The sequence below is a fragment of the Triticum urartu genome, chromosome 1A, assembly GCF_056163025.1.
Source record: "Triticum urartu cultivar PI428250 chromosome 1A, HENAU_Tu73, whole genome shotgun sequence".
Lineage (NCBI taxonomy): Eukaryota > Viridiplantae > Streptophyta > Magnoliopsida > Poales > Poaceae > Triticum > Triticum urartu.
In genome coordinates, this window is record NC_141873.1 from 126,241,653 (window position 1) to 126,313,741 (window position 72,089).

The 72,089-nt window shown below is 44.9% G+C and overlaps 3 protein-coding genes across 10 annotated transcripts; all 3 read right to left on the reverse strand.

Moving 5' to 3' along the window:
• Positions 1–24,979: 24,979 nt before the first annotated feature.
• Positions 24,980–32,694, reverse strand: LOC125551845 (uncharacterized). 8 transcript variants are annotated; one of them, XR_015599324.1, is made up of 9 exons: positions 31,166–32,694; positions 30,192–30,340; positions 29,146–29,347; positions 28,937–29,067; positions 27,429–28,834; positions 26,840–26,916; positions 26,667–26,753; positions 25,443–25,589; positions 24,980–25,244 (listed from the first exon to the last, which is right to left on the reverse strand). XR_015599324.1 is itself a non-coding variant. In XM_087515515.1 (4 exons), exons 1-4 carry the CDS (start codon positions 32,692–32,694, stop codon positions 29,055–29,057), a joined length of 1,893 nt encoding a protein of 630 aa, XP_087371641.1. In that variant the 3' UTR covers positions 26,941–29,054. The 8 variants fall into 8 exon arrangements, 1 of the variants encoding a protein (XP_087371641.1); XR_015599322.1 differs by having other exon boundaries at positions 27,429–29,067; XR_015599323.1 differs by having other exon boundaries at positions 26,667–26,756; positions 27,429–29,067.
• Positions 32,695–34,423: 1,729 nt separating this feature from the next.
• On the reverse strand, positions 34,424–36,513 carry LOC125551839 (tryptophan aminotransferase-related protein 1). Its single transcript, XM_048715209.2, has 4 exons — positions 36,014–36,513; positions 35,605–35,911; positions 34,911–35,493; positions 34,424–34,804 (listed from the first exon to the last, which is right to left on the reverse strand). The coding sequence occupies exons 1-4, from the start codon at positions 36,376–36,378 to the stop codon at positions 34,620–34,622; spliced, it is 1,440 nt and encodes a 479-aa protein (XP_048571166.2). The 5' UTR covers positions 36,379–36,513; the 3' UTR covers positions 34,424–34,619.
• Positions 36,514–36,674: 161 nt separating this feature from the next.
• Positions 36,675–40,589, reverse strand: LOC125551829 (uncharacterized). Its single transcript, XM_048715202.2, has 3 exons — positions 40,149–40,589; positions 38,804–39,082; positions 36,675–37,984 (listed from the first exon to the last, which is right to left on the reverse strand). Exons 1-3 carry the CDS (start codon positions 40,470–40,472, stop codon positions 36,863–36,865), a joined length of 1,725 nt encoding a protein of 574 aa, XP_048571159.2. The 5' UTR covers positions 40,473–40,589; the 3' UTR covers positions 36,675–36,862.
• Between the last annotated feature and the right edge of the window lie 31,500 nt (positions 40,590–72,089).

Here is a 72,089-nt window from a genome sequence, read left to right on the forward strand (position 1 = left end):
GCTTGCCATTTCCAAATCGTGCATCCGATTCCGGTGATCTTCATATCGATTTCGAGTGAAATCAACTCCTCTTTCTAGTGGCACTCTTGGATTTCCAATTTGAGGTCAGGTTCAATCATTCCTTTCCAAATCGTGCATATGCACCGCATACCATATCCCGCATATCATGCCTTGTTCATGTGTTGGTTGTTTACTATGTTGTGTGCTTCTTTCCGGTGTTTCTTCTTCGGGTTGGTTCCGATAACGTCGCGTTTGTGAGGACCCGTTCGACTATGTCCATTTGTCTTCTTCATGGACTCGTTCTTCTTCCTTGCGGGATTTCAGGCAAGATGACCATACCCTCAAAATCACTTCTATCTTTGCTCGCTAGTTGCTCGCTCTTTTGCTATGCCTATGCTGCGATACCTACCACTTGCTTATCATGCCTCCTATATTGTTGAACCAAGCCTCTATCCCACCTTGTCCTAGCAAACCGTTGTTTGGCTATGTTACCGCTTTGCTTAGCCCGTCTTATAGTGTTGTTAGTTGCAGGGGAAGATTGGAGCTTGTTCCATGTTTGGAACATGGATATCTTGTTGGCATATCACAGTATCTCTTATTTAATGAATGCATCTATATACTTGGTAAAGGGTGGAAGGCTCGGCCTTATGCCTGGTGTTTTGTTCCACTCTTGCCGCCCTAGTTTCCGTCATATCGGTGTTATGTTCCCGGATTTTGCGTTCCTTACACGGTTGGGTTATAATGGGAACCCCTTGATAGTTCGTCTTGAGTAAAACTCCTCCAACAATGCCCAACATTGGTTTTACCATTCGCTGCCTAGCCTTTTCTTTCCCTTGGGTTCTGCAGACTCAAGGGTCATCTTTATTTTAACCACACACACCCCCGGGCCAGTGCTCCTCTGAGTGTTGGTCCGAAATGGGCAGCCTGCGGGGCCACCTCGGGGCAACTCGAGGGTTGGTTTTAGTTGTAGCTTGACCTATCTGAGTGTGCCCTGAGAACGAGATATGTACAGCTCCTATCGGGATTTGTCGGCACATTCGGGCGGTGTTGCTGGACTTGTTTTACCATTGTCGAGGATGCCTTGTAACCGGGATGCCGAGTCTGATCGGATTGTCTTGGAGAAGGAATATCCTTCGTTGACCGTGAGAGCTTGTGATGGGCTAAGTTGGGACACCCCTACATGGATTTGAACTTTCGAAAGCCGTGCCCGCAGTTATGGGCAGATGGGAATTTGTTTATATCCGGTTGTAGAAAACCTGAAGTTGACCTTAATTAAAATACATCAACCGCGTGTGTAACCGTGATGGTCTCTTCTTGGCGGAGTCCGGGAAGTGAACACGGTGTTGGAGTTATGCTTGATGTAGGTTGTTCTAGGATCACTTCTTGATCATAGTTGTTCGACCGTGCTTTTGCCTTCTCTTCTCGCTCTCATTTGCGTATGTTAGCCACAATAAATGCTAGTCGCTTGCTGCAGCTCCACCTCATACCTTTTACCCTACCTATAAGCTTAAATAGTCTTGATCGCGAGGGTGCGAGATTGCTGAGTCCCCGTGACTCACAGTTACTTCCAAAACCAGCTTGCAGGTGCCGAGGATACGGTGCATATGACGCAACCAAGCTCAAGGAGGAGCTCGATGTAGATCTTGTCCTTTGTGTTGTTTCGTTCTAGTTGATCAGTAGTGGAGCCCAGTTGGGACGATCGGGGATCTGTGTAGCATTGGGGTAGTCTTCTTTTATTTTGGTTCCGTAGTCGGACCTTGATTGTATCTGGTTGATGTAATGTTTTATTCATGTAATTGTGTGAAGTGGCGATTGTAAGCCAACTATGTATCTCTTTCCCTTATGTAGTACATGGGTTGTGTGAAGGTTACCTCACTTGCGACATTGCTTTCAATGCGGTTATGCCTCTAAGTCGTGCTTCGACACGTGGGAGATATAGCCGCATCAAGGGCGTTACAGCATGCTATGGGAATCACAAACTTTAACACAAGTATCTCTCAAATTCACAACTACTCTACTAGCATGACTCTAATATCACCATCTTCATATCTCAAAACAATCATAAAGAATCAAACTTCTCATAGTATTCAACGCACTTTATATGAAATTTTTTATTATACCCATCTTGGATGCCCATCATATTAGGACTAGTTTTATAGCCAAAGCAAATTACCATGTTGTTCTAAAAGACTCTCAAAATAATATAAGTGAAGCATGAGAGATCAATAATTTTTATAAAATAAAACACCACGAGGGGGAAGGCGCGCCCCCCTGCCTCGTGGCCTCCTCGATGATTTCTTGACGTCCACTCCAAGTCCTGTGGATCACGTTTGTTCCAAAAATAACTCTCCCGAAGGTTTCATTCCGTTTGGATTCCGTTTGATATTCCTTTTCTCTGAAACACTGGCAAAAAAACAGCAATTTGCACTTGGCCTTGGGTTAGTAGGTTATTCCCAAAAATAATATAAAAGTGTAAAATAAAGCCCATTAACATCCAAAAAAGATAATATAATAGCATGGAACAATCAAAACTTATAGATACGTTGGAGACATATCAAGCATCCCCAAGCTTAATTCCTGCTCGTCCTCGAGTAGGTAAATGATAAAAACAGAATTTTTGATGTGGAATGCTACCTAGCATAATCTTCAAAGTAATTCTCCTTATTGTGGCATGAATATTCAGATCCGAAAGATTCAAGACAAAAGATTAATGTTGACATAAAAATAATAATACTTCAAGCATACTAACTAAGCAATTATGTCTTCTCAAAATAACATGGCCAAAGAAAGTTACCCTACAAAATCATATAGTCTGGCTATGCTCTATCTTCACCACACAAAGTATTTAAATCATGCACAACCCCGATGACAAGCCAAGCAATTGTTTCATACTGTTGATGTTCTCAAACTTTTTCAATCTTCACACAATACATGAGCGTGAGGCATGGACATAGCACTATATGTGGAATAGAATGGTGGTTGTGGAGAAGACAAAAAAGGAGAAGATAGTCTCACATCAACTAGGCGTATCAATGGGCTATGGAGATCCCATCAATAGATATCAATGTGAGTGAGTAGGGATTGCCATGCAACGGATGCACTAGAGCTATAAGTGTATGAAAGCTCAAAAAGAAACTAAGTGGGTGTGCATCCAACTTGCTCGCTCACGAAGACCTAGGGAATTTGAGGAAGCCCATCATTGGAATATACAAGCCAAGTTCTATAATGTAAAATTCCCACTAGTATATGAGAGTGATAACATATGAGACTCTCTATCATGAAGATCATGGTGCTACTTGGAAGCACAAGTGTGGAAAAAGGATAGTAACATTGTCCCTTCTCTCTTTTTCTCTCATTTTTTTATTTGGGCCTTCTTTTCTATCTTTTTTATGGCCTCTTTTTTTCGTCCGAAGTCTCATCTCGCCTTGTGGGGGAATCATAGTCTCCATCATCCTTTCCTCACATGGGACAATGCTCTAATGATGATCATCACACTTTTCTTTATTTACAAATCAAGAATTACAACTCGATACTTATAACAAAATATGACTCTATGTGAATGCCTCCGGTGGTATATCGGGATTGCGATGAATCAAGGGTGACATGTATGAAAAATTAAGCATGGTGGCTTTGCCACAAATACAATGTCAACTACATGATCATGCAAGGCAATATGACAATGATGATGCGTGTCATAATAAATGGAATGGTGGAAAGTTGCATGGCAATATATCTCAGAATGGCTATGGAAATGCCATAATAGGTAGGTATGGTGGCTGTTTTGAGGAAGGTATATGGTGGGTTAATGGTACCGGCGCAAGTTGTGCGGTACTAGAGAGGCTAGCAATGGTGGAAGGGTGGGAATGCGTACAATTGGACTCAACATTAGTCATAAAGAACTCATATACTTATTGCAAAAATTTATTAGTTATCGAAACAAAGTACTACGTGCATGCTCCTAGGGGGATAGATTGGCAGGAAAAGACCATCGCTCGTCCCCGACCGCCACTCATAAGGAAGACAATCAATAAATAAATCATGCTCCGACTCATCACATAACGGTTCACCATACGTGCATGCTACGGGAATCACAAACTTTAGAACAAGTATTTCTCAAATTCACAACTACTCAACTAGCATACTCTAATATTACCACCTTCATATCTCAAAACAATCATCAAGTATCAAACTTCTCATAGTATTCAATGCACTTTTTATGATAGTTTTTATTATACCGATCTTGGATGCCTATCATATTAGGACTAAATTCATAACCAAAGCAAATTACCATGATGTTTTAAAGGATTCTCAAAATAATATAAGTGAAGCATGAGAGATCAATAATTTCTATAAAATAAAACCACCACCGTGCTCTAAAAGATATAAATGAAGCACTAGAGCAAAATTATCTAGCTCAAAAGGTATAAGTGAAGCACATAGAGTATTCTAATAAATTTTGATTCATGTGTGTCTCTCCCAAAAGGTGTGTACAGCAAGGATGATTGTGGTAAACTAAAAAACAAAGACTCAAATCAAACAAGACGCTCCAAGAAAAACACATATCATGTGGTGAATAAAAATATAGCTCCAAGTAAAGTTACTGATGGACGAAGACGAAAGAGGGGATGACTTCCGGGGCATCCCCAATCTTAGGCTTTTGGTTGTCCTTGTATTTTACCTTGGGGTGCCTTGGGCATCCCCAATATTAGACTATTGCATCTCCTTGTTCCATAATCCATCAAATCTTTACCCAAAACTTGAAAACTTCACAACACAAAACTTAAAAGAAAATATCGTGAGCTCCGTTAGTAAAAGAAAACAAACCAGCACTTCAAGGTACTGTAATGAACTCATTCTTCATTTATATTGGTGTTAAACCTACTTTATTACAACTTTTCTATGGTTCATAAACTCTATTACTAACCATAGATTCATCAAAATAAGCAAACAACACACGAAAAATAGAATCTGTCAAAAACATAACAGTCTGTAGTAATCTGTAGGTTTAGAATACTTTTGGAACCCCAAAAATTCTAAAATAAATTGATGGACGTGAGAAATTTACCTATTAATCATCTTCAAAAATAATTAACTAAATAGCACTCTCCAGTAAAAAATGGCAGCAAATCTCGTGAGCGCTAAAGTTTCTGTTTTTTACAGCAAGATCGCAAAGACTTTCCCCAAGTCTTCCCAAAGGTTCTACTTGGAACAAACACTAATTAAAAGCATAAAACCACATATAAATAGAGGCTAGATGAATTATTTATTACTAAACAGAATCAAAAATCAAGAAAAAAAATAAAATTGGTTTGCCTCCCAACAAGCGCTATCGTTTAACCCCCCTAGCTAGGCATAAAAGCAAGGGTAGATCTAGGTATTGTCATGTTTGGTATGCAATCCATAAGTGGACCTCATAATAGATTCATAAAGTAATTTAATTTTATTTCTAGGAAAGTGTTCCATGCCCCTTCCTTAACGGAAATTGGAATCTAATATTCCCTTCTTTCATATCAATAATTGCACCAATCGTTCTAAGGAAAGGTCTACCAAGAATAATAGGACATGAAGGATTGCAATCAATATCAAGAACAATGAAATCTATGGGCACAAAATTCCTATTTGAAACAATAAGAACATCATTAATTCTTCCCATAGGTTTCTTAATGGTGGAATCCGCAAGATACAAGTTTAAAGAACAACCATCAAATTCACGGAAACCTAGCAAATCACACAAAGTTTTAGGAATTGTGGAAACACTAAGACCCAAATCACAGAAAGCATAGCATTCATGATCTTTAATCTTAATTTTAATATTAGGTTCCCACTTATCATGAAGTTTTCTAGGGATAGAAACTTCCAATTCAAGCTTTTCTTCATAAGATTGCATTAAAGCATCAACGATATGTTTAGTAAAAGCTTTGTTTTGACTATAAGCATGCAGAGAATTTAGAACGGATTGCAACAAGGAAATACAATATATTAAAGAACAATTATCATAATTAAATTCCTTGAAATCCAAGATAGTGGATTCATTGCGATTTAAAGTTTTGACCTCTCCAATCCCACTTTTATCAATTTCTGCATCAAGATCTAAAAACTCCGAATCATTGGGACGCCTTCTAACTAAAGTTGACTCATCTTCAGTCCCATCATTATCAAGATTCATATTGAAAAACAAAGATTTAATAAGGGACACATCAATAACTTTTAGATCTTCATCATTATTATCATGGGAACTAGAAGAACATGCTTTCACAAAGCAATCTTTTTTAGCACGCATCCTAGCGGTTCTTTCTTTGCACTCATCAATGGAAATTATCATAGCTTTGAGAGACTCATTGATATAATGCTTAGGTGGAATAGATCTAAGTTTCAAAGAATCAACATCAAGAGAAATTATATCCACGTTCCCAGCCAACTCATCAATCTTAGACATTTTTTCTTCAATCAAAGCATTGAAACTCTTTTGCGAACTAATAAATTCTTTAATATTAGATTCAAAATCACAGGGCATCTTATTATAATTTCCATAAGAATTGTTGTAGGAATTACCATAATTATTAGAGGAATTACTAGGAAACGCCCTAGGATTAAAATTACCTCTATACGCGTTATTACCAAAATTGTTCCTACCAACAAAATTCACATCCATAGATTCATTATTATTATCAATCAAACTAGACAAAGGCATATCATTAGGATCAAAATAAACACTCTTATTAGAAAACAATTTCATAAGCTCATCCATCTTTCCACTCAAAACATTCATTTCTTCTATAGCATGCACCTTTTTATTAGTAGATCTTTCAGTATGCCATTGAGAATAATTAACCATAATATTATCTAGGAGTTTAGTAGCTTCTCCTAAGGTTATTTCCATAAAAGTGCCTCCCGCGGCCGAATCTAAAAGATTTCCAGAAGCAAAGTTCAATCCGGCATACAATTTTTGTATAATCATCCAAAGATTCAAACCATGTGTAGGGAAATTACGTATCATTAATTTTATCCTCTCCCAAGCTTGTGCAACATGTTCATGATCAAGCTTCTTAAAATTCATAATATCGTTTCTAAGAGTGATGATCTTAGCGGGAGGAAAATACTTAGAGATAAAAGCATCTTTGCACTTATTCCATGAATCGATACTATTTTTAGGCAAAGATGAAAACCAAGTTTTAGCACGATCTCTAAGAGAAAACGGGAATAGCTTCAGTTTAACAATATAATTATCCACATCTTTCTTCTTTTGCATATCACACAAATCAACAAAGTTGTTTAGATGGGTAGCGGCATCTTCACTAGAAAGGCCGGAAAACGGATCTTTCATGACAAGATTCAGCAAAGCAACATTAATTTCACAAGATTCAGCATTGGTAAGAGGAGAAATTGGAGTGCTAATAAATCATTATTGTTGGTATTGGAAAAATCACACAATTTAGTATTATCTTGAGCCATCGTGACAAGCAAGCAATCCAACACACAAGCAAACAAGAAAACAAGCAAAAAGAGACGAACTAGAAAAGAGAAAGGGAACGGAAAAAGAGGGCGAATAAAACAGCAAGGGTGAAGTGGGGGAGAGGCAAATGGCAAATAATGTAATGCGAGGGATAAGAGTTTGTGATGGGTACTTGGTATGTCTTGACTTGTGCGTAGACTCCCAGGCAACGGCGCTAGAAATCCTTCTTGCTACCTCTTGAGCACTGCGTTGGTTTTCCCTTGAAGAGGAAAGGGTGATGCAGCAAAGTAGCGTAAGTATTTCCCTCAGTTTTTGAAAACCAAGGTATCAATCCAGTAGGAGGCCACACGCAAATCCCTCGTACCTACACAAACAAATAAGAACCTCGCAACCAACGCGATAAAGGGGTTGTCAATCCCTTCACGGTCACTTATGAGAGTGAGATCTGATAGAGATGATAAGATAATATTGTTGGTATTTTTATGATAAAGATTAAAAGTAAAGATTGCAAAATAAAATAGATTGGAAACTTATATGATAAAAGATAGACCCGGGGGCCATAGGTTTCACTAGTGGATTCTCTCAAGATAGCATAAGTATTACGGTAGGTGAACAAAATACTTTCGAGCAATTGATAGAAAAGAGAATAATTATGAGAATATCTAGGCATGATCATGTATATAGGCATCACGTCCGTGACAAGTAGACCGACTCCTGCCTGCATCTACTACTATTACTCCACACATCGACCACTATCCAGCATGCATCTAGAGTATTAAGTTCATAAGAACGGAGTAATGCATTAGGTAAGATGACATGATGTAGAGGGATAAACTCAAGCAATATGATATAAACCCCATCTTTTTATCCTCGATGGCAACAATACAATACGTGTCGTTTCCCTTTCTGTCACTGGGATCGAGCACCGCAAGATTGAACCCAAAGCTAAGCACTTCTCCCATTGCAAGGAAGATCAATCTAGTAGGCCAAACCAAACTGATAATTCGAAGAAACTTGCAAAGATAACCAATCATACATAAAAGATTCCAGAGAAGAATCAAATATTGTTCATAGATAGACTTGATCATAAACCCACAATTCATCGGATCTCGACAAACACACCGCAAAAAGAGTTACATCGAATAGATCTCCAAGAAGATCAAGGAGAACTTTGTATTGAGATTCAAAGAGAGATAAGAAGTCATCTAGCTAATAACTATGGACCCAAAGGGGACGTGATCTTTGCTTTGACAAGACGTGTCAAAAAACTGCCTCGCGTTATGTGCGGGGCTAGTTAAAGGAAACTGTTCAAATAATCACCGGGCCATGGCATAATGTCGTGTTGCCAAAACAAGTCAGCAAATTAGATTTGTGAAAATATTATTCTCTCTACGGTGGTACGTGGAACTTATTTTGCAGGGTCGGACACTATCCTTGTATTCAAATTCTTCTATGATGTATCCGGAGAAGGAACCCGCCTTGCAATATCGAAGACAATACTGCGCGCCGGACTCATCGTCATTGAAGCCTGGTTCAGGGGCTACTGAGGGAGTCCTGGATTAGGGGGTCTCCGGACAGCCGGATTATATCCTTTGGCCGAACTGTTGGACTATGAAGATACAAGATTGAAGACTTCGTCCCGTGTCTGGATGGGACTCTACTTGGCGTGGAAGGCAAGCTAGGCAATACGGATATGGATATCTCCTTCTTTGTAACCAACCTTGTGTAACCCTAACCCTCTCTGGTGTCTATATAAACCGGATAGGTTTAGTCCGTAGGACACAACAACTACAACATACAATCATACCATAGGGTAGCTTCTAGGGTTTAGCCTCTCCGATATCGTGGTAGATCTACTCTTGTACTACCCATATCATCAATATTAATCAAGCAGGACGTAGGGTTTTACCTCCATCAAGAGGGCCCGAACCTGGGTAAAACATTGTGTCCCCTGCCTCCTGTTACCATCCGCCTTAGACGCACAGTTCGGGACCCCCTACCCGAGATCCGCCGGTTTTGACACCGACACTATGCGTTAGCGGTAGTTGTAGAAGGTATAGTTGACGAGATGACCACGACGCTACGATGGAGATCAAGGTGTCAATCCGGTGACGATGGAGATCATGACGGTGCTTTGGAGATGGAGATCAAAGGCACAAGATGATGATGGCCATATCATGTCACATATTTTGATTCCATGTGATGTTTATCTTTTATGCATTTTATTTTTCTTAGTACGGAGATAGCATTATAAGATGATCCCTCACTAAAGTTTCAAGGTATAAGTGTTCTCCCTGAGTATGCACCGTTGCGACAGTTTGTCTTGTCGAGACACCACGTGATGATCGGGTGTGATAAGCTCTACGTTCACATACAATGGGTGCAAGATAGTTTTGCACATGCGGAATACTCGGGTTAAACTTGACGAGCCTAGCATGTATAGACATGGCCTCGGAACACTGGAGACCGAAAGGTCGAACGTGAAACATATAGTAGATATGATCAACCATAGAGATGTTCACCATTGAAAACTACTCCATCTCACGTGATGATCGGACATGGTTTAGTTTATACGGATCACGTGATCATTTAGATGACTTGAGGGATGTCAATCTAAGTGGGAGATCTTAAGTAATATGATTAATTGAACTTAATTTATCATGAACTTAGTCCTGATAGTATCTGCATATCTATGTTATAGATCAATAGCTCACGTATAGCTCCCCTGTTTTATTTTGATATGTTCCTAGAGAAAAATAAGTTGAAATATGATAGTAGCAATGATGCGTACTGGGTCCGTAATCTGAGGATTATCCTCATTGTTGCATAGAAGAATTATGTACTTGATGCACCGCTAGGTGACAGACCTATTGCAGGAGCGGATGCAGACGTTATGAATGTTTGAAAAGTTCGGTATGATGACTACTTGATAGTTTAGTGCACCATGCTTTACGGCTTAGAACCAGGACTTTAAAATGTTTTGAATGCCATGGAGCATACGAGATGTTCCAAGAGCTGAAAATGATATTTCAGACTCATGCCCGTGTTAAGAGGTATGAGACCTCTGACAAGTACTTTGCCTACAAGATGGAGGAGAATGGCTCAGCCAGTGAGCATGTACTCAGAATGTCTGGGTAGTACAATCGCTTGAATCAAGTGGGAGTTAATATTCCAGATAAAGATAGTGATTGACAGAGTTCTCTAGTCACTATCACCAAGCTACTAGAACTTCGTGATAAACTATAATATGCAAGGGATGATGAAAATGATTCCCGAGCTCTTCGCAATGCTGAAATCAGCAAAGGTAGAAATCAAGAAAAAACATCAAGTGTTGATGGTTGACAAGACCACTAGTTTCAAGAAAAAGGGCAAACAAAAAGAAGGGAACTTCAAGAAGAATGAAAACCAAGTTGCCACTCCCGTGAAGAAGCCCAAAGCTAGACCTAAGCCTGAAACTAAGTGCTTCTAATGCAAAGGGAATGGTCACTGGAAGCGGAACTACCCCAAATACTTGGCGGATAAGAAAGATGGCATAGTGAACAAAGGTATATTTGATATGCATGTTATTGATGTGTATTTTACTAGTGTTCATAGTAACCCCAGGGTATTTTATATCGGTTCAGTTTCTAAGATTAGTAACTCGAATGAACAGAGTCTAGTTAAGGGCGAGGTGACGATGTGTGTTGGAAGTGATTCCAAGGTTGACAAGATCACCATCGCACACTCCCTCTACCTTCGAGATTATTGTTGGACCTAAATAAATGTTATTTGGTGTTTGCGTTGAGCATGAATATGATTGGATCATGTTTATTGCAATATGGTATTCATTTAAGTCAGAAAATAATTGTTGTTCTGTTTACATGAATAAAACCTTCTATGGTCATACACCCAATATAAATGGTTTGTTGAATCTCGGTCGTGGTTATACACATATTCATAATATTGATGCCAAAAGATGCAAAGTTGATAATGATAGTGCAACATATTTGAGGCACTGCCATTTAGGTCATATTGGTGTAGAGCGCATGAAGAAACTCCATGCGGATGGACTTTTGGAATCACTTGATTATTAATCATTTGATGCTTGTGAACCATGCCTCATGGGCAAGATGACTAAGACTCTGTTCTCCAGAACAATGGAGCGAGCCACTGACTTATTGGAAATAATACACACCGATGTATGTGGTCCGATGAGTGTTGAGGCTCGCGGCGGGTATCATTATGTTCTAACCTTCACATTTGATTTGAGCAGATATGGGTATATCTATTTAATGAAACACAAGTCTGAAACATTTTGAAAAGTTTAAACAATTTCAGAGTGAAGTGGAGAATCATTGTAACAAGAAAATAAAGTTTTTGGGATTTGATCGCAAAGGCGAATATTTGACTTACGAGTTTTGGCCTTCATTTAAAACAATGTGGAATAGTTTCACAACTCACGCCACCTGGAACACCACAGCGTAATGGTGTGTCTGAACATTGTAACCATACTTTATTAGATATGGTGTGATCTATGATGTCTCTTACCGATTTACCGCTATCGTTTTGGGGTTATGCATTAGATACAGTTGCATTCACGTTAAATAGGGCACCCTATAAATCTGTTGAGATGACACCATATGAACTATGGTTTGGCAAGAAACCAAAGCTGTCGTTTCTTAAAGTTTGGGGTTGCTATGATTATGTGAAAAAAATTCAAACTGATAAGCTCGAACCCAGATCAGAGAAGTGTGTCTTCATAGGATACCCAAAAGAAAAAGTTGGGTACACCTTCTATCACATATCCGAAGGCAAGATGTTTGTTGCTAAGAATGGATCCTTTCTAGAGAAGGAGTTTCTCTTGAAAGAAGTGAGTGGGAGGAAAGTAGAACTTGATGAGGTAATTGTACCTTCTCTCAAATTGGAAAGTAATTCATCACAAAAATCAGCTCCAGTGATGCATACACCAACTAGAGAGGATGCTAATGATAATGATCATGAAACTTCAAATCAAGTTACTACCAAACCTCGTAGGTCAACCAGAGCACGTTCTGCACCAGAGTGGTACGGTAATCTTGTTTTGGAAGTCATGTTACTAGACCATGACGAACCTACAAACTATGATGAAATGATGATGGGCCTAGATTCCGATAAATGGCTTGAGGCCATGAAATATGAGATAGGATCCATGTATGAGAACAAAGTGTGGACTTTGGTTGACTTGCCCGATGATCGGCGAGCCATAGAGAATAAATGGATCTTCAAGAAGAAGACTGACATTGATGGTAATGTTACTGTCTACAAAGCTCGACTTGTTGCGAAAGGTTTGCGACAAGTTCAAGGAGTTGACTACAATGAGACCTTCTCACCCGTAGCGATGCTTAAGTCTATCTAAATCATGTTAGCAATTGCCGCATTTTATAATCTGGCAAGTGGATGTTAAAATTTCATTCCTTAATGGATTTCTGAAAGAAGAGTTGTATATGATGCAACCAGAAGGTTCTGTCGATCCTAAAGGTGCGAACAAAGTGTGCAAGCTCCAGCAATCCATTTATGGACTGGTGCAAGCATCTTGGAGTTGGAATATACGCTTTGATAATGTGATCAATGCATATGGTTTTATACAGACTTTCAGAGAAGTCTGTATTTACAAGAAAGTGAGTGGGAGCTCTGTAGCATTTCTAATATTATATGTGGATGACATATTGTTGATTGGAAATGATATAAAATTTCTGGAAAGCATAAAAGGATACTTGAACAAAAGTTTTTCAATGAAAGACCTTGGTGAAGCTGCTTATATATTAGGCATCAAGATCCATAAAGATAGATCAAGATGCTTAATTGGACTTTCACAAAACACATACCTTGGTAAAGTTTTGAAGAAGTTCAAAATGGACCAGTCAAAGAAAGGGTTCTTGATGTATTACAAGGTGTGAAGTTGAGTAAGACTCAAAGCCTGACCACGGCAGAAGATAGAGAGAGAATGAAAGTCATTCTCTATGCCTCAGCCATAGGTTCTATACGATATGCCATGCTGTGTACCAGACCTATTGTGTACCTTGCCATGAGTTTGGTAAGGGGGTACAACAGTGATCCAGGAGTAGATCACTGCACAGCGGTCAAAATTATCCTTAGAGGACTAAGGAAATATTTCTCGGTTATGGAGGTGATAAAGTGTTCATCGTAAAGAGTTACCTCAATGCAAGCATTTACACCGATCCAGATGAATCTGAGTCTTGATCTGGATACATATTGAAAGTGGGAACAATTAGCTAGAGTAGCTCCATGCAGAGCATTGTAGACATAGAAATTTGCAAAATACATACGGGTCTGAATGTGACAGGCCCGTTGACTAAACCTCTCTCACAAGCAAAACATGATCACACCTTAGTACTCTTTGGGTGTTAATCACATAGCAATGTGAACTAGATTATTGACTCTATTAAACCCTTTGGGTGTTGGTCACATGGCGATGTGAACTATTGGTGTTAAATCACATGGCGATGTGAACTAGATTATTGACTCTAGTGCAAGTGGGAGACTGAAGGAAATATGCCCTAGAGGCAATAATAAAGTTGTTATTTTATATTTCCTTATATCATGATAAATGTTTATTATTCATGCTAGAATTGTGTTAACCGAAAACTTGATACATGTGTGGATACATAGACAAAACACTGTGTCCCTAGTAAGCCTCTACTAGACTAGCTCGTTAATCAAAGATGGTTAAGTTTCCTAACAATAGACAGTGTTGTCATTTGATGAACGGGATCACATCATTAGGAGAATGGTGTGATGGACAAGACCCATCCGTTAGCTTAGCATAATGATCGTTAAGTTTTATTGCTATTGCTTTCTTCATTACTTATACATATTCCTTTGACTATGAGATTATGCAACTCCCGGATACTGGAGGAATACCTTATGTGCTATCAAATGTCAAAACGTAACTGGGTGATTATAAAGATGCTCTACAGGTATCTCCGAAGGTGTTTGTTGGGTTGGCATAGATCGAGATTAGGATTTGTCACTCCGAGTATCGGAGAGGTATCTTTGGGCCCTCTCGGTAATGCACATCATAATAAGCCTTGCAAGCAATGTGACTAATGAATTAGTTGCAGGATGATGCATTACGGAACGAGTAAAGAGACTTGCCGGTAACGAGATTGAACTAGGTATGAAGATACCGACGATCGAATCTCGGGCAAGTAACATACCGATGACAAAGGGAATAACGTATGTTGTCATTACGGTTTGACCGATAAAGATCTTTGTAGAATATGTAGGTACCAATATGAGCATCCAGGTTCCGCTGTTGGTTTTGACCGGAGAGGTGTCTCGGTCATGTCTACATAGTTCTCGAACCTGTAGGGTCTGCACGCTTAACGTTCGATGATGATTTTGTATTATATGAGTTATGTGATTTGGTGACTGAATGTTGTTCGGAGTCCCGGATGAGATCACGGACATGACGAGGAGTCTCGAAATGGTTGAGAGGTAAAAATTCATTTATATAGGATGATAGTATTCGGACACCGGAAGTGTTCTGGGGGTACCGGGTACATATCGGGTCACGGGAAGGGGTTCCGGGCAACCCCCGGCAAGCTATATGAGCTTAATGGGCCGGAAACACACCAGCCACAAAGGGGCCGGTGCACCCCCCCCCCCCCATATGGGCTGGCCAAATTGGAGAAAGAAAGGGGAAGAAGGAAAGGAAAAGGGGAATATGATTCCCCCTTCCCCTTCTTTCCTTCCTACTCAGAATAGGAATAAGAAAGGGGGGAGGCCGAATTGGGAGGACCCCAAGTAGGAGGCCCCCTTGGCTGCCTTCCCCTCCCCTCCAACCTATATATATGTGGGGAGGGGGCACCACTAGAACACACAACAAACATTGTTAGCCGTGTGCGACGCCCCCCTCCACAGTTTACGCCTCCGGTCATATTCATGTAGTGCTTAGGCGAAGCCCTCCGTGGATCACTTCACCATCACCGTCACCACGCCGTCGTGCTGACGGAACTCTCCCTCGACACTTTGCTGGATCAAGAGTTCGAGGGACGTCACCGAGCTGAACGTGTGCAGAACTGGGAGGTGACGTACGTTCGGTGCTTGATCAGTTGGAACGAGAAGAAGTTCGACTACATCAACCGCGTTGTCAAACGCTTCCGCTTTCGGTCTATGAGGGTACGTGGACACACTCTCCCCCTCTCATTGCTATGCATCTCCTAGATAGATCTTGCGTGAGCGTAGGAAATTTTTGAAATTGCATGCTACGTTCCCCAACAATGATAAATGTTTATTATTCATGCTAGAACTGTATTAACTGGAAACTTGATACATGTGTGGATACATAGACAAAACACCGTGTCCCTAGTAAGCCTCTACTAGACTAGCTTGTTGATCAAAGATGGTTAAGTTTCCTAACCATAGACATGTGTTGTCATTTGATTAATGGGATCACATCATTTGGAGAATGATGTGATGGACAAGACCCATCCGTTAGTTTAGCATAATGATCGTTAAGTTTTATTGCTATTGCTTTCTTCATGACTTATACATATTCCTTTGACTATGATATTATGCAACTCCCGGATACTGGAGGAATACCTTGTGTGCTATCAAACGTCGCAACGTAACTGGGTGATTGTAAAGATGCTCTATAGGTATCTCCGAAGGTGTTTGTTGGGTTGGCATAGATCGAGATTAGGATTTGTCACTCCGAGTATCGGAGAGGTATCTCTGGGCCCTCTCAGTAATGCACATCATGATAAACCTTGCAAGCAATGTGACTAATGAGTTAGTTGTGGGATGATGCATTACGGAGTAAGAGATTGGCTCTCTGGGCCCTCTCTGGGCCCTCTCGGACAAGTAACCATTGTTGAGGAAATCGTTAACTCGTAGCTGCTCGGTTGGCTCACGAGTAAGAGATTAATCGGCTAATCAACAAGTTAATCGGCCATTTAATTAATTAATCAGATGATTTTTCAGTTTATCAGCTACTCGGTGACCCTACGAGTAGGGATTAATCAGCAAGTTAACTGGTTAATCGGATGAATTCTTGAACAAGGCAAGTAACATATCGATGACAAAGGGAATGACGTATGTTGTCATTGCGGTTTGACCGATAAAGATCTTCATAGAATATGTAGGAACCAATATGAGCATCCAGGTTCCGCTATTGGTTATTGATCGGAGATGTGTCTCGGTCATGTCTACATAGTTCTCGAACCCGTAGGGTCCGCACGCTTAACGTTCGACGACGATTTGTATTATGAGTTATGTGTTTTTGTGACCGAAGATTGTTCCAAGTCCCTAATGAGATCACGGACATGACAAGGAGTCTCGGAATGGTCAAGAGGTAAAGATTGATATATTGGAAGGTGATATTCGGACATCGAAAGGGTTCCGGAGTGTATCGGGTACATACCGGAGTACCGGAGGTGTTACAGGAACCCCCCGAGGAAAGATATGGGCCATAGGAGGGAGGCTAACCATCCCACAAAGGGTTGGTGCGCCCCCCACAAGGGAGGAGGCCGAATTGATTTAGGGAAGGGGGCGCCACCCTCCTTTCCTTCTCCTACTCCCTCTCCTTCCCCCTTTCCACCTCCATGAGAAGGAAAAGAGAGGGGGGCCGAATCCTACTAGGACTAGGAGTCCTAGTAGGACTCCCCCCTCATGGCGCGCCCCTAGGTGGCCGGCCTCCTCCTCCCCTCCTTTATACACGGGGGCAGGGGGCACCCCATTATTACACCAATTGTTCTCTTAGCCGTGTGCAGTGCCCCCTCCACAGTTTACTCCTCTGGTCATAGCGTCATAGTGCTTAGGCGAAGCCCTGCGCGGATCACATCACCATCACCGTCAGCACGCCATCATGCTGACGGAACTCTCCCTCGACCCTCTGCTGGATCAAGAGTTCGAGGGACGTCATCGAGCTGAACGTGTGCTGAACACGGAGGTGCCGTACGTTCGGTACTAAGATCAGTTGGATCGCGAAGACGTTCGAATACATCAACCGTGTTAACCTAGCGCTTCCGCTTGCGGTCTATGAGGGTACGTGGACACACTCTTCCCCTCTCGTTGCTATGCATCTCAAGATAGATCTTGCGTGATCGTAGGAAATTTTTTGAAATTGCATGCTACGTTCCCCAACACACATTTGCGTGTATGATTAGTGTATGATTGAATCGGGGGTGTCACACCATGGAACATGTTTTCATTCCAAACAGTTAAGAGTCTACCAAAGGCACCATTAGAGGGCAAGTGTTCAAACTTATTCAACCTTCTTGGGGAAACTTTCTTAATATAAGCAACATCAAAAGTTTCATTCTTTGTCTTTTGCAGGCAGAGGATTAAGCACCCAACTTGTTCAATCTTATTGGAGATAGCAAGTCACTTATCTAGAGAGTTAATTCTCCTCACATTTCAATTTGTATGTCCATGGTTCATGAATAATATAGCAAAATTCTGAGAGACCAAGCAAGAAACTAAAGAAAGGCAACGGTCTTTAATATAGATAAGGTCTTTGGACACTTCTCATGAGTCATAGCAGTACATTCAAGGGGTAACTTAACAAGTTTCATCCTAATTACAAACATATTCCAAAATATTATAAACTTTTCTTTAGCACTAGCTTTCCGGAGGTTGCAGCACTTGCTTTCCTCAGGCATTGGTGTTGCTGTTGCCCTTGGAGCTCTCCTGATTGTCCTTTGCTTCTTTCTTCCTCTCCATCCCACAAACCAAGTCATCCTCAACTGAGATACCGTCTAAGGGTGAACATGCCTCTACTACAAGTGCTCTCCTAAGCAAAAAGAAGAGGAAGGAAAGAATACCTCTGATGGAAACAAAGGTAAGAAGGAGCATAAGGCTCCAAGATATCAATAAAGGTTTCAAAAAAAAAAACCTGTGTAAACAAGAATAGCATGGCTTGTAATTGTGATCCTTCTCCTATTGCTGGCAAAATAGTTAAATCTCTCCACATCCTTTTGCAAGGTGGATGCCAAAATTGGTTACAGACACTGTGAAATGAAAACATGGATTGCTCGCCGCTTTAGTGTACTACTCCTTTCATATTCTCAAAAGTCTTTTAACATGTCTAGCCAGTTCAAGTAAGCCGCGGCCTGAAAACAAATACGGCCTTTTGTGACGCTCCAAATCAAACGGCTGGGCGCATACGGCCTTTCGTCCAGTGAGACGAGACAAGAAAAACGCGGGCCAATCTATCTCCACGGGCAGGGCTCTCTTACACTCAGGGCCATCAAACCGTTCCGTCATCTCCTCCAGTACGCGCCCAGTTTCGATATTGACCAGATATGACGAGCTCCAGTTTTGATCGGCGAGGAGCACCGTGCCACTCTTCTCCCCAAAGCAAATGCAATCTACTACTCCGTCAGCCTTGGGTGGTTCTATCTCGATCAAGTGCGTGCAGAGCCAGGAGGAGGCCGTGCCGCTGTCTTGACGTGTCCATATTTCCATCCACAGACCTTGAACATGCAGGCGAAGAAACAAGAGCGATCCGTCGGCGCCAACGCGGAGTTGACGTGCGTGGTAGGGGGCCAAGAAGAAGCGTGTTGCAACGGGGAAAGGGAGCTTGGCTAGAGAGGCCTCACCGATCTCGGCATCCACCGCAAAGTCGTAGACGTCCGAAAAGTCCCAGCAGAGCCAGTGCGCTGCGCCCCTTTGCACGGCGGCGTCGTTCTGCATCAGCAGGTAAGCCGTGCGCCTCTCCGGCAAACAACGGTCCAGGCAAGCGGTGGGCGCGCTCCAGCTCGGTTCGTCAGACGAGAAGGTGTAGAGATGGTAGTGCCGTCCATCCGGGCTGGCGCCGATGAGCAGCACTCGGAATAAGACGGAGAAGCCCGGCAATGGCGGCCGGGTGGAGCAAAAGTCGGCCCCTGTTAGGACGCCAAAGCCGTCCAGCCTATCGTTGTTGTCGCATGACTTGTACTCCAGTGGGGGAAGCGCCTCACACGTGCCGGCCAGCAGGTTACACATGGCAAGGTGGACGACGGTCGGGCGCGAGGCGTGATGAGTCGGGACGAAGCGCACGAGGAGGAGACCGCCGTGCGAGGCAAGCGGTGTCACACGGTCGAAGAGGGTGCCGGCTTGGGGGAGCAAGGAGCCGAGGGATCGACGGCCACGGCCGAACACCGGTTGCGGTCCTGGAACTGGAACGAAGGTTTGGGCGGCGGCTGGTCCCATGGGGAGCCCCATGATTCCCTGATGGATGTGGCATTTGTTGGCGAGGAACCCGACGAGGGAGGACGGATGGCGTGAGTTGGCCGGCCATCGGCGGCGGAGGAAGGAGGAGTCGGCTATGAGGCACCTCCACAGCTTGCACGTCGCCGCGCAACGGAAGAGTGAAGCCTCCTCAGCCAGGCGTACAAGGATCTCCAGGATGACATCGTCTGGGAGCGTGGCCGCTGGCGCTTCCATATTCTTCACCAGGTTCACGTGATCTACGGCGATTGGAGTCTGCATTCCTAGGGGCACAGCCCCGCCGCCGCCGCCGATCTGGTCGAAGTGCTTCTCTCCGAAGGAAGCTCACGCACGCACACACACGCTATTTATTTTAGATCAGGACGTGGAATACTTGCAACCGATAGCCTCTCTATGCAGATTACTACTAGTAGTAGATTTTACGGTACTGCTAAAAATCAGACTTCAGTCGACGGGCCAGCCGTCCGATCTTAAGTATCTCGTAGGCGTTTTTGTCCCTATTTCGGCCTGTCTAAGGCGTGGACTGGCCCACTTTGTTTTTTCCCGTCGAACCGATAATCCTATATGCGCGAGCACTGCTGATGGGCTGGGGCTGGGCTGTGTTTTCAGTGCGGGTTGTTGTTTTTTTTTTGTTTTTTTCTCTATCTTGTTGTTTGGGCCGCATTAAAGTGAAGAAGGGGAAGCGGCCACCCATGATGATTAAGAAGAGGGTAACGAGCAGTCAGGTTTCATTCCACTTCGTCTCTCTCCATTTCCTCAGTCTCAAATCGGAAGAACTCATTTAAAAAAAAATCGAAAAAACTCCGCAGGGGGAGAAGAGAGGCCGAGCTTGAAGATTGGCGTGCTACTGCATGCCCAAAGAGAGAGGGATGGCCGGCGTTGCTGATGGAGCGAGTTTCCCCCCTACCATTCTTGTCCATCTTTTTCTTGTTTGTCTTGTTCTTGTTCGTGGTACACCGTAGATCTGAAGAGATTAGGTTTGTTTTTTGTGTGGATCAAGCGAAGATAAATAGCTTCAACTCTATAATCGACTCCAGGATTTTTTTAGTTATTTTTTGTGTCATTATTGTTCAAGCAATCAATAGATTGGAGGTGTTTTTTCTGTGGTTCATGCGGATGTAAGGTTTGGGGTAGTTTTTCTAGTGCATCAAGGGTGGCCAGAGTGAGCGGCTGCTTTTGTTTTTTTGTTAGGTGATGTAGATGTAACGCCAAGTAAACTGCACTCTTTACTGTTTAATTTCAGTTAGGTTCAGTTAGTTTAGTTTTTTTTTATTCTTTGTCTGAAATTTATGTCTGCTACATTGTAGGAGTTCGTCACTGTGCCCATGTATCCAGTAGAGTAGATGGCATCTTGTATGTCCATATTCCCCCCTAACGCATGTTCTTTTTTTGTTTTGTATCAAATATGTGATTAGTAGTTTCAAGCAGAGAATCACCCCATAGTTTAGACCTTATTTTCTTAGGTTTGATTCTTTTGTGCATTGATGCACAATAGTCTCTCGCTCTCGCGTGTCTATCGGCAATGTTGGTGTGGTGGATTTTTGATGATGAAACCGGATTCTTTGCTTGTAGCTAGATTCACTTACCTCGATAAATAAAGCCCCGTTTTTATGTATCATCTTTTTTGTCATTCGGATATTTTGCTGCGTCTTTTGAGGTTCTTTCCAGTAAAGATTATTTTACAACCAGTAGCACTAAATTTCTTAGTAGGCCAATAGACTGAGATGAAGTGTGTTTCTCTGCTGGATTGTACTGGAAGTAGTTTTTTATCAACATGTTTTTTCTATGCTTGTAGGTGCATATAGAGAAATTTTTACACCGCTCCGTACATCCTCTGTACAGAGAGTATAGTGCACTTTTTTTACACCCTCTGTTCATGAGTAGGTGACAAGAGAGATGTGTGTTTAGGATTTTTTGCAAAGTTGAACGTTCCTTTTTGTTTTTTAGTATATAAACCTCTGCTAGTTATCCTTTTCTTTGGACACTTTTTTTCTTCTTGTTTTTTATCTGGTGAGTGCTATCACTTATACTGTTCTTAACTGGGATATTTTTGGTGTCTCAAGAAGTGCTTCTCTCATATCCCCCCATACACATTACTGAAACCATTAGTAGGAGTGATTCAATCGCTTGTTTTGTTTTATTCTAGTTGAGAGTAGTAGGTCGAAGAATATGACTATTGCTGAAACATTACTTCCGCGAAATCAGTTCCATGTTTTTTGAGGATTATCTCTGAACTCAAATCCCCTCATATGTATTACTGGACCATCACTAGGAGTTGTATAGCCCTTCTGTTTGTTTTATTAGGTTTTTCGCTGAAATCTTTTCTCTTGAAACAAGAGAGATTTTTTATTACTGCATGTATTAGCAGTAGTGTGGTATTTTTTTTTCTCATAATCCCTATCTAATCTGCAGCATGTTTTTTTCTGAAATCTTTTCTTTTTGTAAGCAGGAGATATTACTGCTGAAATCTATCACTAGGGAGTGGGTTGTTTATTTATTTTTTTTTGCTTTGACACTTTTTTTAATTCAGAAGCATGTTCAAATCTATCTTTTTTTGCGTAATCAAAAAGAGAATGATTTAATGAAAGTAAGTTTCTAGCAGCAGCATGTTTTATTTTTTTCGCCCTAAAAACCATATGAAATTAGTGCATTGTTAATTTTTTTCTTTTGTATATGAATTAATATGGTCTTTTGATAGATTCATCGTCTTTTTTATCTCCACATCGCAAATGTATATATGTTTCTTTTTTTCATCAGCGGCGACGCCAATGATATATTATCGTTATGTCGAAATCCTTTTTCTTCGGAAGCATACAAGTTTTTTTGCACTAAAAATAATTTAGCTGAATATGTATGTGTATCAGTAGCACATATTTATGTTTGTGGCCTTATTTTTATGTGCATAGGAGATGGTTTTCAGAGTTTGTCTGAGCCCTTGCTACCGTGAGAGCAACAAGCGGCATCAACATGTATGTCTGGAAGGAGTTCAAAAATACAGGAGTAACTCCACAGCTTTTATATTTTTTTGTTTTTTTATTGTCTGATCCTTATTTTTATAGGTTATACTTATTATCAAAAAATATATTTGTTGAAGGTTTATTTTTCATTGTCTGATCCTGGAGTTTTCGAAATAGAGGGGAGCCCATAGTTTAACGAGTTGTTTACACTGAATCATTGTTTTTTTATCAAGCGTGCCAAGCTCTTATGATATGGTTGGTTCATTTTTTTAAGAGTTCAGTGTATCTTTTTTGTAGCCATTTTTTTCCTTACCCATGTATAATGTACAATGTGAGGGCATAGACTTTTTGTAGAATTTTTTTGGTATGATGTTCGTGTTCAACTTGTTGATGCCGCCTGTTAATGTACAATGTTTGTTTTTTAAGAGTTCAGTTGCATGTCCCATACTAGGTATGCAACCACACGTCTTCTACAATAGTCGCAACTTGGGGGACCTTTGTTTTGTTGGAGGTGGCGGTGTCGAGAGAGAGGGGCCCAGTTGCATGCCCCCACACACGCAACTGCATGTCTTCGAGCACGGTCGCAACTACATGTCTTATAACTTGGTTGCAACTCTGACTTTGCCAGATTCATGTCCCACAATGGGCACGCGGCTGCATGTCTGCTTACTTGGTCGCAACTAGGGACCTTTGTTTTGTTGGAGGGAGCGGGGTTGAGAGAGATGGCCCCAGTTGCATGTCCCATACTAGGCATGCAACTGCATGTCTTTTAACTTGGTCGCAACTAGGGGGGCTTTGTTTTGTCGTATGGGGCCGCATCGAGAGAGATGGGTCCAGTTGCATGTCTCACACTAGGCGTACAACTCCATGTCTTCTAACTTGGTCACAACTTGGGGGAACCTTTTCTTTGTCGAAGGGGCCTACGTCGAGAGAGAGGAGCCCAGTTGCATGCCCCACACTAGACACGCAACTGCATGTCTTCGAGCATGGTCGCAACTTCATGTCTTATAACTTGGTTGCAACACGACTTTTGCCAGTTCTCATGTCCCACAATGGGCACGCAATTGCATGTCTTCTAACTTCATCACAACTGGGGGGGGCCTTTTGTTCTGTTGGAGGGGGCGGAGTCGAGAGAGATTCGGCCGAGTTGCATGTCCCACACTAGGCACACAACTGCATGTCTTCTTACATGGTCGCAATTGGGGAGACCTTTGTTTTGTCGGAGGGGGGGCGCGTCGAGAGAGATGGGGCCAGTTGAATGTCCCACACTAGGCACGTAACTGCATGTCTTCTAACTTGGTGGCAGCTTGGGGGACCTTTGTTTTGTCGGAGGTGGCGGCATCGAGAGAGAGGGGCCCAGTTGCATGCCCCCACACTAGACACGCAATTGCATGTCTTATAACTTGGTTACAACTCCGACTTTGCCAGTTTCATGTCCCACAATGGGCACACAACTGCATGTATTCTTACTTGGTCGCAATTGGGGACTTTTGTTTTGTCCGAGGGAGCGGCGTCGAGAGAGATGGGCCCTAGTTGCATGTCCCACACTAGGCACGCAACTGCATGTCTTTTAACTTGGTCGCAACTCGGGGTGGGGGCATTTATTTTGTTGAAGGGGCCGCGTTGAGAGAGAGATGGGGCCAGTTGCATGTCCCCCACACTAGGCACGCAACTGCATGTCTTCTAACTTGGTCGCAACTTGGTGGACCTTTGTTTTGTTGGAGGTGGCGACGTCGAGAGAGAGGGGGGCAGTTGCATGCCCCACACTAGGCACGTAACTGCATGTCTTCGAGCATGGTCGCAACTTCATGTCTTATAACTTGGTTGCGACTTCGACTTTGCCAGTTTCATGTCCCATAATGGGCGCGCAACTGCATGTCTTCTTACTACGGTCGCAACTGAGGACCTTTGTTTTGTCAGAGGGGGCGGCGTCTAGAGACATGGGGCCAATTGCATGTCCCTCAGTAGGCATGCAACTGCATATCTTTTAACTTGGTTGCAATTGGGGGACCTTTGTTTTGTCGGAGGGGGCAACAACGATAGAGAGGTGACCAGCTGCATGTCCAACTATACTCATGCAACCACGTGTCTTTCTAGCATGGTCATACTTAGTGTCTTCTAACTTAGTTTCAACTAGGGGCCTTTGTTTTGTCGGAGGGGTGGCGGTAAGAGAGAGGGGGCAACTATTCATGCAACTAGATGATGCCCCGCACGTTGTTGCGGGAATGTTTGCAATATTTCAATGAGATTTTGATTATATGGAACATGAATTCTTGAAACAATAGTTTTTGAAAGTATATAAAAATTAAATGTAAATAGCATAATAAAATGAAATTTTACATGCATGCATGTTGTAGTGGGTTTTTAATATGAATAGTTGCATGTTGAGATGGGCCTTTCCTTATGCATGTTGAATGATGAGGTGGCATGCTTGCATGTTGAGAGAAATATGTTAGTGGGGGCTAGCTATTTAGATATAAAAGATTTGCAAGGGCGGTCCCCCGGACTATAACTATGTCTCTTTACATACATTTTCACAACTAGATTTTTTTGCTTGGTCGGAAGGTGGCAGCTCCCCCGCGAATCCTCTACCCTCGCTATGTGTCACACGAGCACCATAACACCGCCGTTTTTTGCCATGCCTGCAAACACAAATCAAGCACCCGATCTCACAACTAGTTTGTGTGTTTTTATCTTTTTTTAAAATCATATACATTTTTGCATTTTTTTTGTTTTTCCCAAGGATTTAATAAAAAAATCAAATTTGTTTTTTGCATTTGATTCTGACAGCGCAGCTCATTTTCAAAAAAGGAGAGCATATTAAAGGAGAGAAGAGTTACTTGTCCAGATCCTCGGGCACAGCAGCTGCGCCGGTGGTGCTGCCCGACGAAAAGGGGGCAGGGGAAGCGCGGCCGTCTTCTCCATCGTCCTCCGGCGCCGCCCCGGTCAGCGAGATGGGGAACTTGGTAGGACTACATCTGAATTTTCTGTGCTTTATGAGAGCATTAGTCTAATTCTGTTCACTGTCAGTAGACATTTTGTGGTTGTGAATTTACAAGTATCCAAGTTCACTGTCAGTAGACATGTCTGAATTACTTAAGCAACATGCTTGTAAGTGTTCAGTACTCCTGTAGTACTACCGTGCAAGTGATCTGCACCTGTTAGTTTTTTACCACTGTAGTTGATGGATGTAGCTACCTTATGTGTCTCTCAAGGTAGGAGATTTGCTGCTGATAGTCTTGACTAATTAAGGCATCTCTTAATCTTTTTGACATCAATTTTTCCACATTTATTCAAAAGTTATTCTGCTTTTAGCTTCCTCTCTCCAACTCATGGAATGTTGGATTTGTAGTGCCTGTTTTGGTTTTGTTTGTCTGAACTACCAAAACAGACACTTGATGTTTTACATTTCCATAAGAAAATCTAGGAGTGTTTCCTTTTACTAGTTACAATTAGCAATATGTGAACGGATTAACCATCCTCACTTACTCTCTACCACAGTTTTATGACAAGCTTTTATTATCTCAGATTTGTTTGTTTGCCTACTAGGGGATATATGGTGCGAATCTAGATTCTGGGATGGAGTTTGCAAATGGAGATGACGATTTTTGGGTATATTTTTTCTAATGCTTTTTTTGGGTGTGAATCACGAATCTGAGGGAGTGAATTAGTGTTTTGTTTGGCTTGACCTCGTACTTTTCTGAGTGCGAAATGAAGAGAACAAATTCCATGGCTGACGTTGAAATAGAGGTAGGTAGCTGAGATTTTTTCAAAGGTAACTATTGAATTCTTATGTGATGTACTTGTACTTGGTTTTTACTGATGTCCCTTCAATTGCTTGCTTGCACTGAGCATTGCCAATGCTTGTTTGAATTTTCTAAGGCATTCAACATACTGAGATTATTATTATTTATTTACTGAGGCACTCGCATTCGGAATGACCCTGCATTTTTTTACTTTTCTTGCATGTTACAATTTGATGCATGTGCAACAGAGTACCAGATTATATTCATCAAGGCAGATAACTTAAAGAGTTTATTCTTGTTGTTCATGAAAGCACATACATGTTGTGCAAATGCACTTGAAGATGGTTGGGATGCCAGATTCATCACAGTTTGTTGATGCTGCACATGTTGGACACCAAGGTATGGCTGCTGCACATGGAGAGTGATGTTCTAAGTTCCTTTTTTTGTACACCCTTGTGAAACAACCTTTTTTCCAAAAATATCAATCTTACATGAACCGGTGTCAGCAGATTAACTGGGACTGGTCCGCAGCTGTTTGGAGTTCTTTTGCCATAGTTCCGTCCAGCACCTACAAAATGAAGAGAAAACATTGTTGCTGAGGTATATTTGACCATCCACAAGAAAGGTTCATTTTTTCTATGCCTCTGTTTCTTTTTTCTTAGTTCACACTATACATTCTTGATCTTCTGTAGTCACCGAACTAGATGTTAACCATGCTACATTTTTTTTCATATTTTTCTGTACACTAGGCAGGGTCATGTATATGCTTGTAATACAACCCCACTGTGGCAAATCTTGAAAAAAGTTCAGTCTTTCTCCTTAGTGTCTTGTGCAGGGGAGAGGGCAGCACCCTACTGATTTCTGTTTTAATTACCAAGCCATATTCTGTCCTAAAACATGAACCAATCAATCCATATACAACTTTTGTGGGGAGGAGTCCAACATCATTTTTTCATGGACATACAATTAAAAATAAAATTATTTTCTGCTGTCAGAATTGCTACAACACACATGCCAGTCAAATACTACTTGATTCAGTTTTGCCTCTTCTCTAATTTTCCTACAAATTATAACTCTAACCTATGTCCCATCAGGAATCTTCCTTACTGCTGCAGGATTGCTGTTACAAACATGAGAAGAGAGAAAAGAAAATCAGATCTAGAACAAATCAGAGAAGAGAAGGTGGGGGGAAAGGTGGGAGGGGGTGAAAATCAGAGAAGAGATCAGACGCCCTTACACAAGTGAGTTTCTCCATGCTTGTGGGCATGGGGTTTTGCCTGAGTTCAGTCAAAAAGTACAGTTCATAAAGCAGAGCAGCAAATAAGTTTTTTTGTCTTTTTTCTATGTCATCCGGGCCCACAAGCAAACAATGTCATGACCCAGCCCAACAAACAAACAAACAAGAAAAGAGAAACCAGCCCAGGTGTTAAGCCGGTTCAACCCAGCAGATGAAAAGCTACTTAACATGCCTAATCTACATATGATGACGTCAGCCGACTGAGTCTCAGTCTCAGTCGACTGAGACCTAGACAGTCCCTAGATTTTATTAGGAGCCAAATTAAGGGCGGGAGTATGTAGGAGTACTTATTATGCACGTCAACACGCGCACACCCAACCTAACTCGGTGCTGGACTTAGGCCGGCTCGGATACAAGATCCGACACTCGACCGAGACGCGCGCACGTACGCACGCACACAAACAATATACTCAAAATTTGCACACAAATTACACAAAACTTGCATTATTTTGTACCCTGAAAGAATAACTGTAAACTAGTGCAACTTCTAGAAAAATGAATTCCATACTAGACAAAAAATTATAATTTTACACCATTGAGGTCAAACTGCTGCTGCACGCACAAATATAAAGAAATGCAACAGCCAGACAATGTCATTTTTTTTACCAGTAAAAAAAAGACATACAAAAACAAAAAAAAACAGGTTATTATGCGTACTAGCATATACATCTGGACCGCGCGGGGACTTGTTGTGTGTGAAGACATACTTTTTCAGCAAACTGAAGACAAACTAGGGGGGCTTTGCGAGCGTCCAGACCGCCGCCACGTCGACGTCTGACCACCTTGGCCCACCAAAAAAAGACCACCTTCCTCTCCCTTGCTTTCCATCGAACGCCCACACCGCTTGCCATGCCAGAGCATGCAGCGACTGGCATTGATGCCGCGATTTGACAGGATGGAAGGGCGGCGCTCACGGGCGTCGCCGCTTTAATGAATAGTATCACCACCTTCTGAGCTAGTAATGATCTTCCTTCTGTTCCGACATCAAAAAGTGGGATATGATGTCGGTAATGATCTTTATCTCATCTTCTCAAGTGGAATTTCTGAGCCTCCTTGCCACTTTTCTGGTTCTGTATACACGGTTTACATAATGGAGGACCAGGTGCAGGGGAAAGGTAGGAGGACTCCCTGCACAAGACTGCTTTGTATCTAAGGGGGTGAAAACCAGGTGCAGGGAGTCCTCCTAGGACTGAATTAAGGGGGATAAGCAACAGGAAGACCAACCAAATCTACAAGATACCAGCAAGTATCTAACTGAAAATTTAGTACCCGTAAAACCACAGAGACCCACCTCCGGAAGGATGCAGATAGTACTGCTACATGACAGACGATTGACAATTTCATACCGCAAACAGAATGCAGTTAGGTAAATGCTCCAGGATGCCTAAAACTTTCACTGAGTGACTTGTCTAATTAATTCCTCTGCAAATAAAATTGGTGACATTAGTATCAAGACCAGTTGCCAGTTAAATTATGAGTAACCTAGATAACGGAAACTACCTTTTTCTCTTCTCCATGGAGACTTCAGTGAGAGCAGAAAGGATTCTTGATATCTCCACAGTGTTGTCTGCGGTCTTTTCCATTATTATTCTTGCAGTATCTAGCATTTTCCCAGCAAGATCCACATCAGAAACATCTCCAGCGCCTGCCATCTCATTGTCACCCTTCCTATCCTCCTGATCTTCGCCATTTGAGTTTTCCCCTGCTCAATGAGTATATCAGTATAAAGTTAAACCATGGCAGGAAGAAAAGCACATTGATAGAAGATCAATTATACTAGTGGTGGACTGTTTGTGAAACAAAAAACAGCAATAGAAAACAATGAGATGCATTCATATGCTTAAATCATCCAACTTAATAACCAGTATAACATACCATTGACCAATACAGTGGTCCATCTAAATAAGTATTCTGATAGAAATGTGAGACAAGAAATACTCACATTACATTACTGCATACTCATGTACCATATATAATTGCAAAAAGGTGAAACTTCTATGTTGTATAAGTTAGCACACGCAAGTACACTGGTTAGACAGCTAAATACAAGAACAATGAATGAAGCCAGTGATTCAAGTATCCATATCTGTTTAATCTGGCATTTCCATTTGGCCATTCAGGCACAAAAATAAAATAAAAATAGCTGCCACATGGCACCATACACAAGTCCAAAATATGGACAGCCCATAAACAAGCTCTTTTAGCATTAAAAGTATTTTCTGCTTTCTGTGAGATCATCAACTATTTATAGCATAACCTTGACTTGCACCATATGTAACAACAATGAGCAGAACAATTTGACAAAATGGCCTCCTACCAAACGATGACAATTCAAGAGATAAGCCCAAACGGTAAACAGGTCCAGGTTCCATACGAGACCATTTAGTTTGCAAACACATGGGTACATTATTGATTAGCAATTTATTATGTAAAATATTTAGCAGGAAAGAAAAGCTTGTGATCAGGAGATTGTAATTAACTATACAGATACAAAGAGTAATATATCTTATATGTGACTGTCTAGGGGTAAAGGCATAAAGATATACATTCTTCACTGTGAGCTTTGCTGATTGTACCCTTCTTGGGAAGGTTTCCCAGAGGATTAGTTGCCTTCTGAGCTTTCCATAGCAAGGCACATCCATATTTGTAATACACACTAGCACATTCCGGAGCAAGTTCACCATAATGTGCAACCCTAGGTGACAACAAAGGAGTAGATTTGTTATTGTTGAGGTTATAAGATACTTCCATAGAACGGAATGTAATCTGAGATAGAGTGGGATAATCATAACTAAACACCCCGATTGCTCCACTGATCATTCAGATGACAGAATGTACTAACTAGTACTCCCTCCGTTCACAAATATAAGATGTTTTAGATATTTCAACATGGACTACATACGAACTGAAATGAGTGAAAATAAAACACTAAAATGTGTTTATCTACATTCGATTCAGAAAAAAGTTAGAACATCTTATATTTATGAACGGAGGGAGTAATTATTTTCACTGTTTATTGCCTTTTATAGCGATTGATAAGTGCTTGCACAGATTATGGAGTAAAATTTGTAAGAAAGCATATAGATAAACCTCACTGCTATGAAACATTTGCAACTAGTAAGTACTCCAGAGACATAGACAGATTTACCGAATAGGATAACTCTTATCTAAGCAATTGCATTTTGAATTGATGCTCTTTCGCAGTTCAGAAATCATAAAAAATGATAGCCAGCTCCAAATTTCCAAATATTGCTATCAAATTAAAACTAGGCACTCACTACTCCCTAACACTCCAACAAACTCCATCAAGGTAGCTGTTGACACAGTAAGCCTAAACGACCGCTTGGGAACAACCTTTCCACGTGTATAACATCTGAAACCTATCAAGATCATCTCTCAAACTACAAAACATAAGGACACACGTAAACAATAACAAATCCATAACAGGAGTGAACTAACTGGATGCTTTTCCCTACAATCCTTCTCATGCCTTCGGCGTGATTGGGAGCAGAATCCTAACCTGATCGCCAGGACGCGGCTGAGGCAATCAACAGCGGCAACAAAGTCCCCCTCCTTGATGGCCATGGACCCACTGTAAAACAGCGACTCTGCCTGCCTTAGTGCTTCCCACTCCCACTCCTCATCATCTGACTCACCATTGAAGTCCGGAGAGCCCAGGCTGTCGTGCTCAACTTGAGGTACCCGGAGTATAGAGTAGGAGCTGACAACTGGAACCAAAGGGTAGGCCCTGCATCGGTCCTTGCACATCTTCCTCCCCCGCTTGGACTGGAGCTCGATTGAAAAGAAGCCATCAACCGTGCTCACCAAAATGGTATTTGCTCCCTCGACAAAGCCCATCAGAAACACTGTTATTCTTGAGGACGACGACCTAGCAGCAAATGGAAGCGAATCGCCGAGGTACATGAACGGGCACTCCACCCATTCTGCATCACCTCCTTCACTGACCTTCCTTGACCAGAGGTAGAGATGATTCCACCCACCGTCATCAGCTTTAGCAATTCCCAGCCCACCATCCTCCGCCTGAACCAGCATAACTCTCTGCGAGAATGCAGCATCATTGTCCGGTTCCGGTGGGTTGATCACATTGAGGACATGCTCAGCCAAGTTGTACTCGAGGATGTGCCCATCAAGGTACAGGAAGTACAGCAGAGAATTCCCCACGAGCAGGCCAGGATTCTCACAGAGCAAGGAAAAGCCATCGCGCCAGGGCAAGGCCAAGGCCACCTCACCCCAGGCGCCGGTCTCCGACGAGTATACGGCCGCCGACGTGAGCCACTCCGTTTCCTCCTCGAAGGGGCTGGTGAACACCAAGACAACGCGGAAGGGCCCCCCGTGGCAGTTGAGATGGTCGCACCCCTCCGCCGCACAGAGCACGGTGGCGTTGGAGTGCCCGATCTTGAGTTCCGCGGGTACCGGCACGTTCCACCAGTTGCCCGTGAACGGCTCCCAGACGAGGAGCTCCCGGTCGGTAGTATCGGAGACGAATACGGCGCGGCCGTGCCGGTAGCCGAGGACGTGCCAGGCGCGGGGGTCGGGGACGGGGAAGGAGAAGGGGGAGGTGGGCACGTATACGGGGAGATTCTCATCACCTTCCGAGTGCTGGAGGAACCCTAGCATCTTGGGTGCCCGGCGGTGCGCGTGGAGGTGGCGGAGGAAGCTGGGGGCGGAGATGATGTCGCGCCAGTGCTTGCAGACGAGGCAGGCGCGGAGGAGGCATGAGGGTTCGCTGGGAGGGAGGCGGGAGAAGATTTCCTCGAGGAGGTGGTCTGGAAGCGCCGGCGGCGAGCGGCGGAGGCGTGGCAGCTCCATGTTTCCAGACGAGCCGGGTGCCTGGGTTGGGAAGACGGAACAGGAGACCGAACTGGTGACTTGGTTCGGCTCAACCAGAAGCCATTTCCTCTCTTCTTTTTTCTGAGAACGGTTAAGCCATTTCCTAATTCTACGAGATTTTTTTGAGGGACTAATTCTACGAGTATTATTGTAGAAGTACCCATTTCCTTTCATAATTCTAGAACGGTCTATGTCCATAACTGTTGAGTCTAATATTTTTCTGTTTCGAGAAATGCATATTTGAATAATCTTATTCAAATTAAACCAGATCAAGGATGAATAATCGATAGGTACATCTTCGAGTACAACTGCAGAGGAAAAGCCTGCACACCAGGCCAGACGACACGGCCGCAGGGAAGTTCTTTGCTCCGCCTCTAGGGTGACAGAGCAAGGAACAGCTGAGTTCGTTCCTAGGGTGACCGTTTCGTAATTTGCGTTGGGCGATCTGGGTCTCGCCTTGGCCCTTATTGTCATCCATCATCGCCGCAGTTTCCCACCTGTCGACGTCGAGTTCTCGGGCGCTTGCATAGTCATGTCGCCAATATCAGGAGATGCTTGTTTCTTGTGCAATTCCATAGCCGAGTCAGGAAGCACTTGTTTGTGGAATGCACGAAAGTCAAGCTCGTGTGAAGAGAGATGAAGCTTGAGCATATTTGTACGAGACTTGCAAACTGTGATAGCAAAGAGCAAATGATAGATGTGATATGATAGCATAGAGCAAACGATGAATAATAGTACATAAATTTAATGTTTCATATGTATGTGCTTTCTCTTATTTTTCTTTTTGTCAGGTCAAATGTATTCAAGGTAGTTTTCCTAGTTTTTGTAGTTGATTTTTGTTGTATTCGTTTTTAGAGTCGGTAAAGCAACTGACTCTTCACCCAACGCTGAGGGCATCAGCTCTCTAAAGAAACATTGTAGACACCGGCCAACACCGTCTTTCCTAAGCAGACACAAAGATACTAGCCAAATATGGTTTTTTTTTCGAGCAAACTGTGAGAGGGTTTCTGTAATACTATCAAGAGAGTGAAATATGAATATTTTGCAAGATAAATACAATGACACTATGACACTATTATTACGAGCTAACCATCGACTTCCAAATATTAGAAGGCATAGCTTTCAAAATGATGATGACATGTAAACTTATGTCTCTTGTATTCTGGTAAGCAGAAGTAGCGGAAAGACAAACCATTGCATATTAAAGCTACCTTGTATATGACATCTACCCCTCGTGGTCCATATTTGTGAAGACAATCTAGACCATTGAGGCAAGAAGAAAGCTCACTTTGACGCGGCTCACGAATCCATAAGAAACTATATCGAGAGAGCTTCTCGTTGTATTACAAGCTTATTTTCACATTATTTATGGAATACACTGTATGGTCTTGCACAACATGATCATATAAAACGGAAGAGGTCTCTCTCAACTGATGAACTTGGATTTTGAGGCCTTTGAAGAACTTGTCACTCCTCAAAGCAATAACAATACAATCCATAGGTTCTTTTGAAGTGCATTGGCAGCCCATGTGCAACTATACAATCAATACCTTAGCGAGCACCAATGGCAGCCTTCTGGGGAATAACTCTTTGATCATAATTTGTTGTTTTTTAGACTACTTGTTTCATTTGGTCTATCTATTGTGCTTGGTACGTATTTTCTAAAAAAAATTAAATAGAAGTATTAAATAGTATTAAATGTTTTCATCGTTGACGGCAAACGTTTGAACTTTAATGTCAAAAAATAGTTTAAAAGGAGTTTAAGTTCGCAAAAGGAAATGAGGATCTACAACCAGTTAATAAAGAAAAGTAGTTAAATTTTAGGGATCAAGTTAGAATGCGAGCTTATTCTTAATGAGTGTATCTAGACGTGTTTCAGTGTGTAGATACACTCATTTTAGCAACAGTTAATATCATACGGAGGGAGTAGCAAAACATTTTTAGGGAGTTAAGCCTCAAGGAAAATTTTAAACTTCAAAACTCGCACCAGTCGTTCCATATACAGAGAGATTATAAGCGGGTGAGACCATCGAAATCCACTCCATTCGTTTTCGTTTCGTTCTCCGAATTAATCCGAAGCATTCTGTTCGCATGATAGCTCTGGCTTTGCATCCTCATGGTAATCATGTTATGGAGAAGAGGCGGTCTATGAGCACGTCGAACACACCGTCCCTGTCCAGCATGTTGACCCTGACGCACCTGGCGTCTCCCCCGAACTGCTCCCCTCCCCGCGCCACGATGCCGTGGCCGCGGAGGAACTCGGCGCAGTCCTCCACGCCATCCTTCTCGCAGCGCAGCCACGCGAACGCTGCATCCGATTGCGAGCCCGGTGAGAAGAACTAAACAAACTGGAGTAATGGCGGAATTCGTGTTCATGGATTAAGAATGTTCAGTATATGTTTAATGTACAGTACCGGGGTAAGCTGCCACGGTTTGCCTGCTGAAGTTGCAGTGGCCGGCGGTCTCCTCCGGGAGGCTGAAGGCGCCGGTGGCCGCCACGGCGGCGCGCAGGGCCCGCCAGCGCTCCTCCATGCGACGGCGCGCGAAGTCGAAGAGCCGGAGCCGCGTGTCGTCCTCCTCGTCGGGTCCGTAGGCGTCGGAGACGACGGCGAGGATCTTGGCGGCGCGGAGCTGCGAGTCCTTGGACACGCCGATGGTGCTCCGGTCCACGAAGTAGACCATCTTCTTGGCCACGCCGCGGTCCTTGACGAGCGCCCACCCGAGCCTGGCGCCGGCGTGGCCGGTGACCTTGGACATGGTGAAGAGCATGATGTCGTGGGCGGCGGCGCCGGTGATGGGCGTGTACTGAGGCCAGTAGTATACCAGGTCGTGGATCGCCTTGCCGGACTCGGAGCTCAGGACGGCCTCGCGGATGGCGCCGTCCGGGTTGTTGGGCGAGCAGACCAGCTCGATGTGGCCGTCGCCGTCGAACGCGTTGGCGTCGCCGGCCCACCGGTAGAACCCCGAGAGCAGCAGGTCCGTCTGCGGCGGGTACGACTGGCACGCCACGACGTACGTCCAAGATGACACCATGTCAGGCAATCACCCCACACCACACCACGAATGTAATTGAATTTGCACTTGGATCGTTTGATCTTGATTAAATACCGAGTAGTAGGGCGCCGGCGAGACGACGCCGACGGGCCATTGGGCGCCGGCGGGAGACAGGGCGTACATGGCCGCCTGGAAGAGCTGGGTGGCGCCGGTGCCGACCACGAGGTGGTAGCCGTCGTCGACGGCGGCGTTGCCGACGAGGCGGTGGACGCGGCGGACCTCGCGCTCGAACTCCGGGTCGAGGAACCAGCAGAGGCTCTGGGCATTGGAGAAGTAGCTCATCCCCGACCACCCCGGGATCGCCACCGCCGCCCGCTCCCCGACCTCCCTCCAGAACGCCTCGTACATGGTCGGGTCGCCGCTGCACGCACGCAGAACCAAAACCGGCAGTGCGGCGAAGCACGTTGTCAGATAGAGAACACCTTACCCAATCGCGCACGAAATACGTTACGGGAACACGCACAGCTCGAGGTTGATGACGGCGTCCGGCGCGATGGCCGGCTCAGGCGGCGCCGCCGACGTACCGCCGTCCATTCCGGCCCTGGCAGCAGACACCTTGCTTCTCACGCCACGCGTCACCCTTATCTTGGGCTGCGGGCGACCGTGGCCGGTGGTTTTATGTCCGGCGGGGGCGGGGGCAGCGCATGCGACAGCCCGCACGAGCAGGCATGTCATGCGTGCGAGCAGAGCACGCACACGCGCGGACGGCGGGATGAGAAGAGGTGTTTTCTGTTGGCTGATCCTCGGTGGGTGGCAGCAGACTTTGGAGCGATGCCGCCAGCAGCTCACGCAGACAGACCAGCGGCCGGTAGCGAGGCGCCAAGCCATGTGAGTGAGTGACTAGCACAGTGGCCTCGTTGCCTGCGAACTGCAACCGTATAGGTGTGGTCCTGGTGAGCCGAGAGCTAAGCACTTCGGATGAAAGTGCACGGCTCATTGCCAGCGATCTAACGATTTGTCTCTGTCGCCAAAACTCCGTGACAAATGTGATCACACGTCGCCAGCCACACGAAGAGGTTAGAGAGGTCACCGTCGTATAGATGCGTGAAAGATAAGGCAGCCATGAGCTAGTTTCACAGGTCATCAACAATAGTACTTGACGACAATAACACTAGAAGACACACTAGTCAAACTGACAATGGATAGCAATCACTAGGGCACTAGTTAACAAAAGAGCTAACACTAACTGTACGGTAGCAGCAAACGAGAAACCTGACAAATAAGAAATCCCTCCTGAATGCACGAATTGGTTCCATAGGTGTTCGCCCATCGATCATATACACATGCTGCTCCACGACTAGCAGCTGGGCTTTTATCGCCCGAACCAGCCTCTCTGGGCAGGCTGCGCATCACTGTCGTTCATCAGCTTGTCGAGCACCACGTTCAGGTCCACATTCTGACAGTTCTCTGTCAGCCTGCGCACAGTCGCCCTCACTTGCTCCTTGGAGAACCCCATCGTTGAAACCTTGTCCACCACGTCGTCGACCGCCACCCTGTTGCCGGACGAGGCACTCGGAGCAGAGCTCACTGGCGCTGCTTGGGGCAGTATTTGAGCTGTAGGGAGCTTGCCGTAGTTGCCACTTCCAGCCGAGGAGGGGCCAGTGGGGGCAAAGGGTGAAGGCGAGTTCATTCCAGCATTAACACGGTGAGACGGAGACCCGCTGTATCCATACTGCTCAGGAAAACCGCCTCCTCCCTGCTGCTTGTATCCAGCGCTGTAGGGCGGTGGTGGACCGGAGTTAGGCCTGACTGCTGGAGGCTCGTACATGCCAGGGTTTGGCCCATAGAAAGGAGGAACAGGTCCACTGGGTGGTGGCATGTAAGGGGACGGCGGGCGGACATTCAGTGGGTAGCTCTGAGCAGGAGGCCCATAAGGTGCTGCTTCTTCTGGCTGATGGGGCAAGGGTGCGGCTGGAGTTTGGGGGTTAACACTTCCAGGCGGCGGAGGTTGAGAATATGGAGCATACTGAGGCGGGTGCTGATAATGTTGTGGTGCTGCTGGAGGTGCTTGTGGCTGCGAAGCTGGTGGTGCTTGATATTGCTGGTGTGCAGCCTCTGTTGTCTGTGTGGATGGGGGATAGTAGGATTCCTGCGATATGGTCGGCACAGATGGAGCAGGTGCGACTGATTGCATTTGAGGATGCGGTAAATGACCTTGGAATTGCGGCGGAGGTTGGTTGTGAACCATTGGTGGAGGGGGCGCATTTGGAGCAGGAAGGGCAGGCAGTCCTGTTGGTTGGGAAGGAGGATAGGCCTGATGTTGTGGTTGAACAGTTGGCTGGGGCGCAGGCGGCTGCTGCCTTGAGTCCACCTGCCCAGCACTGGCATTTTCTGACTCAACATCCTCTGCTTTAGACACTTGAAGCTTCGTAAGTTGAACCTGGGCCTCAACAATTTCCTGCTTGTCACGCAAAATCTGCACACCTGCTTGAACCTGCGAGTAGTGCATACATAATTAATCTAGCTGCTGAAGAAACACTGGCGATAGTACAAAATAAATTAATACAAACATGTGTCCAGGTAGCAAATTAGTACGATAAGCACCAAAAGAAATCTTCCTACAATGTCTCAGAAAATCACATCACAATATGAAGGTACGAAACATTCTTCATGATTAACTACCAACACACTAGGTGAAGGCATGTAAAAACACTAGATGAAGAAGGCAGAAGAAAGACATGAAGCGCACTAGCATGCACAAGATGCAACAGGGGCCACAAACATATTAATAATTCCACTTGTCACCATGCCATTGTGCCCTTGAATGGAGCTGAAGGAAACTCAAAAGTGAAAACTAATGATGAAACTTATGTATTATAGGCAATTATGAAATATAGTCCTTAAATAGACAAATAAACTGCAAACTATCAACAAGATGTGAGCTAGCTGGACAAATGACCAGTAATAATAAAATCCACTATGACATGATGGGAGTATATAATCAATAGATTTCAGAGCTGTACATTCCTATTTGTATACAAAATACAAAATCAGCCAACAAGCTTCAGTCAAAAAATAGGATCAAATATTAAATAAGACAAACATCATACATAGATGAGCTAAAGAAAAAACAAAGACTATTGTTACTCAATAATAAACCAAGTTCTTTTTCATCTTGATTATCCCAACCAGTAAGCAAGTTATTGCGATAAGGTAAGCATGATCCTTTCTCTACCAATAAAAGAAAGAACAAGGAGAGGAGGGAATCAAGGGAAGATATTCACTTGCAGAGAGGAGTTGGAATAAAGCTTACCTCCCGCAGTGTGTTCTCAAATTGCCTCAGTTTTCCATCAGTGCTGCCGTTGTAGTTACCAACTGTTAACTTCAACTCGCCAACAGAGTCCTCAAGATGGTGTGTTCTGCCCTCCAGCTGTGCAAGTCTGGAGCTTACACCTTCCATTGCATGTAGCAAGTTATCAGCATATTTCTTCATGGTGCGATCAATATCTGCTATAGTGACTGCATTGAAGTTGCTCCTTTCTTCTTCATGACTAACTTTCTTCAGCACACGAGGCTCCATCATAGCAGCACTCTTTGCATGGTAAAAGAAATTAAGCATATTAATTACATATATATCACAAGGAAAGAGAAAAAAGTGAGGTGATATGAAGTGATAACAATCATGCATCACAACAACTAAAGAATTTTAAAAACCTCTTGGATTGGTTATTAATATCACATACAGCTACAGAAGTATACGGTGAATGGGTACATAAGATCCCTGTGTGCCTGTGTTAATTCTTATACTCAATCAGTTGCCAATTATATTGCACACCCTACCACTGTGCGCATAAGAAAAATGTTGAAAAACATAGTAATAACTTTGCATGCACAAATATAACATGGAACATGCTGGAGCTGGACTGCCCACTAAGATTGGTGGAATAATTAAGGACATGGCCAAATGGTCCATCCCTGCAGTTCTGGAGATAACTGTTTGCTGCTGCCTAACTATCTCTCTAACCCATGATTAAAACTATCACACACATGCACACTTCTGTCATAGTTACCATAAATGCAGCTCATGGAATTGCGCCAAAGGACATGGATTCATGATGTGCCACTACCATTTTTCTTCCAAAGTGCACGGGGAACATCTTAAGCACGCACGCAAATGCAAAGTTGCGTAACTTGATTAGGTGGCAGACCATATTTAGTTAGCTATATACACCCCCACTAAAGTGATGCCGTATTCGTTGAACATCAGACGATTTAGGTACATCAATATGAGGCATATAAGACTATGAGAAGGAGTAAGCAGCCGACCATAAAGAGCATCAATCAGCAACAAGTTGCAAACGTAGAGCCATTGCAAGAGCAGCATCTGCAATCATCCTAAAAGTACGTACAAAAACCTATGACATACTGTCATGGATATGCGTCAGCTTCCACAAGCACCGGAACCACAACTACTAGGGCTACTTTTCCCTTTTCTATCTGAATCATATATAGTGCCAAAAGGGCAACCACATCGATTCGATTTATGGGCACAACGGAATTCTACAACCGAGCAGACCAGCACTAGCTAGCAAATACTAGTGCCGACGAACAGATCTATGAACAGCAGTGCCGGACTGAAGGTGGCCAGGTAGTTTTACCTTATGTTTGGGGGACGCGGCATTGGCGTCGAGCGACCCCCAAGCGTTCGCCGCGGCCGGGGCAGGGGCCGCTGGGGCTACGGCGGCGGCGGGGGTGCGGATGGGTTGGAAGTCGTAGCTGGGCACCATCACCTCCTCCGTGGCACTGGCGCCGCGGCGCGCGTGGAGGTCGTGGCTCTCCACCACGTCGTCCTCTTGCGGGTTGGGGCCCATCAGATCGAACAGCTGGCCGCCGCCGCCGCTGCCACCGGAGGGAGGCGAGGATGCCGCGCCCGCCGCCGCGAGCCCGAGGATCTGCTTGTCCATGAACTGCGACGCGTTCATCGCGATCGGGATTTGGCCGGAGCTGGCTGGCTGGTGGCGGAAGGTGGGGAAGGGGAGGGGTAGGAGGCAATCTATCGAGGTCGGTGGGATTTGTTTCCCGGATGGAGAAGACTGCGACTCCTGCGAGTAAACGACGAAGTCCTGGTTGGGCCCGAGCAGGCGAGCCCCGCGTTCTCTTTTTGGTGGGCTGCAGTATTACTAAGGTGGGCCGTAGTTCCGTTCTCGGCCCAGATTAATTGCGGGCGAGAAGGAATCGGCATAAGTGTGTGGAGGCCCGAAGCCTGGCCCAGCCTAACGGAGAGAGATGGTGAAACGGCTCGACGCCGAGGAGCACGGTGGCCGGCGGTTTGGTAACGTCGGCCAACGACGGCGGGGATCGTCGGAGCTGCGTCGCGCGCCTGCCAGCGCCACCGATCCTCCTCCCGTCGCTCTGCTCGTCATTCGCGACGGCTGCTACCTGTCGTCTCCTGAGGTCATGAAGTCATGATCGCAGCAGCGGACTCGTAATTCTCACGAGTAGTATCATTTCCATATGAAGTAATTGTTTTTCACTTCTCTATTTCTTTCTTCTCATTTTGATTTCATGAGTACTTCATATTTTCCTCCGTATTATGTTACTAATCTTTTTTAGAACATTTTCTGCATTGTTTATAACGTGGTAAGGCGATCTAAGACGAGCACTAACCACTCTATGCCTAAGCGACGCCTAAACACCTAAAGCGGGCATAATTGCAAGCCACTGCCAGGCCGCCTTGCCGTCTAACCATCCAACATGGGACAGCTTATAAATAATGATTTAATGTATATTTTCATTGTACCATTTCTCATTGATTTTTTGTAACAGTTATCATGATCCTATCACCGGATGGTACCAGATTGATATGTAAGGATGGCTAGTACCAAGGCCTATGTTTCATTGTACCACTTCTCATTGATTTTTTTAACGGTTACCATGATCCTGTCACCGAATGGTACCAGATTGATATGTAAGGATGGCTAGTACCAAGGCATATGTTTCTTTCCCCCTCCTTCAACCAAGTCAAACGAGAGCAGTTTGGCAGGCTCGAAGGAATTATATTCAACGACTGAAGAAAGACGATGGAGTTTGGTGTTCTACCCCCTCTGATATGGACGTGTGGCCGCCTCCTATTTAAGGAGGTACTATATACAAAGGACCCTACACTATAACCTGCGGTGGTTCTGGACTACATTATACCCAAGGTAATTGATGATATAAATAGTAAACTTGAGGCCTTTTTCTGATAATGAAATTTTTGATGCTCTATTCCAGATAGGGCCGTTGAAAGCACAGGGCCCTGATGGGTTCTCGACGTGGTTTTTTCAGCGGGACTGGCTAGTCCTAAAAGAGGATGTTATTCCTGTTGTGCAGTTTTTTTGAAACAGGGTCTATGCCGACAAGTGTAAATGACACGGCGATTGTGTTGATCCAGAAGGTGCCACACCCGGCTTGCTTGAAGGACTTTCAACCAATCGGCCCGTGTAATGTGATCTACAAGGTGGCATCAAAGTGTTTGGTTAATAAGCTCCTGCCTTTTTTGGGTGACCTCATTTCTGAAAATCAATGTGCATTCATTCTAAGGCAACTTATTTCTAATAATTCAGTATTAGCCTTCGAGTGCATTAATTATATCAGGAAGGTGCTCCGGATTTCTGTGATTATAAGTTGGATCTTTCCAGCTTATGACCGTGTTGATTGGGACTTTTGGAGAAGGCCCTCCTTAAGTGGGGTTTCTCTCAACTTTGGATTTCTCATGTAATGGCTTGCGTCCACTCTGTTAAGTTCAATGGGAAGCTGTTGAAATCTTTTTCTCCATCCAGAGGCCTCAGGCAAGATGATCCATTATCCCCGTTTCTATTCTTATTTGTTGTTGCTGCCTTGTCTGCTTTGGTTAATAAGGCAATAGTGCAGGAGGGTTTAGTACCTGTAAAAATTTGCCGAAGGGCACCACCTATACCCCATCTGCTATTTGCGGATGATTCATTTCTGTTCTTTCGAGTTTCCACTCAGCAGGCTTCAGTGGTGAAAGGTTTCTTGAACATTTATGCAACATCGACGGGGCAAGTTATTAACCCTTCAAAGTGTTCAATTCTTTTCTTTGAAAAATGTCCAGCCGTTCTTATTAATGAAGTGAAGTCTATCTTGCACTACTAGAAAAAGGTCTATAGATAGGATTGATACTAATGGCGCACCAGGGAAGTAGCGCGGCACTACTATATACTAATGGCACACCTGTTGGTGATGCGCCATTAGTGTGGAAGACACTAATGGCGTACCAGAAACAGGGTGCGCCACTAGTATTAATTTTTTTTTCCATTTTTCCATACATACTAATGGCACATCAGGTCGACAATGCGCCATTACTAGTTCTAACTAGTAATGGCGCACCAGGCAGAGAGTGCGCCATTACTGTAATTTTTTTCTTATTCTTTTTTTTGCAAAACTACTAATGGCGCACCGTTTAACAGTGCGCCATTACTAGTTTAAACTAGTAATGGCGCACTATTACACGGTGCGCCATTAGTGTATATATTTATATTTTTTACTTTTTTACAAAACTTCTAATGGCGCACCACCTGCAGGTGCACCATTAGTAACCAGGGTTACTAATGGCGCATTTCTTTGTGGTGCGCCATTAGTAACCTGGGACCCCAACAAGATATTTTGGACAGCCCCACACCTACCCACTCACTTTCCCCACTTCATTCCCTCCACCTCCTTCTCCAAGCTTTCGGCTGCCTCCTCCTCCTCACCTCATTTCCACCATAGATTCATCAAAATTAAGTGGTGAAATTACCTTTTTTGATAGGTAAGTAAGGGGAAAGCTATCTTCATGATGTAGATCTACTTTTTCTCCCTAGCTCGCTCCAACAACGTGCACATGCACTTTTTGTGGCCTAGCTAGATCTATGTATGTTTGTGGTGTTGCATGTGTTTGTGGTGTTGCATATATGTTTGTGTTTGAAGGTACCGGTATTTGAAATGCGATAGTTGCCAATATTTTGCCGGAATGTTATGATTCATTTCCGTTTCGGCGAGAATTTTGGCACTATGCATGCTTTTTGGTCCTATTTTTAGGGAAGGTCATGCCAAATTTTTTCTTGGTTCTAAAATATCGTTTTGCTCTACCCCGCAGGCGACCATGGTCCGCACGATGACTGAAGGCATCGTGAATAGGTTTTTGAGCTCCGCGAAGGCCGAGATGCTTCAAAAGACCGAGACGGAGATAAGATGTCCGTGTCGAAGATGCAAGCTGAAGAGCCTTATTGCGGACCCGGATTCCGGGCAGGTGCGGGACCACCTGCTCTTGCGTGGTTTCATGGATGGCTATCGGTGGCAAGGTGATGAAGATGACTATGAAGTCGTCCATGGCCGGGGCCGGGCAAGAAATGAGGAAGGGCAACAAGATAAGTACCACCGCGGCAAGGGCGGGCGAGAAGACGAAGAATCTCCAGGACATGATCACGACGGTGATGCTGTACACAGTCATCATGTAGAAGATGTCGTACATGATGATGAGGAAGATCAAGACGAAGGGCATGATCATGAAGATGAAGATGCCGGAGCAGACGACGATGGAGGCTGGGTGCAGGACCCTCATATTCAAGAGCTGCTTCTCAAGCAGACGGATAACGCAAGAGCTGCCGCCCGAGAGAAAGCCAAGCTGGATCAACTGGAGATAGACGCGATTACTCCATTGTATGAAGGATGCAGGCCCGAGGATACCCGCCTGAAAGTAACGCTCATGGCTCTGGAGATGAAGGTAAAATACAAAATGACCGACGCATGCTTCGACGAGAACATGTCATTCTGGCACGAACGTCTTCCCAAGGGGAACAAGTGCCCGACCAGTTTCGAGGAGGCGAAGAAAATCGTGTGTCCTCTAGATTTACCGCACGTGAAATACCATGTGTGCATGAACAATTGTATCATTTATCGGGACGAGCACGCGGAGTCTACCATATGTCCGGTGTGCGGCGTCACTCGATACAAGAAGAGGAATAAAGCTCCTCGAAAATCGGTGTGGTACTTTCCGATCACTCCTCGTCTGCAGCGGTATTTCGCGGACCCTAAGGTAGCAAAGCTTCTGCGTTGGCACGCGGATAGGGAGGAGAAGAAACGGGAAGATGACAGAAATGATCCGGAGATAAATAAAAAAGACAAGATGCCGAGTCACCCTAAGGATGCGAGCCAGTGGCAAGCGTTGAACTTCGAATACCCAGAATTTGGGAAGGATCCAAGGAACATCGTGCTGGGTGAGAGCACCGATGGAGTCAATCCGTTTGGCAGCCAGAGAAGCACACATAGCACCTGGCCTGTGTTTGTGTGGATGTACAACCTTCCCCCCTGGTTGTGGATGAAGAGGAAGTACATTCACATGAGTATGCTAATTGAAGGGCCGAAACAACCAGGGAACGACATCAATCTGTATCTGGGGCTGCTGAAGGAGGAGCTAGACACGCTGTGAAAAACGCCAGCCAATACGTGGGACGCCGCAGAGAAAGAATATTTCCCTATGAGAGCCGCACTGCTCACGACGGTGCACGACTATCTCGGTTACGGATATCTCGCGGGGCAGGTAGTCCACGGATTTTCTGGATGCGTAAGGTGCATGGATGACACAACGTATCGCCAGCTAGATAGAGATCCCGGGTCTTCGAAAACCGTGTTCATGGGACATCGAAGGTGGCTTCGCGACGATGACCCGTGGAGGAAACGCAAGGATCTGTTCGATGGTGAAACCGAACCCCGAAAACGCCCATGTACGAGGAGCGGCGAGGAAATAGACGAGCTGTTGAAAAATTGGAAAGACTGCCCACTGCCGGGAAAGAAGCAAAAGGCGCCAGAGCCGGGAAAGAAGCGAAAGGCGCCAGAGCCGCTGCTGAAGGTATGGAAAACGAGGTCTGTTTTCTGGGACTTGCCGTACTGGAAGATCCACCGTGTGCCTCACAGCCTTGATGTCATGCATATCACGAAGAACGTGTGCGAGAGTCTGCTTGGTACCCTGCTCAACATGCCAGAGAGGACCAAAGATGGGCCGAAAGCAAGGGCAGACTTGAAATCAATGGGCATCAGGCAGGAGCTTCACGCTAATGATGATGATGATGATGATGAGGCGAAGCAGGACACGGAAAGTCGTCGCAAAGGCAAAAAGTCCAAGAAGACCGGAAATGACTACCCTCCCGCGTACTTCACTCTAAGTCAGGAGGAGATCGAGCAGTTTTTCACCTGCCTCCTAGGAGTAAAACTTCCTTACGGTTATGCGGGGAAGATAAGCAGATACCTAGACCCAGCAAAGCAGAAGTTCAGCGGGATGAAGTCTCACGACTGTCACGTGCTGATGACGCAGATACTTCCAGTTGCAATCTGTGGGATCATGGACGCGCACGTCTGTGAAACGCTATTTGGCCTATGCAACTTTTTCGACGCCATCTCTCGGAAGTCGATTGGCGTGAGGCAACTCAGAAGGCTACAGGAAGAGATCGTGGTGATACTATGCGAGCTTGAGATGTACTTCCCGCCCGCATTCTTCGACGTTATGGTGCATCTGCTGGTCCATATCGTGGAGGATATCATCCAACTCGGGCCGAAGTTCCTGCACAGCATGATGTCGTTCGAAAGGATGAATGGTGTCATCAAAGGATACGTTCGCAACATGTCACGTCCAGAGGGAAGTATAGCCAGGGGCTTTCTGACCGAAGAGTGCATCTCCTACTGCACGAATTATCTAGGCATCGAGAACCCCGTTGGTCTGCCCGTCAACAGGCACCTCGGCAGGCTCGCTGGATGGGGTCACCGTGAGGGTCGCCGCGAAATGCATGTCGACTTCGAGGGTCGACTCGCCGACTTTGAAAGAGCAAACCTAGTCGCGCTACAACACATAGACGTGGTCGATCCTTGGGTGGTAGAGCACAAAACCTTTATTGAGAAGACGTACAATGACCGAGGCCAACAGAGGACGGACGGAGATATACTCAAAGAGCACAACTCATATTTCACGCGTTGGTTCAAGCAGAAGTTTCCGTCGTACCCTTTACATGAGGATTCTTCCGCGGAAGAACAACTCATATTCACCTTGTCACAGGGCGCCGAGCACAACCTGATGACCTATGAGGCGTACGATACCAACGGCTACACATTCTACACTGAGGACAAGGACATGAAGAGCGATGGTTATCATAACTCCGGGGTAACGATGGAATCCTACACCGGCAACGACAAGGACAGATACTACGGAAGGATCGAGGAGATCTGGGAGCTGAGCTACGCTGGAGAGAAGGTCCCGATGTTCCGTGTCAGATGGGCCAAGAACGTCCTAAAAGAAGACCGGTATTTCACCACCATGGTTATACCCGAAGCCAAATCCAAGACCGCGGGCACAAACGTCACCGCGAAAAATAAGCCATGGGTACTGGCTTCCCAAGTGGACCAATGCTTCTTCATTAACGACCCGTCAAAACCCAGTCGTGTTGTCGTGAGGAGAGGCAAAAGGAAGATCATCGGAATGGATGGAGTAGCCAATGAGCAAGACTTCGACAAGTACGGCGACCCGGAGATCGAACATGACGACGACGATGAAGTAGCAACACACACCACAAGAAGAAGCAGGACCACCCTACCTAAAGGACGTCCGTTCCACAGAAGAACTCCATTTGCGAAAAAGAAGGGCAAGAAGATTGTGAACAGATAGCTAGCTAAGATCGATTGTATTTAAATCATAGTCCTCATATCTCGATTGTATTTCATGGGCACTTTTTGATATCATGAATATTTTTAAATCTCATGGGCACTTTTTGAATTCATGAGGACACTTGATCTCGATCCCCCTCCATCTCGATCTCGATTCCCCCTCCATCTCGATCTCGATCCCACCCGCACCCTCCCCCGCTAGCTAGCTCCACCGCCGACGACGACCCACCGCAACCCTCCCCCGCTCCACCGCCGCCGACGAGCACCCGGCCCCCCGCACCCCTGGGGAGGTTATTACTGTTTTTATAAAAAAAATATTACTGTTGGGAATCAAACCCAGGACCTCCTGGTGTGTGTGCTGCGTATTGACCAGTCGGGCTAGTGGGCGGGGTCTGTTGTAGATAGGGTTAGGTTGTATATAACTTGACAAGTCAGGCTAGATTAAATTACTTATGGCGCCCGCCTCACCCGTTTGGGTGGTGCGCCATTGCTAAGCCTCCCCCCACACTAAAATCCCCAATCTCCATTTCTGTCTAATCCCTCCCCTGCCTCGTCTCACCCGTGCCTGACCACCACCGCCCACCACTTCCCCCGTGCTCGCCGTCCCCGTCCGTGCTCGCTTCCCCCGCCGCACCCGACCACCTCCCTCACCGTCCCCCCTCCGCCCGCGCCCGCGCCCTCGCCGTCCCCCTCCCCCCGCGGCCCCGCCTGCGTCAACCTCCCTCCCGAGCGCAACAGCTAGGGTTCCTAGCCACCGCTGCCGGCCCGCCGCCGCGGCGCGCCCAGCAGGCCGAACCCTCCGCTGCCCCGCCTCCGGTACAGGACCCCAGTAGCGCCTCCCCCCATCAAGCAGCCGCTCCCACCAGCGGCGCCCCCCTCCCTGGAGCAGGCGCTCCTGCCCAGCAACGCTGCCGCCCGGAGCTATGCCGGCGACCAGTCCGTAGGCAGGTAGCCACCACTCCTTCGTCCTTCCTCCCTCTTCCCTCATCCCCCCTCCCTCCTTCCTCTTGCATCCTTTGTTCAATTTTTTGCTTGCTGCGTGATTTTTCCAGAGCATGCTCAAGTTTACATGTGAAAGGATTGTGCTTGATAGGTGTTTGTGATAATGCCTCTAAGGGAGGGGGGCATCGCGTCATTAGTCTCTGTATCAGAGTCTTTTTTTCCTAGCCGTGTTGTCACCGAAAAATGCAATAAATTCTCATGGTTCGAAACCTTTGATACTTGGCTTCTCCAAATGAGAAATTTATGCATGTAATAATTGGTTTACCTTAGTTTGCAGAAATATGAAATTAAGCCTTACTTAGTAACAATGTTTCAAGAAGATCAATTTGGAAGCTCTGCTTCACAGGATGCCTTCAGACACTTGCACATATCTTTCTAACTCATGCATTATTTCATCTATTAGACACTTCAAAGTGATGGCTATTTCCTTTACCTTAGAGGAAAAACAAAATAATATCTTCTACTTTGCCTAGAGGAAATATAATTTCATGGACTACTTGTTATATCAAATTTTTAGCTAAGTTTTGTCTCCCTGCGAAAATTGGGCAAATTCCTTCTCAAAATCACATGTTTTAACTAGGAAGAACCTGAGACACTATGGCATCAACACTTGTAAGAAAAGAAATAGCAGGAGAATGAAGATTATATTAAAAAATGGTATTAGTAGTGGTAAACAAGCATATAATTCCTCCTAGGTAGTAATAATAACTTTATGCAGGAGAGTGAAAGAAGAAGCATAGGCGATCAGGTTCGATCACGGTTGGAGAAAAATTGAGGCGTTTGTTGGCTCCAAGATAGTGATACAGGTATATACATGTGCTCTGCTTACTTGATCATATAGAAGATTTTCATATAAGAGTTACGTTTCAAGTTGCTGAACCTTTTCATATAAGTTTGCTTCCAAGGAGTTGTTCTCTGTCTGGTCCAATTCTGAAGAAATAAAAAGTGAATAGTTTGTTTGTTCCCTGTGTGGTCACTCTATTTTTTGAGTACTGACATTAGTTATGTTTGTTAGCAGCAAGATATTTAAATGAAGCTTGTTCTTTTTCAACTGTTCAACTGATGCCATGAAACTGAATATAGTAGTTGAAAACCCTGTTTTTCTTCCTGATCGTGAAAATTTGAAGTCCTGTTTGTGTTTTGGTTTTGTTGGTTGACAATTATGTTTAGTTTTTCATTTCATGGGTGCTGTAAAATGTGTAGGTGGTGAGTTGAGGCTCAGCATACAGCTTGTTTGGACTAACCAAGAGGACGAGGTATGTTGCTTGCCCAAGCTAAGTGACACGTACGCGCCAAGTTTTCTGTTATATAATTACCTGTTAGTGCTTAGTTAAACTGCATCATACGGCCATAGCAGATGGATGGTACTAGGTGTTGTTTTGTTTCTTGCCCATGTATTCAGAGAGCAGATGTGCCACTGCAGATTTCTTTTCTTGAAGGCAGCTCACATAAGTTGAGCTACAAGTGAACAACTTGCTGCTATTAGATCTGGAATGGAAGCTCACATAAGTTGAGCTGATTTTTGTCCATATGAAAGCAGAGGACCATATGGTCTGTGGCCTTTTCATCCATATGAAAGTAGAGGCACATTGTGGTGCTAGTTTGCTGGGTTTTGTCTCCGACCATCGTGTCGTGATGAATTTGCAGGTACCCCGAGAGGCCCTTGAGTTTGTCGGAATGTCGATTAACTTCCGTTCCGGCAAATTCGGGTACTCCATATGTCCTATTTTCAGCAAAGGTCATGCTGAAATTTTCCGTGAATTTTAGCATGACTTTGCTAAAAATAGGACATATGGGGTACTTGCGATAATGCATGGGCCGGGGTATCTTAGTACTTAATTAAGTAGGATCAACTGCCCCTTTATTCTTCCTGCATTAAACCATAGGTGGCAATAGAGCCAAGTGATTAGGCCCAACTTAGAATTCTCCTTAGCATCGATAAACCCTAGATGATAAACCCAACATAGGTGGCAATAGAGCCAAGTGATTAGTGCCTAGTGATTAGGCCCAACCTAGGGTGCCTCGGCATCGATAAACCCTAAATGATGAAAACTTAACTTGGCTGCCCCGGATGCCTCGGTGTCGATGAGAACCTAAATGATGTACGCTTAGGCTTTTAGGGTGCCTCGACGTCGACAAACCCTAAATGATGAAAGCTTAGGCTTTTAGGGTGCCTCGGTGTCGGCAAACCCTAAATGATGAGACCATGATCTTGTTCCTTGACAATAACCAACTTTTTGACCAAACTTTTTTCCTATTTAGAGCAAAACATGGCCCACAATGATGAGGCCGGTGGTTCGGGCGGCAAGCAATTCTGGGAGCTGTCCCAGTAGATGGAGGAACAACCTCACCGCTATGAGGACGCCGCGGAAGATACCGATCCTGATTACACAACCCCTAGTAGCGTCGGGGATGACACCACTGATGGTGCTGCCGAGGATGCCACCACTGATGATGGCGGCGCACACACAGATGGCAGCCAACCGAAGAAGCAAAGGAAGGACCGGCGCCCGAATGCGCTCCGCACCCTCAAGGAGGAATTCACTCAAGTGGACTCCGACGGGAATCCAACGGAGCCCAAACATATAGTCAAGGGGTACTCGCTTCAGCTCAGGTGCATTCTCCGGAGCACCGTCTCGATCAACATCGAGAACCTTAGGCATAAGGACCGAGGGAATTTGCGCAACCTCCTCTTCATGAAGCTGCACGAACGATACAAGTTCCCCGCCGAATTTGAAAACACACGCCTCTCAGGGAATAAAGTGAACAGTGCCGCCCTCACGAAGATGAGCACGGCCCTGTCTACATGGAAAAGCGCGGTGAAGAGAATGATTGATAAAGGTGATAGTTATGAGAAGATCAAGGCGAAATATCCTTTGATGAGCGAAGATGAGTACAAGGAGTTCAAGATCAAGTGCGAGAGCAGTGCAACCTCCGAATCAAGTCAGTGGGGGAAAGAAATGCGGGAGTTGAACTTAGGGGAACACAAACTCGGTCCCGGCGGTTACAGAGTGGCGGAGCCTATATGGGACAAGGAGGACGCGGAGCGTGCCGAGCAAGGCCTACCGCCCCGCTTCGAGAAATACAGCGGTGACAAGCAGACCAGGAATTATGTCAGGGCCCGGTACAAGGAGGACCCGATAACAAAGGAGCTTACCACGGATCCGAAGACCAGGGCGCTTGAGCTTCTTCTGGTAAGGAATACACCCCCGCGTAATTAGCTCCATATGGTTGCACTCTAATTAATCCCCAATATTTCTAAATGGTTCACGTTCCTTTCGCAGGACACTGAAAGCAGTAGCGCGGGGTCATCTAAGAGCTCCCCTTTTGACACCCCTTTAAATAGGGCGTTGAACGTAATGAAAAACAAGGATAAGCTCACTAAGCCGACATCAGCTGGTCGTGTGGCCGGCAAAGGCTTGTCCACAAAATGGGGGTCATACTATACCGCTGGTGTGCGGAAGGAGAAAAATACCAGCTCGGAAAGCCAGACGCGCGAGGTTGAAGAACTCAAGGCACAAGTGGCGCGGATTCCGGAGCTTGTCCAAGAGCAAGTGCAACAACAACTTGGAACGACGCTCAACGCCATGGTGCCTACGTTGATTCATGGGCTGACGACGTGGATTGCGGGCGGCCAACAGGGGCCTCCCCCGGTTCCCAGCTTCACGGCCAGCAACTCGCACAACGCGCAGGCGGCGCCATTGGTGTCTCCGGCGGTGGCGCCATTGGTGTCTCCGGTGAAGGCGGTATTCGTGTCTCCGGCGCCGGCACGGGCATTGGAGCTTAATGCACCCGGGTGTACGCCGGCCGGCACCTCGCCAGCAAGCGCCCCCTCCGTCAGTTGCACGCCCGCCATTGGCGGTGCCTCGACATTAGCCGAGCTCGACGGCATCACGGTAACCAAGCCTCTCGGCCGATGACTTCATCTCCTTGCCTTTGACTGGGCATCCCTGACGCCCTGTACATGTTTTCGCAGGGCACCGCCGACGTTCCTTGCACTCTTCTGCACTTCGTGGGCGCCGAGTTGGTCGATGTCGCCAAGGGCAGAATCGTTCAACCGGGCAACCCCATGTTCCACGGTAATCCGATGCCACCCACAATGTATAGGGTTGAAGTGGTTCGGGTGCTGCCAGGCTGCGACGAGCTGTTACCTCCGATTCGGCCCGCTGGGGCCGACGAAGAAGATGAGATGACCCTCAGCACCTGCGTAAACTAGCCCCTGCTTTGGCCGAAGAGCCAGATTCGTTTGGGGGCGGGGGACACCACCCCACAGACAAGACCGCCAGTCGTGCCGGCGCCAAGCCATGGCAAGAACGCCGCAACACTACCGGACCTGCCGGACATCCCTATGGCACAGGATCCGGACAGCCCTATGGCACAGGATCCGGCCGGCGACGACAACGACGACGTTACATTTACCAAAGTTGATAAGTACTTTGCCGAACATGGGTATGCTGACGAGTTCTGCGGGCCTCTTTCTCAAGAACCCAACCAAGACGACCGCGATCTAGCTGGTACGGCAGAGAAATCCAATTGCAACAGGCGTCGTCTGGCGTTCAGTTCTCAGGACACGCCTGAAGGAAATATGCCCTAGAGGCAATAATAAAGTTATTATTTATTTCCTTATAATCATGATAAATGTTTATTATTCATGCTGGAATTGTATTAACCGGAAACATAATACATGTGTGAATACATAGACAAACAAAGTGTCACTAGTATGCCTCTAATTGACTAGCTCGTTAATCAAAGATGGTTATGTTTCCTGACCATGAACAATGAGTTGTTATTTGATTAACGAGGTCACATCATTAGTTGAATGATCTGATTGACATGACCCGTTCCATTAGCTTAGCACCCGATCGTTTAGTATGTTGCTATTGCTTTCTTCATGACTTATACATGTTCCTATGACTATGAGATTATGCAACTCCCGTTTGCCGGAGGAACACTTTGGGTGCTACCAAACGTCACAACGTAACTGGGTGATTATAAAGGAGCATTACAGGTGTCTCCAAAGGTAGATGTTGGGTTGGCGTATTTCGAGATTAGGATTTGTCACTCCGATTGTCGGAGAGGTATCTCTGGGCCCTCTCGGTAATACACATCACATAAGCCTTGCAAGCATTACAACTAATATGTTAGTTGTGAGATGATGTATTACGGAACGAGTAAAGAGACTTGCCGGTAACGAGATTGAACTAGGTATTGGATACCGACGATCGAATCTCGGGCAAGTATCATACCGATGACAAAGGGAACAACGTATGTTGTTATGCGGTCTGACCGATAAAGATCTTCGTAGAATATGTAGGAGCCAATATGGGCATCCAGGTCCCGCTATTGGTTATTGACCGGAGACGTGTCTCGGTCATGTCTACATTGTTCTCGAACTCGTAGGGTCCGCACGCTTAAGGTTACGATGACAGTTATATTATGAGTTTATGCATTTTGATGTACCGAAGGTTGTTCGGAGTCCCGGATGTGATCACGGACATGACGAGGAGTCTCGAAATGGTCGAGACGTAAAGATTGATATATTGGAAGCCTATGTTTGGATATCGGAAGTGTTCTGGGTGAAATCGGGATTTTACCGAGTTACCGGGAGGTTACCGGAACCCCCCGGGAGCCATATGGGCCTTCATGGGCCTTAGTGGAAAGGAGAAAGGGGCAGCCCAAGGTGGCTGCGCACCTCCCCCCTTCCCTAGTCCTATTAGGACTAGGAGAAGGTGGCCGGGGCCCCCTCTCCCTCTTTCCCCCCTTGGGAATCCTAGTTGAAATAGGATTGGGGGGGGGAGTCCTACTCCCGGAAGGAGTAGGACTCCTCCTGCGCCCTCCTCCTGGCCGGCGCCCCCCTCCCCCTTGGCTCCTTTATATACTGAGGCAGAGGCACCCCAGAAACACACAAGTTGATCCACGTGATCTATTCCTTAGCCGTGTGCGGTGCCCCCTGCCACCATATTCCTTGATAATACTGTAGCGGAGTTTAGGCGAAGCCCTGCTGCTGTAGTTCATCAAGATCATCACCACGCCGTCGTGCTGACGGAACTCTTCCCCGACACTTTGCTGGATCGAAGTTCGGGGATCGTCATCGAGCTGAACGTGTGCTCGAACTCGGAGGTGCCGTAGTTTCGGTGCTTGATCGGTTGGATCGTGAAGACGTACGACTACTTCCTCTACGTCGTGTCAGCGCTTCCGCAGTCGGTCTGCGTTGGGTACGTAGACAACACTCTCCCCTCTCGTTGCTATGCATCACATGATCTTGCGTGTGCGTAGGAAATTTTTTGAAATTACTACGAAACCCAATAGTGGCATTCGAGCCTAGGTTATTTATGTTGATGTTATATGCACGAGTAGAACACAAGTGAGTTGTGGACGATACAAGTCATACTGCCTACCAGCATGTCATACTTTGTTTCGGCCGCATTGTTGGACGAGACGACCCGGACCAACCTTACGCGTACGCTTACGCGAGACCGGTTCCCTCGACGTGCTTTGCACATAGATGGCTTGCGGGCGACTGTCTCTCCAACTTTAGTTGAACCAAGTATGGCTGCGCCCGGTCCTTGCGAAGGTTAAAACGGAGTCTATTTGACAAACTATCGTTGTGGTTATGATGCGTAGGTGAGATTGGTTCTTACTTAAGCCCGTAGCAGCCACGTAAAACTTGCAACAACAAAGTAGAGGACGTCTAACTTGTTTTTGCAGGGCATGTTGTGATGTGATATGGTCAAGGCATGATGCTGACTTTTATTGTATGAGATGATCATGTTTTGTAACCGAGTTATCGGCAACTGGCAGGAGCCATATGGTTGTCGCTTTATTGTATGCAATGCAATCGCGATGTAATGCTTTACTTTATTACTAAACGGTAGTGATAGTCGTGGAAGCATAAGATTGGCGAGACGACAACGATGCTACGATGGAGATCAAGGTGTCGCGCCGGTGACGATGGTGATCATGACGGTGCTTCGGAGATGGAGATCACAAGCACAAGATGATGATGGCCATATCATACCACTTAAATTGATTGCATGTGATGTTTATCTTTTTATGCATCTTATCTTGCTTTGATTGACGGTAGCATTATAAGATGATCTCTCACTAAATTATCAAGAAGTGTTCTCCCTGAGTATGCACCGTTGCCAAAGTTCGTCGTGCCCAGACACCACGTGATGATCGGGTGTGATAAGCTCTACGTCCATCTACAACGGGTGCAAGCCAGTTTTTGCACAAGCAGAATACTCAGGTTAAACTTGACGAGCCTAGCATATGCAGATATGGCCTCGGAACACAGAGACCGAAAGGTCGAGCGTGAATCATATAGTAGATATGATCAACATAAACGATGTTCACCATTGAAAACTACTCCATCTCACGTGATGATCGGTTATGGTTTAGTTGATTTGGATCACGTAATCACTTAGAAGATTAGAGGGATGTCTATCTAAGTGGGAGTTCTTTAGTAATATGATTAATTGAACTTAAATTTATCATGAACTTAGTCCCTGATAGTATCTTGCTTGTTTATGTTGATTGTAGATAGATGGCTCGTGCTGTTGTTCCGTTGAATTTTAATGCGTTCCTTGAGAAAGCAAAGTTGAAAGATGATGGTAGCAATTACACGGACTGGGTCCGTAACTTGAGGATTATCCTCATTGCTGCTCAGAAGAATTACGTCCTGGAAGCACCGCTGGGTGCCAGGCCTGCTACTGGAGCAACACCAGATGTTATGAACGTCTGGCAGAGCAAAGCTGATGACTACTCGATAGTTCAGTGTGCCATGCTTTACGGCTTAGAATCGGGACTTCAACGACGTTTTGAACGTCATGGAGCATATGAGATGTTCCAGGAGTTGAAGTTAATATTTCAAGCAAATGCCCGAATTGAGAGATATGAAGTCTCCAATAAGTTCTATAGCTACAAGATGGAGGAGAACAGTTCTGTCAGTGAGCATATACTCAAAATGTCTGGGTATAATAATCACTTGATTCAATTGGGAGTTAATCTTCCGGATGATTGCATCATTGACAGAATTCTCCAATCACTGCCACCAAGCTACAAGAGCTTCGTGATGAACTATAATATGCAAGGGATGAACAAGACTATTCCCGAGCTCTTCGCAATGCTGAAAGCTGCGGAGGTAGAAATCAAGAAGGAGCATCAAGTGTTGATGGTTAACAAGACCACTAGTTTCAAGAAAAAGGGCAAAGGGAAGAAGAAGGGGAACTTCAAGAAAAACGGCAAGCAAGTTGCTGCTCAGGAGAAGAAACCCAAGTCTGGACCTAAGCCTGAAACTGAGTGCTTCTACTGCAAGCAGACTGGTCACTGGAAGCGGAACTGCCCCAAGTATTTGGCGGATAAGAAGGATGGCAAGGTGAACAAAGGTATATGTGATATACATGTTATTGATGTGTACCTTACTAGAGCTCGCAGTAGCACCTGGGTATTTGATACTGGTTCTGTTGCTAATATTTGCAACTCGAAACAGGGACTACGGAATAAGCGGGCACTGGCAAAGGACGATGCGCGTGGGAAATGGTTCCAGAGTCGATGTGATTGCGGTCGTCACGCTACCTCTACATCTACCTTCGGGATTAATATTAGACCTAAATAATTGTTATTTGGTGCCAGCGTTGAGCATGAACATTATATCTGGATCTTGTTTAATGCGAGACGGTTATTCATTTAAATCAGAGAATAATGGTTGTTCTATTTATATGAGTAATATCTTTTATGGTCATTCACCCTTGAAGAGTGGTCTATTTTTATTGAATCTCGATAGTAGTAATACACATATTCATAATGTTGAAGCCAAAAGATGCAGAGTTGATAATGAAAGTGCAACTTATTTGTGGCACTGTCGTTTACGTCATATCGGTATAAAGCGCATGAAGAAACTCCATACTGATGGACTTTTGGAACCACTTGATTATGAATCACTTGGTACTTGCGAACCGTGCCTCATGGGCAAGATGACTAAAACACCGTGCTCCGGTACTATGGAGAGAGCAACAGATTTGTTGGAAATCATACATACCGATGTATGTGGTCCGATGAATATTGAGGCTCGTGGCGGATATCGTTATTTTCTCACCTTCACAGATGATTTAAGCAGATATGGATATATCTACTTAATGAAACATAAGTCTGAAACATTTGAAAAGTTCAAAGAATTTCAGAGTGAAGTTGAAAATCATCGTAACAAGAAAATAAAGTTTCTACGATCTGATCGTGGAGGAGAATATTTGAGTTACGAGTTTGGTGTACATTTGAAAAACTGTGGAATAGTTTCGCAACTCATGCCACCCGGAACACCACAGCGTAATGGTGTGTCCGAACGTCGTAATCGTACTTTACTAGATATGGTGCGATCTATGATGTCTCTTACTGATTTACCGCTATCGTTTTGGGGTTATGCTCTAGAGACGGCTGCATTCACGTTAAATAGGGCACCATCAAAATCCGTTGAGACGACGCCTTATGAACTGTGGTTTGGCAAGAAACCAAAGTTGTCGTTTCTTAAAGTTTGGGGCTGCGATGCTTATGTGAAAAAGCTTCAACCTGATAAGCTCGAACCCAAATCAGAGAAATGTGTCTTCATAGGATACCCAAAGGAAACTGTTGGGTACACCTTCTATCACAGATCCGAAGGCAAGACATTCGTTGCTAAGAATGGATCCTTTCTAGAGAAGGAGTTTCTCTCGAAAGAAGTGAGTGGGAGGAAAGTAGAAATTGACGAGGTAACTGTACCTGCTCCCTTACTGGAAAGTAGTTCATCACAGAAAACTGTTTCAGTGACACCTACAGCAGTTAGTGAGGACGCCAATGATAATGATCATGAAACTTCAGATCAAGATACTACTGAACCTCGTAGATCAACTAGAGTAAGATCCGCACCAGAGTGGTACGGTAATCCTGCTCTGGAAGTCATGCTACTAGATCATGATGAACCTACGAACTATGAAGAAGCGATGGTGAGCCCAGATTCCGCAAATTGGCTTGAAGCCATGAAATCTGAGATGGGATCCATGTATGAGAACAAAGTATGGACTTTGGTTGACTTGCCCGATGATCGGCAAGCAATTGAGAATAAATGGATCTTTAAGAAGAAGACTGACGCTGATGGTAATGTTACTGTCTACAAAGCTCGACTTGTCGCAAAAGGTTTTCGGCAAGTTCAAGGGATTGACTACGATGAGACCTTCTCACCCGTAGCGATGCTTAAGTCCGTCCGAATCATGTTAGCGATTGCCGCATTTTATGATTATGAAATTTGGCAGATGGATGTCAAAACTGCATTCCTGAATGGGTTTCTGGAAGAAGAGTTGTATATGATGCAACCGGAAGGTTTTGTCGATCCAAAGGGAGCTAACAAAGTGTGCAAGCTCCAGCGATCCATTTATGGACTGGTGCAAGCCTCTCGGAGTTGGAATAAACGTTTTGATAGTGTGATCAAAGCATTTGGTTTTATACAGACTTTTGGAGAAGCCTGTATTTACAAGAAAGTGAGTGGGAGCTCTGTAGCATTTCTGATATTATATGTGGATGACATATTGCTGATTGGAAATGATATAGAATTTCTGGATAGCATAAAGGGATACTTGAAAAAGAGTTTTTCTATGAAAGACCTCGGTGAAGCTGCTTACATATTAGGCATTAAGATCTATAGAGATAGATCAAGACGCTTAATTGGACTTTCACAAAGCACATACCTTGACAAAATTTTGAAGAAGTTCAAAATGGATCAAGCAAAGAAAGGGTTCTTGCCTGTGTTACAAGGTGTGAAGTTGAGTAAGACTCAATGCCCGACCACTGCAGAAGATAGAGAGAATATGAAAGATGTTCCCTATGCATCAGCCATAGGATCTATCATGTATGCAATGCTGTGTACCAGACCTGATGTGTGCCTTGCTATAAGTTTAGCAGGGAGGTACCAAAGTAATCCAGGAGTGGATCACTGGACAGCGGTCAAGAACATCCTGAAATACCTGAAAAGGACTAAGGATATGTTTCTCGTATATGGAGGTGACAAAGAGCTCACCGTAAAAGGTTACGTTGATGCAAGCTTTGACACTGATCCGGACGATTCTAAATCGCAAACCGGATACATGTTTACATTAAACGGTGGAGCTGTCAGTTGGTGCAGTTCTAAACAAAGCGTCGTAGCGGGATCTACATGTGAAGCGGAGTACATAGCTGCTTCGGAAGCAGCGAACGAAGGAGTCTGGATGAAGGAGTTCATATCCGATCTAGGTGTCATACCTAATGCATCGGGTCCAATGAAAATCTTTAGTGACAATACTGGTGCAATTGCCTTGGCAAAGGAATCCAGATTTCACAAAAGGACCAAACACATCAAGAGACGCTTCAACTCCATCTAGGATCTAGTCCAGGTGGGAGACATAGAGATTTGCAAGATACATACGGATCTGAATGTGGCAGACCCGTTGACTAAGCCTCTTCCACGAGCAAAACATGATCAGCACCAAGGCTCCATGGGTGTTAGAATCATTACAGTGTAATCTAGATTATTGACTCTAGTGCAAGTGGGAGACTGAAGGAAATATGCCCTAGAGGCAATAATAAAGTTATTTTTTATTTCCTTATAATCATGATAAATGTTTATTATTCATGCTGGAATTGTATTAACCGGAAACATAATACATGTGTGAATACATAGACAAACAAAGTGTCACTAGTATGCCTCTAATTGACTAGCTCGTTAATCAAAGATGGTTATGTTTCCTGACCATGAACAATGAGTTGTTATTTGATTAACGAGGTCACATCATTAGTTGAATGATCTGATTGACATGACCCGTTCCATTAGCTTAGCACCCGATCGTTTAGTATGTTGCTATTGCTTTCTTCATGACTTATACATGTTCCTATGACTATGAGATTATGCAACTCCCGTTTGCCGGAGGAACACTTTGGGTGCTACCAAACGTCACAACGTAACTGGGTGATTATAAAGGAGCATTACAGGTGTCTCCAAAGGTAGATGTTGGGTTGGCGTATTTCGAGATTAGGATTTGTCACTCCGATTGTCGGAGAGGTATCTCTGGGCCCTCTCGGTAATACACATCACATAAGCCTTGCAAGCATTACAACTAATATGTTAGTTGTGAGATGATGTATTACGGAACGAGTAAAGAGACTTGCCGGTAACGAGATTGAACTAGGTATTGGATACCGACGATCGAATCTCGGGCAAGTATCATACCGATGACAAAGGGAACAACATATGTTGTTATGCGGTCTGACCGATAAAGATCTTCGTAGAATATGTAGGAGCCAATATGGGCATCCAGGTCCCGCTATTGGTTATTGACCGGAGACGTGTCTCGGTCATGTCTACATTGTTCTCGAACCCGTAGAGTCCGCACGCTTAAGGTTACGATGACAGTTATATTATGAGTTTATGCATTTTGATGTACCGAAGGTTGTTCGGAGTCCCGGATGTGATCACGGACATGACGAGGAGTCTCGAAATGGTCGAGACGTAAAGATTGATATATTGGAAGCCTATGTTTGGATATCGGAAGTGTTCCGGGTGAAATCGGGATTTTACCGGGTTACCGGGAGGTTACCGGAACCCCCCGGGAGCCATATGGGCCTTCATGGGCCTTAGTGGAAAGGAGAAAGGGGCAGCCCAAGGTGGCTGCGCACCTCCCCCCTTCCCTAGTCCTATTAGGACTAGGAGAAGGTGGCCGGCCCCCCTCTCCCTCTTTCCCCCCTTGGGAATCCTAGTTGAAATAGGATTGGGGGGGGAGTCCTACTCCCGGAAGGAGTAGGACTCCTCCTGCGCCCTCCTCCTGGCCGGCGCCCCCTCCCCCTTGGCTCCTTTATATACTGAGGCAGAGGCACCCCAGAAACACACAAGTTGATCCACGTGATCTATTCCTTAGCCGTGTGCGGTGCCCCCTGCCACCATATTCCTCGATAATACTGTAGTGGAGTTTAGGCGAAGCCCTGCTGCTGTAGTTCATCAAGATCGTCACCATGCCGTCGTGCTGACGGAACTCTTCCCCGAAACTTTGCTGGATCGAAGTCCGGGGATCGTCATCGAGCTGAACGTGTGCTCGAACTCGGAGGTGCCGTAGTTTCGGTGCTTGATCGGTTGGATCGTGAAGACGTACGACTACTTCCTCTACGTCGTGTCAGCGCTTCCGCAGTCGGTCTGCGTTGGGTACGTAGACAACACTCTCCCCTCTCGTTGCTATGCATCACATGATCTTGCGTGTGCGTAGGAAATTTTTTGAAATTACTACGAAACCCAACAATGCCTCCAGCTCCCGCCTTCACCGAGCCTCAGATAGCTGAGGTGCGAAATATTATCAGCCCCAACACGCTCAAGAAGGCGGTCTGTGAGCAGAACTCAGTCCCATTACAGGAGATCAAGAAGAAGGGACAGAAACGAAAGACTAACAAGGGCGCCGGTGCGAGCCAGCCGGCACCGAGTTCGATCCGTGCTCAGGACGGGCCACCTTCACCTAAGGATATCTCGAGGAGGGTGCATGTGGCAGGTAGGGTGATGCTACCACCAAATATGCTGAATGCTGCAACCAGTGCTATGCGGAGTCTGCACGACAGTGTTCTTTCTTTGGAGAAGCGGCGTCTCAGAGAGAAGGATGTGGCATACCCGGTTTTCGTGGCCAAGGTGCCAGAGGGCAAGGGCTTTGTGGATGGTGACATCGGGGGTACGATCGTCCTGCAGTTTGATGACATCTTTGCTATGTTTAACCTTCATCCGCTGCACTACACCTTCGTTCGGCTGTTTTCGCTGAGTATGGAGATGCGGATCATTAGAGACAAGACCCCGGACATCGTGATAGTCGACCCCTTCTACATGCGTGCCAAGCACTTGAGCAGCGCTGGGGACCGCCAAGTTGCGAGTTCACACCTCGAAGGCGTCATTCTGGCAAACCCAGATAAGGATAACTTCCTTGTGGCTTACTTTCCCAAGTAAGTCATCCCTTAACCGCCCCGTAACATATGATTTCTTAGATTTCGATCGTTCTTTTTTTTTAACATTCTGTGTTCTGTGTAGTGACACACATTGCACACTCATCCTCTTAAGCCCGAAATATTCCATGGCCACGTATTTAGACCCGAACTGTAACTCCAAGATAGACTACACAAATGTCAAGAAAGTTCTTGATGATGTTCTCCCCGCCTACGCCAAATCTGGAGGCACCTTCACCAGGGCAATTCGTAAGTACGGCAAGCACATGTTCTCACACAATACGAAGTTCTGCTGCGTCAAGCAGCCGCCTGGCAGTCAGAAGGATGCCTACTACGCCCTCCATCACATGCGGGCAATCGTAAGGGACCATCATCAACTTCTGCTATCATATAATCTCAAAGATTGGGCCGCGAGCTTGTCGGCAGTCCAGGACGCGGACCTCAGACAAGAATTCTTTCGCATCCAGTCGGAGTTTGCGGACATCATCCATCAAGATGTCCTTCATACTTCGGGGCAGTTCTTCCTCAGATATCAACCGTCCAACAGTGAGATAGATGAAATGCTACAAATGCAGGGTGACAACGACCGCGATTTCATGACCATCACGACAGACGGTGGCTTCATCCACGTTCCTGTCCGATGAGTCGAGTCGAAAGTAGTGATGTGTAGTTCTGAAACATTGATTGGCTCATGTTGTAATTATACTTTAATGAATTCGTATGTCTCTTTGATTTGGACAGTCGTTCAACTTAGATGTAATCGATGCTATTTATTAGTAGGACCATGAATCGTGCTATTAATGTCTTGCTTTTCTCTTCCGATCCTTTTGTTGCATACTTACATATTGCTTATGTATTGTCTGTTGTTTGGCTTGTGCATAGAGATGCCGTCATATGTCGTGTACAAGGGTAAGGTTCCCGGAGTCTACGACGACTGGGAGGAGTGTCGGAGACAGGTTCACCGTTTCAGCGGTAATAGTTACAAAGGGTACACCACTAGGGCAGAGGCCGAATCTAGATACGCCCGCTATCTAGCGGGAGAGAGGAGGGAGCGTTGGAGGAACCGGATGAAGACCAGTTTGATCGCGATGATGCTCATCGTGATGACCACAGCTCTCTTCTATGTGATGGTAGTTTAGATGATCGATATCGACTTGTAATGTGAAGACAAACTCGATACTCGCGGTCTTGAGACTTGTAATGTTTTATCTTTGTTCGGTCTTTTGAATTCGGAGACTAATATGATGAATTATATTCGGAGACTAATCTTCTATTGTATTCGATGAATCTGATGTTGATGTGTGCTGCTGTCTATATTCTGTCTAATAATATATTTTATATTCTGTCTAATAATATATTGTGTAACCTGCGCAAAAATCAGAAAAGGAAAAAAAACCAAATATTCATACTAATGGCGCATCACCACCAGGTGCGCCATTAGTATGCCAAAGGATACTAATGGCGCATCAACAGAGAATGCGCCATTAGTATGACAAAGCCATGCTTACGTATGGCCCCCCGGGAGGCACACTAATGGCGCATACTGTTACATACTAATGGCGCACTAGTTGGTGCGCCATTAGTATACCAGATACTAATGGCGCACCTATGGTGCGCCATTAGTAAGATATACTAGTGGCATGCTACTAATGGCGCATTGGTAATGCGCCATTAGTAGGCAAAACCAGTGCGCCATTAGTAAGCCTTTTCCTAGTAGTGTTGGAAGTCTCTCGAGAGGTTTTTGATCCTAAGTACTCGGGGCTCTCTGTCCAGATGGACAGATGCACAAGGGTCGTTTTGCATCGATCTTGGAGAGACTCGGTAATATACTGGTGGATTGGAGTGAACAATATATGTCTTCTGGAAGCAAGGAGATTCTAATTAAGTCCGTTGCTCAAGCAATCCTGACGTATGTTATGAGTGTCTTTCGACTTCCAGCCCAAGTGTGTGATCAGATGACTCGTTTAATGCGGCAATATTGGTGGGGTGTTGAGAGAGGCAAAAGGAAAATGTCTTGGTTGAGTTGGGATAAGATGATCATGCCAAAATCAAAAGGTGACATGGGATTCCGAGATATGCGTGTGTTCAATCAAGCCGTGCCGGCCAAACAGGCTTGGTGCCTATTGGGGTCCCCGGATAGTTTATGTCCACTTCTCCTCCATGCAAAATATTATCTCAATGTGAACTTGATGGAAACGTTTTTTCTGGCAATACTTCTGCGGTGTGGCGGGGTATTGAGCATGGTCTTGAATTGCTAAAGGAGGGCTTACTTGGAGGGTGGGTAATGGTGTTCAGATTCTTACTTGGAGAAACCTAGGGATCCCTTGTGGTCCTTCCTTCAAACCCGCTAGCCCAAAGAGAAATTGTCGACTGAATCGTGTTTCTGACTTTATGGACGAGAATGGTAATTGGAATACACGTTTACTAAATGAGCACTTCTGGCCTGTGGATGTGTTGCAAATTTGAAAGATTCACACTTCATTGTGGCAGCTTGATGATTTCCTTGCCTGGCAGTCGAAGAAGAGTGTGCGATTCACGGTGAAAAGTGCCTATCATCTGGCTATGAGAAATCATGAGGAGACCTATTCTTCAGGTGCTTCTAGTGCTCAACCTAATGGTGCAAGACCGATTTGGAGTCTTTTTTGGCAAGCAAACGTCCCGCAGAAAATGAAAGTGATGGCTTGGAAGGCGGCAATGTAGACATCTTCATACTCACAACATGCCCACTGTGCGGTGGCGAAGATGAGAGTTCTTTCCACGCCTTGGTGTCGTGTGCAGTAGCAGTGCAACTATGGGAAGGCATGCAGACGATCTGGCCGCTCCCAAGCAACGAAAAGCTTATTGATTCTGGGCAGGTATGGCTGCTTAATGTACTTGCAAACAACAATGAGAGAGTACGGGACATGGTTCTTATTTTAATCTGGAAAATCTGGAACTTGAGGACAGATGTGTTGCATGGAAAAGACCACGTCTCGGTACATAGTTCTGTTGATTTTCTTAACAGCTACTTGAACTCTATTTGGCATGCGAAGAAGTATAACGTAGAGGAGATGATAAATGGCAAGATGGTGGAGTATGAGTTCGAACCTGAACTGAGGAAAAGAGCACCTTCACAGTCTAACCCATGGCCTGCTCTGGCTCCTGGGCAAGTCGCGTTGTCGGTCGACGGCTCGTTTTCCTCCGGTGGAACCACGGGTTCCGGGATGATCCTCAGAAACTCAGAAGGTGGAGAAGGTGGACTGGTTTTTTAGCCTACTAATACCTTTTCTTCTGTAATGATGCTCTTGAAGCAGAATTACATGTGTTGAGAGAAGGTCTTGCGATCACCATGAAGGGATCAAACCTACTGGTGGTAATCCAGTCCAGTCTGATTCCTGTACGGTTCTTTCTTCACTGGCCTCAGATACTTTTGATCGGTCGGCATATGGTCATTCAATCTCAGAGATTAAGCATCTATTAGTTGGTAGAGAGTTTTTTCCTTTGAAAATTTCTAACCAAAACAGAGTAGTAGATCGCCTGGCAAACTATGGGAGGTTAGAGTGTAGCACGGCTTGTTGGCCGCAGAATTGTCCACCTTGTATCGCTGAGCTTTTGCCAGCTGAGGGCCTCTTTGATTCGCAGGATTCTCAAAATATAGGAATATGAAAAACGCAGGAATAGAGTGTCATGTCCTTTTGTACCCTATAGGATTTGGAAGTGTGTTTAATAGCACAGGAAAAACAAAGGAGTTCTACAAAGGGATTTGAGTGGATGGAAATTCTTCTCCAAAATGTAGTACAAATAAATCCTATGAAAAAATTCCAAAGGATTTCAATCCTACGAATCAAATGACCATCATAGGAAAAAAATCCTAAGGATCCAAATCCTCCAAAAATCTTATGAAATTCCGTTGGATCAAATGAGCCCTGACTGTAACTCTGATCCTATGGAATAATACTCTCTTTCACGCAGCAGAAAAAAAGTAGCACGGCGTATGTTAGTGAACTTAGGGAATCTCCAATGCGGATCACCAAACCAACATCACCAAATGTCTCCAAACACGTCTGGATGTGTCCACAAACACCCGACGGGCCGAAGGCAATTTCAACCGGAGTCACTAAATGTCCGACCCATTTGAAACAGACCAAACACAAACACAGATGAAATTTTAAGCTAAACAGATGAAATTGAAGCAAGTTCTATATATTACATGCAAACGGATGATATTTAACAGGTTCAACCTAAACTTAAACTAAACTAAACTAAAACTAGGCCAGGTACCAGACAACGACCTCATAGGCAAGGCATCTGAGGCCATTGGCACCTTCGTCGTCGTTCATCCACCATCCACGCGTCTACTCGAGCCATCGTCATCGTCATCGCACCAGTGGTGGAAGCCCCATCAGGTCGCCGCGGCCTAGACACTTTGCCGCATCGTCCATTGCCTTGTGCCGCTTGTCTTCAACGGTATCGGCAGCTCGGATGAAGAGGGCGCACTCCATCCTCACTTGGAAGAGCTGGGTGTCGAGCCAGGCCGACGGCGGGCGTCCGACTCGACATGGTCTTGGACCAGTTGAGGGCCCAAGCCTCTGTGAGCACGAATGCTGTTGCCACATGGGTCTTGGTGAACCTGCATTGTGCCTCTCCGGCGGACGCACCCTTTGAGGTAGTAGTGGAGGCGCAGGGGCAGCTTGGACGACGCCGAGGAGGACGGCTTCTCCTTGACGTCAAGGAGAACCGGGCGCCACTGGCTGCCCGGCTAGCAATGCGGCAGGGACGGTGGCTCCTCCTTCAAGTGGCAGCGGCCGTTTAGTGCTTGAGTACAATATAACTGAAACAAATATTTAATAATTGTAGATAGAAGGCACACAAAAATAGATGAAACATGAAAGCTCTGTCATTAACTTTGTAGTTGTTGGCAAGTATTCAAAGATATGCTTAAACCCAAGTAAGCTAGCTTACATCATGGTGTACATGGTGCAAACTACAAAGGAAACAAAGTATATGCTCATCCTTAGCTATGAGTTTTTCGTTAGCTTGATTTTGACTACTTCCATCCTTTTGGCCATGTATGTCAATACCTATCTATGTTTTACCGTGCAACAATCTTATTTACTATAATAATTGAGCATTATATTTTTGTCAAATGGTGCAGTTTGAAGAAGCTGACCCTTTTTGAGTTGGAAAACCTTTTTGGTTAAGCTTGTCTTTGTACAACAGGATGAACACAAATGAATTATATGTAATGTTATTAAGAATGTAGAAGTTAGTGAACAACTCTCTATAATTTTCCATGAGCTGGAAAGAGAACAACTCCCTATCAGTTAACGTATGAGAAGAAAAAACATGAACATGACATCAGTACTTCCTGTTTTGGGGGGCCATGACACACTGCCCAGTTTTATCATTTGGAGTTGCAAAAGGCTAAATGACTCCATTCTTGCCTGGTTTATGGATAATAGCAGCCTCATAGTTCGGTCTTTTGACACTGTTAAAGTGTAAGTGCTCTGTACTTTTCATCATTTGCTTCTTTGTTTTTTGGTTCTATACAATCAATACAATGTGGCAGGTCCCATAAATTGAGGAAGGATCCACTATAAGATGATCCTCCCCATAAAAATGTGCAGCTTGTACAGACGGCTAACATCACATTTGGTCGGTGCAATGCTTTACATAAGTTCAAATGTTCTCTGATGTTTTACTCATCCTTCATTCATAAATTTAGTGACCTATTTATTCTCCCCACCGCTCCGTTCTTTTCTGAATGATAGCATGGAAATTTACTGTATTGTCTTTTACCCTCGATACTTGTTTCTGTGTATATGGCTGCTGAAGGAAATATGCCCTAGAGGTAATAATAAAGTTACTATTTATTTCCTTATATCATGATAAATGTTTATTATTCATGCTAGAATTGTATTAACCGGAAACATAATACATGTGTGAATACATAGACAAACAGAGTGTCACTAGTATGCCTCTACTTGACTAGCTCGTTAATCAAAGATGGTTATGTTTCCTAACCATGGACAAAGAGTTGTTATTTGATTAACGGGATCACATCATTAGGTGAATGATCTGATTGACATGACCCATTCCATTAGCTTAGCACCCGATCGTTTAGTATGTTGCTACTGCTTTCTTCATGACTTATACATGTTCCTATGACTATGAGATTATGCAACTCCCGTTTGCCGGAAGAACACTTTGTGTGCTACCAAACGTCACAACATAACTGGGTGATTATAAAGGTGCTCTACAGGTGTCTCCAAAGGTACATGTTGGGTTGGCGTATTTCGAGATTAGGATTTGTCACTCCGATTGTCGGAGAGGTATCTCTGGGCCCTCTCGGTAATGCACATCACATAAGCCTTGCAAGCATTGCAACTAATGAGTTAGTTGTGAGATGATGTATTACGGAACGAGTAAAGAGACTTGCCGGTAACGAGATTGAACTAGGTATTGAGATACCGACGATCGAGTCTCGGGCAAGTAACATACCGATGATAAAGGGAACAACGTATGTTGTTATGCGGTCTGACCGATAAAGATCTTCGTAGAATATATGGGAGCCAATATGAGCATCCAGGTCCCGCTATTGGTTATTGACCGGAGACATGTCTCGGTCATGTCTACATTATTCTCGAACCCATAGGGTCCGCACGCTTAAGGTTTCGATGACAGTTATATTATGAGTTTATGAGTTTTGATGTACCGAAGTTGGTTCGGAGTCCCGGATATGATCGCGGACATAACGAGGAGTCTCGAAATGGTCGAGACATAAAGATTGATATATTGGACGGCTATATTCGGACACCGGAAGTGTTCTGGGGAAGTTTCGGATAAAACCGGAGTACCGGGGGGTTACCGGAACCCCCCGGGGGGTTAATGGGCCTCATGGGCCTAAAGTGAAGAAGAGGAGGGGCTGCCAGGGCAGGCCGCACGCCCCCTCTCCCCCTAGTCCGAATTGGACAAGGAGGGAGGGGCGGCGCCCCCCTTTCCTTCCTCTCCTCTCTCCCTTCCTTCCCCCTCTCCTACTTGGACAAGGAAAGGGAGGGGAGTCCTACTCCCGGTAGGAGTAGGACTCCTCCTGCGCGCCTCCTACTAGGGCCAGACGCACCCCCCCCTTGGCTCCTTTATATACGGAGGCAGGGGGCACCCCTAGACACACAAGTTGATCCATGTGATCGTTTTCTTAGCCGTGCGCGGTGCCCCCTTCCACCATAATCCTCGATAATATTGTAGCGGTGCTTAGGCGAAGCCCTGCGACGGTAGAACATCAAGATCGTCACTACGCCGTCGTGCTGACGGAACTCTTCCCCGACACTTTGCTGGATCGGAGTCCGGGGATCGTCATCGAGCTGAACGTGTGCTAAAACTCGGAGGTGCCGTAGTTTCGGTGCTTGATCGGTCGGGCTGTGAAGACGTACGACTACATCAACTGCATTGTCATAACGCTTCCGCTATCGGTCTATGAGGGTACGTAGACAACACTCTCCCCTCTCGTTGCTATGCATCACCATGATCTTGCGTGTGCGTAGGATTTTTTTTGAAATTACTACGTTCCCCAACAGTGGCATCAGAGCCTAGGTTTTATGTGTTGATGTTATATGCACGAGTAGAACACAAGTGAGTTGTGGGCGATATAAGTCATACTGCTTACCAGCATGTCATACTTTGGTTCGACGGTATTGTTGGATGAAGCGGCCCGGACCGACATTACGCATACGCTTACGTGAGACTGGTTCCCTCGACGTGCTTTGCACACAGGTGGCTAGCGGGTGTCAGTTTCTCCAACTTTAGTTGAACCGAGTGTGGCTACGCCCGGTCCTTGCGAAGGTTAAAACAACACCAACTTGACAAACTATCGTTGTGGTTTTGATGCGTAGGTAAGATTGGTTCTTGCTTAAGCCCGTAGCAGCCACGTAAAACTTGCAACAAACAAAGTAGAGGACGTCTAACTTGTTTTTGCAGGGCATGTTGTGATGTGATATGGTCAAGGCATGATGCTAAATTTTATTGTATGAGATGATCATGTTTTGTAACCAAGTTATCGGCAACTGGCAGGAGCCATATGGTTGTCGCTTTATTGTATGCAATGCAATCGCCCTGTAATGCTTTACTTTATCACTAAGCGGTAGCGATAGTCGTAGAAGCATAAGATTGGCGAGACGACAACGATGCTACGATGGAGATCAAGGTGTCGCGCCGGTGACGATGGTGATCATGACGGTGCTTCGGAGATGGAGATCACAAGCACAAGATGATGATGGCCATATCATATCACTTATATTGATTGCATGTGATGTTTATCTTTTATGCATCTTATCTTGCTTTGATTGACGGTAGCATTATAAGATGATCTCTCACTAAATTTCAAGATAAAAAGTGTTCTCCCTGAGTATGCACCGTTGCCAAAGTTCGTCGTGCCCAGACACCACGTGATGATCGGGTGTGATAAGCTCTACGTCCATCTACAACGGGTGCAAGCCAGTTTTGCACACGCAGAATACTCAGGTTAAACTTGACGAGCCTAGCATATGCAGATATGGCCTCGGAACACTGAGACCGAAAGGTCGAGCGTGAATCATATAGTAGATATGATCAACATAGCGATATTCACCATTGAAAACTACTCCATTTCACGTGATGATCGGTTATGGTTTAGTTGATTTGGATCACGTAATCACTTAGAAGATTAGAGGGATGTCTTTCTAAGTGGGAGTTCTTAAGTAATATGATTAATTGAACTTAAATTTATCATGAACTTAGTCCTGGTAGTATTTTGCAATTTATGTTGTAAATCAATAGCTCGCGTTGTTGCTTCCGTGTGTTTATTTTGATATGTTCCTAGAGAAAATTGTGTTGAAAGATGTTAGTAGCAAAGATGCGGATTGGATCCGTGATCTGAGGTTTATCCTCATTGCTGCACAGAAGAATTATGTCCTTGATGCACCGCTAGGTGACAGACCTATTGCAGGAGCAGATGCAGACGTTATAAACGTTTGGCTAGCTCAATATGATGACTACTTGATAGTTTAGTGCACCATGCTTAATGGCTTAGAATCGGGACTTCAAAGACGTTTTGAACGTCATGGACCATATGAGATGTTCCAGGAGTTGAAGTTAATATTTCAAGCAAATACCCGAGTTGAGAGATATGAAGTCTCCAACAAGTTCTATAGCTAAAAGATGGAGGAGAATCGCTCAACTAGTGAGCATGTGCTTAGATTGTCTGGGTACTACAATCGCTTGAATCAAGTGGGAGTTAATCTTCCAGATAAGATAGTGATTGACAGAATTCTCTAGTCACCATCACCAAGTTAGTAGAACTTCCTGATAAACTATAGTATGCAAGGGATGACGAAAACGAATCCCGAGCTTTTCCTGATGATGAAATCGATGAAGGTAGAAATCAAGAAAGAGCATCAAGTGTTGATGGTTGACAAGATCACTAGTTTCAAGAAAAGGGCAAAGGGAAAAGGGGAACTTCAAGAAAAACAGCAAGAAAGTTGCTGCTCAAGTGAAGAAGCCCAAGTCTGGTCCTAAGCCTGAGACTAAGTGCTTCTACTGCAAAGGGACTGGTCACTGGAAGCGGAACTACCCCAAGTGATTGGCAGATAAGAAGGATGGCAAAGTGAACATAAGTATATTTGATATACATGTTATTGATGTGTACTTTACTAGTATTTATAGCAACCCCTCAGTATTTGATACTAGTTCAGTTGCTAAGAGTAGTAACTCGAAACGGGAGTTGCAGAATGAACAGAGACTAGTTAAGGATGAAGTGACGATGTGTGTTGGAAGAGGTTCCAAGATTGATATGATCATCATCGCACACTCCCTATACTTTTGGGATTAGTGTTGAACCTAAATAAGTGTTATTTGGTGTTTGCGTTGAGCATAAATATGATTTGATCATGTTTATTGCAATATGGTTATTCATTTAAGTAAGA

Bases quoted from the DNA above. Each gene is read 5' to 3' on its own strand.
- LOC125551845 (XM_087515515.1), bottom strand. From the start codon at position 32,694: ATGGACATAGACCGTTCTAGAATTATGAAAGGAAATGGGTACTTCTAC. The intron at 30,341-31,165 runs GTTAGGATTCTG...GTTGTCACCTAG, and splicing joins AGCCGCGTCCTGGCGATCAG to GGTTGCACATTATGGTGAAC. The intron at 29,348-30,191 runs GTATATCTTTAT...CTCATTGAGCAG, and splicing joins CAAAGCTCACAGTGAAGAAT to GGGAAAACTCAAATGGCGAA.
- LOC125551829 (XM_048715202.2), bottom strand. From the start codon at position 40,472: ATGAACGCGTCGCAGTTCATGGACAAGCAGATCCTCGGGCTCGCGGCG. The intron at 39,083-40,148 runs GTAAAACTACCT...TACCATGCAAAG, and splicing joins CCGCGTCCCCCAAACATAAG to AGTGCTGCTATGATGGAGCC. The intron at 37,985-38,803 runs GTAAGCTTTATT...CACTACTCGCAG, and splicing joins TTGAGAACACACTGCGGGAG to GTTCAAGCAGGTGTGCAGAT.
- LOC125551839 (XM_048715209.2), bottom strand. From the start codon at position 36,378: ATGGCTTGGCGCCTCGCTACCGGCCGCTGGTCTGTCTGCGTGAGCTGC. The intron at 35,494-35,604 runs GTATTTAATCAA...GTGGCGTGCCAG, and splicing joins CGCCGGCGCCCTACTACTCG to TCGTACCCGCCGCAGACGGA. The intron at 34,805-34,910 runs GTACTGTACATT...AATCGGATGCAG, and splicing joins AACCGTGGCAGCTTACCCCG to CGTTCGCGTGGCTGCGCTGC.